The 60948-nt window shown below is 46.0% G+C and overlaps 3 protein-coding genes across 3 annotated transcripts in view; 2 read left to right on the forward strand and 1 right to left on the reverse strand.

Annotated features, from left to right (window-relative positions):
* Positions 1-3809, forward strand: part of LOC121932691 (E3 ubiquitin-protein ligase MARCHF5-like) — a 5003-nt gene extending 1194 nt beyond the window's left edge. Inside the window, exons 2-6 of the mRNA XM_042471582.1 lie at positions 28-230; positions 1013-1143; positions 1642-1825; positions 2499-2668; positions 3255-3809. Coding sequence (XP_042327516.1) covers positions 28-230; positions 1013-1143; positions 1642-1825; positions 2499-2668; positions 3255-3425 — 859 coding nt within the window. The 3' untranslated portion in view covers positions 3426-3809. The remainder of the gene's footprint in view (positions 1-27; positions 231-1012; positions 1144-1641; positions 1826-2498; positions 2669-3254) is intronic.
* An 8584-nt stretch (positions 3810-12393) lies between these two features.
* Positions 12394-17354, forward strand: LOC121932447 (neuropeptide Y receptor type 1-like). Its single transcript, XM_042471075.1, has 2 exons — positions 12394-12493; positions 14618-17354. The coding sequence occupies exon 2, from the start codon at positions 14717-14719 to the stop codon at positions 15821-15823; it is 1107 nt and encodes a 368-aa protein (XP_042327009.1). The 5' UTR covers positions 12394-12493; positions 14618-14716; the 3' UTR covers positions 15824-17354.
* A 32215-nt stretch (positions 17355-49569) lies between these two features.
* Positions 49570-55707, reverse strand: PURB (purine rich element binding protein B). The gene has a single exon (XM_042472752.1). The coding sequence runs from the start codon at positions 55370-55372 to the stop codon at positions 54287-54289; it is 1086 nt and encodes a 361-aa protein (XP_042328686.1). The 5' UTR covers positions 55373-55707; the 3' UTR covers positions 49570-54286.
* Positions 55708-60948: the final 5241 nt, after the last annotated feature.

Below are 60948 nucleotides of genomic sequence, written 5' to 3' on the forward strand. Positions count from 1 at the left end.
GCTGTTACTGTTGTCTCTCTCTGGCAGGCATTGCTGGGTCTGTTTTGCCACCGAGGGCGACGACCGGTCGGCGGAGTGGGTCTGCCCCTGCCGCTGCAAAGGCTCCACCAAATGGATCCACCAGGCCTGCCTCCAACGCTGGCTGGACGAGAAGCAGAAAGGCAACAGCACAGGGAGCGTGAGTTGCCCTCAGTGTGGCACCGAGTATCACATTGTCTTCCCCAAACTAGGTGAGTGCAAGGCTGAGCGGGCCATTCCTGGTCTTCCTTGAGACTGAATAGTATGGGCAGGTTCTCAGTTGTAGAGGCAAAGGCTGGGGAGCTGTCCAGCAGGAAAGACACCCTTCCAAGGCAAAGTGTGTGTTTTGCGGGGAGCAGCCAGAGAGCTGTCCAGCCAGGAACCCAATGGAGCTGAGCATAAGGGGATGTTGGACCAGCAACAGTCAGACTTGGAGATGATGATTAATCCATTTATATCCTGCCTGTTCCCCAATACTGGATCTCAGGACAGATTACAAAACATCAAACGTTTAAAAGCTGGCTATAACATCTAGTTTTGGGGCTCAGCTTGGCTGTGGCAGGTGGAAAGCAGAGGTTAGAGAAGTTACCTTTTTGGAGCATCCCCAGCCCTCACAGCCAATGGGAGCAAGGATCAAAATATGGCCGTCTCTCAGATTTCCTTTCAGGCGGCACATGCAGAGCCTGATCTGTCCGTAAGCCTGTCTTCTTCTAAAACGCAGATGGGAAACCTGCAGCCCTTGACCTGTTGTTATGGGACCCTCGTTTCATACAGCCTACAGAGATGGTGTGTGTGTGTGTGTAATTGGGTGGCACAGAGAGGTAGTGTGAGTGGGTTCTCACTCCATTTGTTCCTTAGGCTTTTTTAGAAGATAGAAATATATCAGATGTCTCTGAAGGCACCTAAATGTCCAGGAAAGAAATGTGATGATTGCTGAGATTCAAGTCACAAGATTGCCTACAAGTCTGACATTTTGTAAACCTTCTTTTTGTAGGACCCTTGGTCTATTTCTTGCAGCAAGTGGACCGGGTTTTATCTAAAGTGAGCCCCTTTGCTGCAGCCGGCATTGTGGTGGGGACGCTTTACTGGTCGGCCGTCACATATGGGGCTGTCACAGTGATGCAGGTAACTGGGGTTTACAGGGGAGGCTTCCAGTGATGCTTCCAGTGATGCTCAAAGCAGCATAAAGCTCTGCTTATTCATTTAGTGATTCATTCTGCACCCCACGTTCTTTCCCAACATGGGACCCTTTCTACTGACATGTTTTTTCTTCTAGCTCCTTGTCACCAAAATTTTCACTATGCACTATTGAGTTTTCCGTGTGTCTGGAAACTAATTTTTGGCCAAGAAACAACAAATAGCAGTGAATATTCTCTCCATTTCTACACAACAGTCAATCTGACTCCCCATTAAGGACCACACTTACATAATCTATTTCTATTCAGTGTCGCATGTCCTGAATAGAATATGCGCCTTGCATGACTCATTGCATAATGGCACTCATGCTGGCACAAAGCCACAAAAATATTCCAGACTGTGGTTCCTCTGTCCTTGGTAATGGAAGCAGAAGACTCCCAGCTCTCTTTGCTGGCAACAGGACTGAGCCTCCCCTCCTTTTTGCAGGTTGTTGGACACAAAAAGGGCCTGGACGTGATGGAGAGGGCAGACCCGCTCTTCTTGCTCATGGGGTTGCCAACCATCCCTGTCATGCTGGTTCTAGGGAAGATGATCCGCTGGGAAGATTATGTGCTACGGGTCTGGCGAAAATACTCCAGCAAGCTCCAGGCCCTGCAAGCCTTGGTGCCTGGTGAGCATCTCTCCTTGCACATCATTCTTTGCCCAGGTTGTGTTTTTACCCAGAACACACACACACACTGGGAGGCATCAGAGATTAAACTCCCTGGCATGTGCATTTGGCGCATGATGCACAGAGGGAGGCAGGGATCTCCACTCTGTTGTGCAGGCATGTTATGGCTGCATGTCTATTTAATTCAGGTGGGAACTTCCAGATGTTCCAGGACTGTGTCTCTCATTCTCCCTCACCTTTAGTTGTCCTGCATCATGGCTGAGGGAGACTGCAATCCATCAATACCCAGAGGACTGTATTTCCCACTCCAGGTTCATATGAAATTTGCACTGAGGAAGGGTGAGCCTTGCAGCCAGTCAGATCATGCAAAACGAGAAAATTTACACAGTGCCTCTTATTTTGAAGACCTTGCAGATCTCTGGACCCTTTATCCAGCCCAACCCTGCCCCCAAACATCAGGTTTTTCTTGGTATTGTAATCCCCCAACATGCACTCGAAGTATGTCTTTGGCATCTTATGGACTAGTAACTTGCTTTTGGGAAGGAAGCGGTAAATGGGAGCAGAATTTCTCAGGAGGATGAGTTCAGTTCTTGGGGCCATTTTATATACCTATTCTTTGTACTCCCACAGAGTTAGGATTTTCTTTTTCTCAACTCACTTTCCATCCTCCCAGGAGTCAGCCGTCCCGTTCCACAGGTCCCGCTGGCTGAATCGCGCTACCAGAGTGACCATCTCTCCATCTCACGCACTCTGTGTGGAGCCCTGGTTTTCCCTTCCATTGCCAATCTAGTCGGCCGGGTGATGTTCCGCAGAGTAAACTCCAGCCTCCAACGCACCATCCTGGTGAGTAATGAGATTGGCGAAGAAGGCAGATCAAGTGGCTGCAACATTTGGGTCAAGTAATGGCCCAGGTAACAACACTCTTCTCACAGGCAGATGTCTTGGTGACATCTGGATTCTTTACAACGATATGGAGTACTGGGTTGACCTTCTCTCCTTCTCCCCAGTAATATTAGGTCTCTGCCTCTCCAGGGTTCACTTCATGGGTGTGAGGAGAAGAAAGGTGATTTTGATTTGGGAGATTATTTGGATCTGTGCTTTGTTTGTATGTGGGGTGCACAACACATGAGCTGACTATGGGCTCCAGAGACCTGAAACTACCCCTATTTGGGAACCTCCCAAAAACAGAATTGCACCTGCAGAAGCTGTGGAAACCACAGTTCCCTTCTAAAACAAGCATGCCCCCATGTAACCCAAATTCTGGATTTTTGAAGAAAAAGAAATATGAGTAACCATCTGAGCATTTCTAGCTTCCTTTGGGAGGAAGTGGTGTTAGCCCATAGCGGGTTCAGGGACAATGGAAAGTGCCACCCCAGGCCCCCTAACATCACCCAGCCTTGGCTTACATGTCCTTTTCTCCCCCTGGCAGGGTGGCATCGCTTTTGTGGCCATCAAGGGAGCCCTGAAAGTTTATTTCCGACAGCAGCAATACTTGATCCAAGCCAACCGGCGCATCCTCAACTTTGTGGAGAAGGGGGACATGGAGAAGGACTCTCCACAGCTTGATGAAGACAGCGGCAGTGAAGCAGGGCTTAGCTAGGGTGAGACATGTGGAGGGGATGGATGCACTCCCTGGCCCACTGCAAAGTTCATCACAGAAAGCACTTTCCTCTCCAGAAGAGATTTTAGGTTGGACAGCTTTACTCCAAAATTGAGACGCTGACAAGCAGCCTGGCCTTGGCCCCGTCCTGTTGGAAGATAAAGGCTGGGAGGCATTGGCGGGAAAGTTGGACTGGACAAAGGGCATCACTGGGTCTACTATGAGAGCAAAACCTATTTTCAAGCTGATGGCTTCCTTGCAGTCTGGCATGTTGACCTCACACTGTTCTGTCCAGCTTTTCCACCATGTTTGTTTGGAATTCTGTGTGGCATCTCCTCTGATCTCTTTGGAAACCATGGTTTAAATTAAAAACAGACAAACAAATGCTTTTTTTGCAATGCATTCCTCTTTATATGTTAGGAATTAATTGAGTTTATTTTCTTTGCTTATTTAACGTCAGTGCTTCCTTTTCCTTTGTTGATGTTCTCCAGGGAGGCCCCATGATATCTTGCTTAAAGGGCTCATCCCTTATTCCCATTGTGTGTATCCTATGATACAAGTAAGGCAGATAGATTAACCCCTAAAACCACTGCAGTGAGCTTCAAAGCTGGGTCCACGACCCACACCTTTCTTTTTCTCCTTATGCTACACTGATCCTTGATAAAAAAAAAAAAATTAGAAAACATGGAAATGGAGATGAAAAAGTCCATTTATTTACAGGGCTGGGTGGGGGTGATCACATACCCATTTGAAGCCTCCTATCCATGTTGTCATTGTTCCCTCCGCTCCCAGAATTGGAGAATCGTGCTTCAAGAATCCTCCAGACAGTATGAGTCTTCTTTGAAAAAAGGTGCTCTTCCCCAGGACCTATTTTCCCTTTTCGCAAAAACATGATCTGGTCACTCTCAGTTTCACTGGGAGGGGCTGTTGTGGCCCATGATGGGTCAGGGTGCGTTTGTGGAAAATGGCCACCAGACAATCTCAAATTGTTTGACAATTGAGTCATCCATTTCTTCCAAGGAGCTCAGGGTGGATGTTTAGCCTCACAAGACGCCCTTGAATCTAGGATGTTGCCATATTATCAAATGCCATAAATACAGGCCATTGAGCCATCTAGCTCTGGAACAGGCAAGAGGTCAGGGGTTTGCATTGGACCTCTATGGTCAATTCCTGGCAGAGCTGTGCTAGAGATATTCCTAAAGAGAACATATGAACCAAAACCGCAAATAATCAAAGCCGCAAAAGTCAAAGCTGCAAACCGTAGAAAGCCAACTGTATTTTCTTCCACAACAAGCCAGTGCCAATGATCTTTTCCTATTTGGCCAGCAGATGGGGCAGGTGATCTAAGGAAAGACACCAAAGCTTTTATGGGATGGATGAAAATCTCATTTTCAGTTCATTTTCAATGAGGATACACCAAAATGAACAAGTTGGTTCAATATTTTGGACAGAAAAGACTTGAAAAATATACATATATATGCATGCATGCATGCAGTATGCAAATCTGGAAGAAACTGGAACTGTATGATCCTGAACATAGTAAACTCTGTAAGATAAACCGAACCAGGCTTAGTTAGTACTTGGATAGGAGACCAGCAGGGAATAGCAGGAATCTCCAGCTAGAGCTAGGAAAAGGATCCTGTCTAAAGGAAACCTTGGAAGGTCATGGCTACCAGTCAGAGTTGACAATACTCCAAAGATGGAGCAGTAACCAGTATATAACATCCTATCATCCACATAGCAGGGGGCTTCCCCATACCAGGATAAGATTAAGTTTATGCAAATAAAAACAACTACATTGAATTCAGGGTTTGGGGAACAGGTACGGTATGGGGAGCTGAGCATGTATCTGGTCTTGTGCCACTTCTTGGGAATAGAGTCTTTGGACACATTCACACTATACCATTTTAGCACTTTAACTGCCATGGCTTCACCTCATGGATCTCTGGGATTTATGGTTTCATGGGGCATTTAGAATTCTCTGCTCTAACGCTTTAATTCAAGAGAATTTGCTAGAGTGTTCTGAATACCCCATCAAACTACAATCCTAGGATACCATAGGAAGGTATCAAGGTAGTTAAAGCGTTATCAAATGGCTGTTACAGTGCATTGTGAACACAGCTATGTGCTAATGATTGTTTTATAACTGGAGGTGCCAAAGATTAAACCCAAGCTGAATGCCAAGGACTGAAGGCTACATGCAAAGCCATTGCTGTACAGCTGAGATAAGGCCTTCTTCATCCTCTAAAGCTGTGGTTTTTATTTTGTGCTCATTAATCTGTGGTCGTTGTTTTTAGTTTCAGTTTTTGCCTTTCCTTGACTTCCCTTAACAGCCGTTCCTAGTCCGGCTCTTTTCTGCCAGCAGTCCAGTGTCATCTACATTTCTTAAGTGTTGGATTTCTTTCCTCCACTTTTCAGACCTCTTCCTCTGAATCTAATATAGCTTTCTTTTTGATATGTTCTCTGTCTAAATTAAGCAAATAGGGTAATAAAATGAAGCGCCTTGACTCCTTTGCCAACTGGAAACCGTTCTGTTCCTCCACATTCTGCCCTTTCAGCGGCCTCCTGTCCTGAGTACAGATTGAGCCTCAGGACAACCGAATGTTGTGGCACACCCCTTTCTCTTAGAGCGACCTACACTTTTCCACAATCGACACAATCAAAGGCTTTGCTATAATCCAAAAAGCACCGGGCTGCAGGTTGCCCACCCCTGATCCAAAGGGACTGGGCTAATCTTGCTTGAAATGTCTTTTCTCTGTGTGTGTATATAACCAATTTCCCACCCACTCAGGAGTCCTCTGTTCCTCCCATCCTCTTGCCAGCAAGGTCCCTGAAATCATGCTGCCAACTAAACCCCAAATTCTCTTTGATCCAGGCTTAATTTAGATGCTTTCAGCAATGCAACCCACATTGGGCATCCTAGTGCTGCAGGGTTGCTAAGTGACAAGTCTCCGCGATTTGGCTCAGGGACTGAATCATCTCCCTCTCCCCATCCTATCCCATCATTTCACGCACACATGTGTGTGTCCCCCCACACACACACCTTCTCTGCCCCCATCGTCCACATCATCATTGCAGCACTCCTTGCTCCATTTCCATTCCTGCGTATTTCAAGGAGGACTATGCAGGAGAACCCCTCCTCTTCATCACAAGCAAGCAAGGGATGGCATTTCGATTTTTTAGCCTTAAACAACGGCACATCGCAAGCTGCAACCACAACTCTTGCGGCCTGGGAAAAACTGATATGCCAGTCACAGCAATAGCAACAGGGAAGAGCGGGATGCCAGTTTAATGGGGCTTTGGAAAGGGAGAGGGACTGGCGGACCATTCAACCCATCCATAGGAAAAGGAGATGATGGTGGTGGTGGTGGTGATGATGATGATTTTTATTTATATCCCGCCTCTTCCCGTAGGATTGAGGAGGCTTACAATCACAATACAATACAATACAATGATAAAATCCAATTCATAGACAAAATATAATACAGCTCTAATAAATTCATACAATATAAATAAAAAACCCTTCCGCTCCCTCCTTACATATCTAACACAATTTCAAAATATAAGAATGATGAACTATAAAATAAAAACATATATATATACAGTATATGAGATAAGATAAGCGGCATCTTCATAGTCCATTCACACCAGCTTCTCCTTTGCAAAAGAAACTGGGCTCGCTTCTTGTCAGTCCTAAAGGGAAATTGGACATAAATGCCTTTCTTCCACAAGAAAACTCTGCTGCAGACAAAGTTTGCATAAGTTGGGAATGCCTTGAAGTTGCACAACAACAACAAGGTTGTCTAAATTATCTGCAGAAACAGAATGGATGAGGGATAGTAACTCCAAAGTAGCATGGAAGGTACTAGATATGCACAGACCGAGACAGATGTGCAAGAGCAACATCAAGCCAGGATGTCATGCCCAGCCTGGAAGATGGCTTGGAGGACTCAGAGGATGAGCTAGAGCCTCTGGGATCCGAATCTATAATGGAGGAGCCAGAGCCCCAGGGGCTTGAACCTGTAATGGAGGAGCCAGAGGCTGGCCCTAGTTCTGCTGGAGCAGAGTCTATGGCCCCTCCAGAGGTTCAGCAGTCAAGTTTGCCTGGTGCCGAGGCTGTGGACATGGAGGAGGATCTGGGCAGTGTGCCTACCTTCAAATGAGCGTTGAGCAGAAAGAGAGGGCCTTCGAAGATCTCGGAGGCTTTATCAGAAGCGTCTTCGTAATCAGGCACAGCTGAAGGCCAGCTCCTTGCCTTCTTAAGCACCTGGAGCATGTGTGGTTCTTTGCCAGTGGATATCTGAATCTTTTAGGGGAAAGACTCTGGCTCTGGCTCCTTGGCTTCTTGTCTTGACTACCCGGAAACCTTGACCTTGGACTGCTTCATTGATCTGCCTATCTGTTACCCTGAACCTCGGACCGTCTGACAATTCTTTTGGTAATCCCTTTTGGTAAAGCTACTGCAACTCTCTAGGACTGTGTAGCTTACACTGACTTTGCTGTGCTGGGAGGGGGTTGTTTGTTTGAGAACTAGCTGCCTTATCAGCCCTTTGGCTGCTTTCCCGGACACAGGAAGACTTCTGTTTCTTTTCCCCGTCTTGGAGAGGATCCATTCCTCCAGGAAGGCCACCATGCACCGCCAAGGACTTGCGTTCCCTGAGATCCCAGCTGCTCTCCCACAGAAATGTTCTTTAAAAGTGCAGGCGGTCTAGCAAGGGCTGCTGGTGCCAGATGGGTTCTAGCTGGAGCTTATTTTTATTTGGGGCACGGAGAAAAATAATGCCATGATTCCAGAGAGGCAATCGTGTTAAGCCTGTGGCAGTTCTTTTTTTGGAGAGAGAAAAAACCCGAATCTCCCATGGTAGCAATTTTCCTGGATTAAAGCTCACATATTGTCAGCAACATGAAATGTACCCTGAATTGGCAAATTGGTGCACAGCTGAACACAGAGACTTGAGGGCTTGTATGGCAGTGGGATGGTAAATCCACTCTGAATTTTAGCCCAGATTTAACTATCCAAAGTAATGAAGCCTGCCCACCCACCCCAATCGATTCGGGACTTTGGATAACTCCTTAGAAATACGAATGTGTTGGGATCTCAACCAAGCAATGAGAGAGCAGACAGTTGCAGTGCCTGAATCCCCTTATAAGATGGAAAATAATTCAGCCATGGACCACTCTTGGGTCTTCTTGAACAGCTCCATGGGAGAGCCAACAGTATTAGTGGAGTGCCACAGATACAAGAGCAGTGATTCCCAAACTCTGGTTCTCCAGGTGTTTTGGACTTTAGCTCCCAGAACCCTCCATTTGGGCCAATGGTCTGGGATTCTGGGAGCTGAAGTCCAAAGCACCTGGAAAAGCTAGAGTTTGGGAATCACTGCTTTAGAGGAAAGGTTCACAATGTGGAGGCATCTTTTTCCATTGCAACTGCAACACTCCTGTTTGCTTCTGCTGCACCTAAGCAATGCGCCTGCTGCTTTGTTCTGCAGGCCAGAGAAGCTGATTCCTGCCCCAAGCAGCTTCTCATTTACACAGCAGTGTTGTTAGGTGAGGTTACTTTAGGCTTTCAGTTTAATGGCCTTCTGAGGTTTCCCTTCTTGAGATGCTAATACGCATTCTCTCACTTCAAAATATCAGATTTGCAAATGTAGTGGTTGAATGCTGGAGCAGACATCTAGGAAACCAAGGTTCAAATCTCTACTCAGCAATGGAAATCCTCTAATGTGACTTTGGGCAAGTCACACTGTCTTAGAGGAAGACAATGGCAACCCTATTAAATGCCACCAAGAAAATCCTAGGAGAAAGTTGTCCTAAGTCTGCAAGCCATGATGGTTTGGTGGTTAGGGGCATGATCCCTTGGAGACCAGGGTTTGAATCAACGCTTAGCTATGGAAACCCACCTTGGGCAAGCCAAGCTCTCTTAGCCCAAGAGGAAGGCAATGGCTAATCTCCTCTGCATCAAATTAGCCAAGAAAACCCTACGAACAATGATGACAATAACAATAATAAGCCTTATTGCATTTACAGACCTTCTTACCTCTTCTGTTGAATGCAGAACTAGACTTGTGTCTTAAACTCCTGCCCTGATGGCAACAATGTGCAATATGTTTAATGGAGAGCATTGATCCACAGCAAAGGGAGTATATAATGTATAACTTAGATGCCTGGGAACAGAACCACAGCCGGGGTTTGACCCTTAACTCTCCTGCCGTTGTCTCTCGGTGATAGTTTGGGTCGGCGGTAAGATTGCTGGACCATCGATTTGGTCTGGCCGGGTTCATTGATCCAAGCTGGCCGTGCTGCTTTGGAAACAGTATTTATCACTCGGATGAGACCAACCACAGGCAGCAAAGAGGAACGAAAATAAAATTAATCCAGCGTGACTCATTCTATCAAAGGGAGAAAACACACCCGTTTCCCTCAATTAAAGAAGATAAAAAGGCTTTTACACGCTAGGTCAGCCAATTCTTTCTGTATCAGTATCTGGAAGATGACATCCCTCCAGCTAATTCATTTCAACAGTATCTGGATATTTGGCTCATAGATGAGGACGAAAATGAAGTTATCCTCCATCTCTTCTTGTTCCAAATACATTAGCTTTATTCATTGCAGCGCAGTTGAATTTTCCTCATTGGCTAAACCCCAATAGGTAACTTATCCTTATTACAGAGCTTGGAACTAACAAGTGAAACATAAAGTTACCTTTAAGACATGACTTTGCCAGGTTGAGGGGTGGCAAGGGCCTTTTGCAAGCAGCAGAGTAACTGGCCATGTAGTTACTTTTTTCATGTCGCCAGTAAAATTTACTCATTTAGGCTTTCTAGGAGGCTGCACAAGGGTTGTGAGAGCAGTGTAACAACTGTACAATGGATGGGCACAAGGAATTGCCAACCACTGTGACATTTGTTGCACAACAGCCCAATTCAGTACAACTCCATCTTGGTGCCAGCGATGTGTGTACCCAGGTTGTGTGTATCCAGGCTTTGAACAACCCTGGTCCAGCCATCCTTTGCATCAATGTATACCAGTGCGTAAACCGACAAACAAGGCCTGTTGTGTGAGACGGGACAGAAGCATCAGCCTCCTGAATGGCACAGGGCCAGTGGCCTCAAAAGAACTTCCTCCCATTCTCTGCATCAGAGAGGAAACCCAGCAGGTAAAGGATGCAGCTTGGCCGGGAAATGCCTTGCCAGCTGTTGGGATTCCGGCTGGGGCCCAGTGTTTCCAGAAACTCTGCTGAGATCCAGGAGGAAGTGTCAGGTGCAAGCAGGACGCAGACCAGAAACCACAACAGGACCTTGTTTTCTGTTTTGTTTTGTTTTTCTTCCCCAAGGGAGAAAATGAAATGCACTGGAAGCAGACTCAGCTGGTTTGGGGAAAGAGCTGAATACAGACTTGGCTCTTGAAGCCCAAGCAAGATCCAGGTATTGCTCCATCAGAGTTGCAGCTTTGGACGCTATCAGACAAGGGCAATTGGAAGTATAATGCAATGGCAATCCGAACGCAATCATGCGGTTTCACGTTATTGCATGATAGACTACCACACGCAAATTTGGGCAATGGGAAGTCAATCCAAATGCAATCATGGGGTTTCACATTATTGTGTGAGAGGTGATCACATGCAATTTTGGGCAATGGCAAGCTATTTTCGGGCAAAAGGAAGTCAGTTGGAACATAATTTGAATTCACGTAAATTCGCTGAACTAGCGAATTCACGTAAATGTGTTCTGGTCCCACTTTCTTTTCATTTGAAATTAAGAGAAATTCCTCCCGTCTGATAAACTCCTTTGGCTTCTCAGGTCCTGCAGCCTCAGAGGCAAGCATGTGTCCTCCATGACTGAGTCCATCCACCAAACATGCGCTCTTCCTCTCTTTCTGCTGCCTTCCACCTTTCCTAGCATCCTTGTCTTCTCCGATGATTCATTCTTTCCTCATGATGTGGCCAAAGTACGACAGCCTCAGTCTAGTCATCTCAGGCTTGATCTGATCTGGAAACCACCTTGCATATAAAGAATTTCAAAATGCATAAAAATATAAACAGTTGTGCAGTAATGAAGCAAAGGCATCCCCAGAGCATAAATATGGAGAATATGAATTTGAATGCATGCTACTTAGTCCAGCTCGAAAGGGAGGATGTTTTGGAATGCCTCCTGGGCTGAAGGCTTGGGACGGAGGGCGCATCCTGGAAAAGGAGGACAGCCCCTTCGGTCTCCCACCCAAGTCCTAACCAGGGCTGACCCAGCTGAGCTTCCTAAAAAAAATTAAGCAAGAAACCGCTTTCCAGCCTTGCAACACATTTAAACCCATTAAACTCTTTTAAAATCTTGCAGGCTCGGTTTTATCAGGGGATGAGGGGGGTTGGTTTTAGATTATTATTTTTAACTTTGCATGTATACACACACAGACACACTTTCCATTGTACGATTTGAATTGTCATTTCAATGCATTTTATATGTGCTGTTAGCCGACTTGGGTGAAAGGCAGGAATGACATAAAACCAACACAGCAGCTGCCTCTAGAGATCCACCTCTGCATGGGATCATTTTGGTTTGGTTTTGCAGGGGATGGGATCCACTTTGGCTGTGTGCCAAGGGCTGGGATCCTTTGCAGGGCTTAGCTCTGCTTTGGAGAGACCCCCCCCCCAAAAAAAAGACCCCAATGCAGCAGCATCCCTGGTCTCCCCTTCTTTTCCCAAGTCCTCACGTTGCATTTCCCAATGGAGGAGAGTGAGACCCACGTGGAGGATGCACCCTCTTGGTTTTCCCTTCTCCTCCCATAAAGATCTCAGGATCCTTCTTAAGGATCCTCTGAGCAAGCCCCCCCCCCCCCCCTTTCCCCCCCTTTGGAGAAGAGGGATAGTAAGAGGAGGAGGAGAAAGAGGAGGCAAAGGAGGAGGAGGGAGAGGCATTCACGTGTAGCAGGAGGGTGTGCAGCATCAGCATCAGCATCAGCAGCATCCTCCAGACAGACAGATCCATCAGAGAGAAGAAGCAGCAGCAGCAGCAGCAGCAGCAATATCAGAGAGAGGTTGCCCAGCAAAAACGCCATGCACTAGTGCAGCATCTTAGGTAAGTCTCTGCATGTCTGTGTGGTTGTGGTTATGGTTATGGGGGCTTTCTATCCTCCAATCTGGGGAATCAAAATTGCAAGGCTTTTTAAAAAATTATTATTTTAAAGTTATATCTCCAAAATCCTGGCTTATAGCCACTTTGAGGAGACCAACTGGCCATGGAAAAAAGCAACAGCCAGGTTGGGACTGCAAACCCTGACACAGTTGTCTCCTGGCTGTCTGCCTGCAGAGTTGAAAGGGAAAATAAAATAGGGCTTTTGAAAAGAAATATGAGCAAACAGATTTTCAAATGTATGAGTATTTTGCAACTCTGTGTGCTCCCAGGTGGGCTATTTTTAAAAGCAGTTGTTTTCACTTTCATATCTGTCCGCATGTTTGCAGTCCCAACCTGGCTCCCAATTCATGGGTGATTGCAAATATATGTGTGGGAGATGTATTTGCAACTCTGTATGAGATATGTTTTTAAAAGCAATTGTTTCCAGTTTCGACCCTACATGCATACAGTCAGGAGACAATTGTATCAGGGTTGCAGGTATAATAATAATAATAATAATAATAATAATAATAATAATAATAATAATAATAATAATTTATAGTCTGCCTCTCCCAGAATACATTGGTAACAATATAAAACATACATAAATAAAAATTACACGATCCCCTTATCCCCCCCATTATAAACTAAACAACAACATTATAAAATACAATTAAATGAATAAAATAGACCTAATTAAAACAAGGGATCATGGGGCAGACAAGGGCAGGGTTTGCAGTCCCGATCTTGGCTGGAGCAAAGAATCTTCCACCTGGCAAAGCAAAGGCAAAAAATGGGCACGGTTTCCTTTGGAAAAATCCTTGGCCGTGCCACCTTCTTTGTGGTCTATCCAGAAGCAGTCACATTAGTTATGTAAGAATTGCAAGATGGGACTTGCTTCTGGAGTTGCCGGGTATCTAGCTTCTGCCATCTGCATGGCATGGCCTGGTTGAGTCTCCCAAAAGTGGGTCAGAGAGAGGAGATGCCTCTCCCTATCCTTGCACTTCATAACAAAAATAGCCAGGAGGCTGGGTCTTATCTTCCTTGAGAAGAGAGGCAGACAGAATTGCCTACTTGTTGGTGGCATTCCCCAGTTTGGGCAGCGATTGGCAGAAGGCAGGGTAAGGTTTGGGGATGGGGAGAGGAAGGCGGGCATCTCCTTCCCAGTTGGTGGCATCTCTAAAAGCTAGCCTGCAACCTCAGAGGGTTTCCATGGCAGGCGGGGAAGAAAAAAAGCCAAGAGATAAGTATCAGTCACTCCCTGCAATGTGATGCAGATTTTATGGAAAGGATGGTGGTGCCCTTCCTTTTTGGCTGCTTTTTTCCCTGAAAGGGGTGTGTGGGTTGCTTTGTGGGAGAGATGGCACACGCACACCGCTTCCAAATCATCAAGGGCTTATTAAAAACTAAAAATAAAAAAGCAAGAGGTTTGTGAAGTAGTTATGATGCAGTCGTGGGAGAAATGTCCAAAACACACGACAGTCCCATAAATTGTTGAACAGGTAGAAAGACAAGCATAGCTCTCTCTGATCCAAAGTATACCACAGAAATAGTCCAGTTTGAGACCACTTTAACTGCCCTGGCTCAATGCTAGGGGAATCCTAAGACAGGGTCATAGAAGCTTAAGATGAAAAAATACCTGCAAGAAACCAAATGGTCCCAGGACATTGTGGCAATAGCAGCAGCATCATTCATGATGTAAAACAGAGCCTTGGAAATGTTCCCTTTTTTTGGGTTGCAAAACACTCAGATTCTGGGAGCTGCAATCCAAAAAAAAAGAACACCTCCAAGTTGTGGTTTGATGAGATGGATATAGCCACTTGTTGAAGCTGCATATGGTAAGTACCACAATATCCATGTATTGAATAAATACATCCATCCTTTGTACTATCCTAAAAACAGCAGACAGGCCAAGTTAGTCACTGGATAAGGGACCATCATGGGATGCCAGCCATTTCAAGATAGGAATACCTCACAGATCCATGGTTACAAGTCAGAGTAGACAGCACTGAACTAGGTGACCAAGTTGCGACTCTAAAGACAGCTTGCAAGCTTACTGTTCACTAGGTCTCTTCTTCCTTGGTGCAGGATAATTCCCGAGTGAATTCCTGAGCTGCTCCTGCCTTTGCTTGCAGCCGGAGGGAGCCATCCTTCCATTGCCGAAGAAGCTGGGAGGAGGATAGTGCCATGGACCAGCTGATGAGCCTCCTCTACCGGAACTTCTCAGAGCAGCTGAGCCTCTTGGAGGAAACGGAGATGCCTTGCAGCGACTCCGTGGGCAACGACACCTTCCTGATTGTGGCTTACAGCACAGTCATTGCCGTGGGGCTGATTGGCAACCTCTGTTTGGTTTGTGTCATCGTCCAGCAGAAGGAGATGAGGAACGTCACCAACATCTTCATTGCCAACCTCTCCTGCTCCGACCTCCTTGTGTCCATTGTCTGCATGCCTGTCACCGTCATTTACACCTTGATGGACCGCTGGATTTTGGGGGAAGTGCTCTGCAAAGCCAGCCCCTTCTTCCAGTGTGTTTCCGTCACCGTGTCTGTCCTCTCCTTGGTCTGGATTGCCCTGGAGAGGCACCAACTCATCATCAACCCGACGGGATGGAAGCCAGCAGCCAACCATGCTTACTTGGCGGTAGCCCTGACCTGGGTGATTGCTTGCTTCATTTCCCTGCCTTTCCTCTCCTTCACCATCCTGACCGATGAGCCCTTCCAAAACCTAAGCCTTCCCTTTGACCCCTTTGCCAACCACCTGGCCTGCATCGAGCACTGGCCGTCGGACCACCATCGCCTGGCCTACACCACCTTCCTCTTGCTTTTCCAGTATTGCCTGCCTTTGCTCCTCATCATGGCCTGCTATTTCCGCATCTTCCTGCGCCTCCAGCGCCGCAAAGACATGGTGGAGCGGACCAAAGACGGCTCCCGGGCCACCAGCCATAGGAAGGTCAACCTCATGTTGGCATGCATTGTTGTGGCTTTCGCCGCCTGCTGGTTCCCCCTCACGGTCTTCAATGCTCTTTACGACTGGGACCATGAGAAGATCTCCGTGTGCTACCACAACTTCATCTTCTCCCTCTGCCACCTGGTAGCCATGGCCTCCACCTGCATCAACCCCATCATCTACGGTTTCCTCAACAGCAACTTCCAGAAGGAGGTCAAGGCCTTGCTCTACCGCTGCAGCTGCAGCAGCGAGAAGGACAAATACGAGAGCTTTCCTCTTTCCACCGTCAGCACCGAGATCTCCAAGGCCTCGCTCCGCAGCGGGGCTGGCACCACGGCCCACGCCTGACTTTCGGGGTCCCATGGGGCACCTTCCAACATCTGACAGCCCCTTCCCTTGGCTGCACTGAGGGAGACAGGGAGTATTTCTCACTACTCTTGGTCTGTTCCTCATTCCTCTGGTAATTCTGCTTCCCATTTCATACCAAACTTGCATCAGGGATCATCTGAAATGGCTTGGGTGCCCAACTTCAATGTATGAACTGAGGTGGAGAAGTGGGAGGGAATGGCCCACAGGACTGGAGAGCCATGTGTGGTGTGTCTGAAACCTGGTTTGGCTATCATTTTTTTCCCTATTGTCCTCCAGCCCAAATGTTTAGCCCACCTCAACCATACAGAGCTTTGAAAGCTTCCTGGAGAATTTGGTTCACATTTCTCCTGTGTCCCACCATGAAATGAATGAGGATTGCAAGATCTGTGAAAGCAACTCAGCAATTTAGGGCTTGGTTAGTCTCCAGAGAAGATTCAAATGGTCCTATTCTCAAAGCTTCTCTGGGGTTTTGGGTTTTTTAAGTCAGTGGTTTTCAGTCCCTTTGGGGGTAACTGAGAAAGCGATCGGCACAAATGATGCCTCCGAGAGCAGATGAATCAATACAAAAGATACCTTGATACAGTTTTAAACTCCTGCTGTTGGCATTTCCTTGGTCACTTTGCTGCCCCTTTTTTTGGATGTCTCAACTGTATTTCTAAATGCACCATTGGATTTTTAAGTTCTAGCAATGCTAGCAGTTTGAGGACTGAAGGAAAATTTCTCAGAGGCAGCAAATTCTTATTTGGAGGGACAAAGCCTCCATTTTGCCACTTCCCTGTCAGTGCCATGAAATCCCAAAGGCATCCCTCCTGGGCATGGCAGCCTGGGCCAGCATGGCTAGTGGTGAGACACGACGGGATTTGTAGCCTAAAACATGGCTTGGGCATTAGGCTGGGAAAGAGTGGATGTAACCATAGTTTTTTGTGGTTTTTTTGGGCAATGTGGCCATGTTTATTGCTGACATTTCGGCAGCAATCTTCAGGGAATGCATTCTCTGAAGATGCCAGCCACAGATGCTGGTGAAACATCAGGAATAAACTCTTCCAGAACACAACCATATAGCCCAAAAAACCCACAAAAACTATGGATGCCGGCCATGAAAGCCTTCGGCTTCACAGTGAATCAAACCATTTTTTAAACAATCATTTCCCCTTCTTTGAAATGAAAGTAAAACCAAGCATTTCAGTGTAATCCTAAATGTATGCATTTACTATTAAGTACACAGTGAGAGGCCAGCATGATATTGGGGTTAGACTGTTGGACTAGGAGACCAAGATGAGTATTTAAATCCCTGCAGAGCCATGGAAACCCACTGAGTGAGAAGCCACACTCTCTCAGCCTCGAGGGAAGGCAATGGCAAACCTCATCTGAATATATCTTGCCAAGAAACCTTACAAGAGGGTCGTTGTAAGTCAAAGTCAACTTGAAGGCACATAGCGATAAGCACAGATAGACACATAAGTACACAATTGGCTGCCATATCTAAATGCTGCACTGCTCTGGAAGAGAGCTTTCTGGTGAAATTGTGATCTAATGATGCTATTCCTGCAGAGTTTTACACGATCCAGACCCTGCAGCAATAATACAAACCTCGAGGGATATAAGTCTGCATAAATAAGATCTTAGTTAAGGGATGGCATGAGCTCCATCATTATTATACCCATATTCTGTAAAAAGCAGACATGCAACAATACTGTACAATTATAGCAGTGAGATACAATTTTTAAGCGGCCCTGGTTCCATTTTATAGTATCCTCAGACTTGCAGTATGCTTGAGGTCTTTAAAAATTCTCTCTAATAGAGAGCTCTAGTATTGCTGCAGTTTACAGGACCAGAATACAGCTTCTTAGCCAACAATTCCACATCCTTCATCAAACTACAAATCCCAGAATTTCATAGGGTAGAACTGCGGAGGATAAAGCGGCATCAAACTGCTATAAACTGTGCATTTACATCTTCAATCTACTTGTCTCCTCAAACCTGGTGCCCATATCTACCAGAAATGGGAGACTCTGACACTAGATAGGCTTTTTTTCATGCATGGAAGTGTGCAGATCCTAAAGAACATTTGTGCGGTTCTGGATTCAAGTGATGCAAGAGTTATTTAATGTTAACTGGTTTTTTTAAAAATTGGCTAGTAACAATAGGGGAAATAAACAGTCCAAGTGCCCCTTGAACTCCTAAGTGACCAAACCAAAGCTGTTTCTTCTCCTTCAACCAAGAATAATCCCTTCTACTGTCTAAGAGCATCCCTTTTTAGCAAGTGAAAGAAGTCGTTTTGGAAAATTGGGACTTCCAGGCCTTATAAAATTATGATAAAAGCAGTGATGCTAGAAGATAACCAGTGCATTAAATATTGTGTTTGTTTTAATCCTGTTATGAGGTTCTTTTTAAATGTCCTTTATTCCACACAAATTTATGTTGAGGTTCATAATGTCTCTTGCCTTCTCCGCTAGTCTTGCCAAATTCCAATTTCTCGGGATCTTCCTCTCATTGTTTGTAGGTCAGTCGCATTTGACTTCATAAATACAGTCCTGAGGACAAAAGTGTGCATGCAAACACACAAAGAAATATATATATAGATGGTGTGGCATGTGTGCGAAGCCTGCTTTGCCCCGTGACACAAACACACACACAGACACACACTTCCCACAGACCTGCCTTGCATGGAAATAGAAAAAGGTTAACAGATTTCTCCGTTTGTTTCTGCTCTTCCACTTCCCATGAAAACTAACCCATTTACTGTGAATGAAGGATTTGGGAGCTTGAAAGTTATTTATATCATCTTTTTGCATCACAAAACTAAAAACCATCCAAAGACATTATTCTTAGAGGCTCGAATCAGACTAGATAAACACAAAAGTCAGATAGGTTACGGATACGTTGCATTGCTCCACAAAACCATCCAATACTAATAATAATAATGTGCGTTATCGACAGGTCACTTGGGAAGGAAGAGTTTGCCCATGCAGATCCAATACAATTGAAGACCTAACCCATTTATTTACTTGCGTGCCCAATTTATAAAGAAATAAGAGGTGTTTTATTCAAAGAGGTTGTTGTTGTGTGCCTTCAAGTGTTCCTACGATGGACATATAACAGGGTTTTCTTGGCAAAGAAGGGGGTTGCTTTTGCCTTCCTCTGAGAGCCTTTCTCCCCAAGATTTTGTGTTCCCAACTGGATGCAAATGGCAAATAGACGTATAGTTCGTAAGGGTAACTACAATTCCTCCTTGCTGCTCCATTTAAAGAGCAGATCACACAAGCGACGGAACGGCTGGCTGTCAGCCTGTCATATCTTTCCGACGATCGAAATAGCGCAGATGGCATATTAGCTGTCTTTGTTTGCTTTGGAGCTTGGCACATACCAAAATATCACCCGTTTCAGCAAAAAGCGCCTCTCAGGAAGCCAGGGAGATCTGACACCCGGCGATTGCAAAGTTTAGAACAAGGTGAATCACTTCATTCTGGGGAGGAAGCCAATGAAGTCATTCCAAAGAAAGGCTCGTTCCAAAGTAAGGACCAACTGGCTGGGGATTCTGGGAACTGAAGTCATGGTCCTCTGGAGAAACTGGTGGCCTAACAAGGCTCTCTAGAGCATCCTTTCCCACTCCAAGGTATTCTCCATAGTATTGTTGGACTATAGCTTCCATCATCTGTTGCCAACATGGCATGGGCAGGGATGATGGGGAGTAGAGTCCAGCAATATCTGTGGATCTAAGGTTGGGGCAATCAGCAGCACTGATTTAAGGACCAAACTAGGAATGAAGAGTAATGTGCATTCCCAGCAATAAACCCCCGTAAACCCATTTTCCCTCCCGCTGTGGCATTTCCACAGAGATATTGCACCTCAGCAATCAGACTTATACATTAAGCCTCTATTTTTCTGTGGCCAATCGCAACATGAAACATGCTCCTGCAAAATACAGAAAGGAGAGCAATCGGTGCTGTGATAAACAGACGACTTTCACCGTTTGTAGGAGCATCTCTTTAGAAAACATGTCCAAAGTATCACCAATGGTTTCTTCAACTTTTTTAGCTTTAAGGGTTAAATCACTGGCCATTTATTTTAAAGAGGTTTTATCAGTATTCGACATGTTCTGCGAATCGTTCTCAGACATCTTTCTTTCACGAAACAGCTGCTTATTTGGTTGAGGTTGTTCTTTCTGCCATGTTTTCCTTTACTGCTATATATATATATATATATATATACATATATTTAACCAGGACGTCTTTCCATTTGGTTTTGGGCTTTAAAACAAATTGTTTTAATGGAGGACTTTGTGGTCTTTGGACTTTAGCTCTGGCCAGAAAACCCAGAACGGGGGAAGAAAATGTATTTTTGTACCAAATATGCTACTACTGAGTTTTAAAAAACAAAATAATACGTGGACCTCAAACTAAAGGAAAGGTAGTTTAAGGAATGTAATAAAGAAAAACATTGCCCAGGGCAGGGATGGGACATATTCAGACTCCTGGTTGTTGTTGGACGCCAACGCCTATCATCCCCAGAGAGATGCCCCAAGATCAGGGATGCTGGGGTTGTCATCCATTAATATCCAAAAGGCCATAGATTCCCTCCCAGCCTCGTTTTAGATAAAGGTTTTATCGTTGGGAGATTATCGGCTATGGATTATCTGCTATCCCGCACCCGATCAGTTTTTGATCCATCTCTAAACCGGCTATCATTGCCCTGGCAAAAAAAATGCTGCAATGTTTGGGATACCAAAATGATATCAGGGATTTTTGCATCCCAGCGACTTCTGTTGTTTCTTTTTGTGGACATTACTAAGAGAGTTGTAATACTTATAAGCGTAAAGCCGACATTTCTGGAACCTTTGTCTATATGCTAACGGTGTGCTTCCAATCTTTCAGCATCAGCCGAATGTATCCAAACGCCTAACCTTTTTCGTAGAGCGATGTCTGGCTGTTGGCTCCTAAATCCAGGGCCAAGGAAACCTTCTGGCAAAATGTGTTTTTAACCTGTTTTTAAACATGTACGTTACTTAACTGCATAGGCATGGGTCTCTTTGGTCGGGAGAACAAAAAGTCTGTTTTACTACCGCTTCCTTTTCAAACAGTTGGTACTCTTTGCATGCGAAGTGCAAAAGGTGTGCTTTTCCAACCACTTTGCCCATGTTCAGATATCCTTGGCTTCCAATCAATCTGGGCATCAGAAATGGCCTGAGATACGACATATCTATAGGAGATCCCAGCTTCGGACTTTAACAATGACCGCAGAAAATAGTCGGGTTAAACACGAAGAGCCTTTGGCAAAGATGCTGAACCTTTGGCCTTCCAGATGTTTGGGATTTCTGCTCCTAGAAATGTGTGGCCAAGAGTAAAGAAACTTGGGAGCTGGGTCCAACAACATCTGGAGGAGCAAAAGCAGCAAAAGGTTCACAAACCCTGAATTTTGGGAAACTCTGGAGCCTTGAACCAACTTCCAAGTTTCCAGAGAAGAGGCAGGAAAGACAGATAAAAGTAACTCTAAGCGCAACCCAGTCTCTTTTCTGCATTCATTGAGAAATCCTAGTATCTCCAGTGCCAACTTATGTCGATTTTTAACCATCATAGTTGCAATCCAAAGGATCATGGAAACCGAAGTATTACTTGACACAAATCAGGGCCTGGAAATGTTTTATTTTCCAGCATGTTTGGGGGATTCTGGGTGTTAGGGTAGATAAAAGTAACTTTTTCAAGCCCTGGTGCCCATAGGGCCAGAGTTTAGCTTTGCCACTCCTGTCAGTTCAAGGCAATATTGGTCAAGGCTGTTTTAAAAAACCTCTGTTTCAATGTGGATGCTTTTCTTAGCATCAGAAAGGGCTAGAAAACTCCAGCTTCCTTTTGTGCAAAGTGAACATATGAGGATATATGTGTCACACAGCTCCCTTTGCAAATAGTTCAACACTCTCCGTTGCAATGGTTTTATATCAGATTCATGATCTTAGCACCTCTCTCAAATAATCCTGGGGTTTGTGGTTTAACAAGGGCACCGAAAAAGAAGACCTTTCCCCGAAGAACTGTAGTTCCCAGGTTTCCATGGGGCAACCGTCATGAATGTTTAAGCAGCCTTTGGTGCAGCTAAGTACCATCCATTTTGCAAAAACAGATTTTGTAACGTGAAACAGACTTTTCTTCTTCCGTCTTCCTTGACGTATAAGCGATCTATTCTGGGGAAGGGGTGTATATGTCATCTAGAAGGCTGTATTCTATGTTTTGTTCTGTTGGTTTTTTAAAAAACACAATCCTGCTAGGAAATAAAGAAAATATGCTGCAACGTTGCACTTCGATGCGCCTCTTCTTTGTCATGGGAGCTTTGGTGGGCCCTTAGCAGCAAGAACCCAAACTGGGCATGAAGACAGAGCTTCACCCACTCACCAATTTCCCAGCCTTTGCATCATGCTGGATAAAGAGAAGCTCAAGAAACCAGTCTTGGGTTTCCATGGCCAAGTGAAGATTTGAACCCTTGTCCACCAGAGTCATAGTCCTTCGCCAGAACAATGCACAATGCTTGCAGTGTCACCATCGCTACAATCCAGAAACAAAGGCTAGTTCTAAGGTGTTTACCTCCAGGGTTGCTGGGTCAGGACTATCTCAGGTCCTGAGATTTCAGGTCCAAAACATGTGATTTAGGGATGGATATCCCAGGAGATGGACCCTGCAAGAATTACAAGTGGCAGCCACTGCCACTGTCAATGAGCATGATATATTTAAGCATTAACCGCAGTGGCAGAGGAGACCATTCGGATTAGGAAAACAAGTGGAGTTTATCACACTGGGGCTAATTTCAACATTAAAGAGAGATTAAAGCACATTTAAAGCATCCTGCTATATGTAGTATAAACCCTCTTCAAGGCAGTTCTCTTATACTGAAATTTCATCCTCTCACCTTGAAGACCAGAGAAGAAGGGCCAAGCTCCGTGATCAGACAGCCCTTTATTTATCCCTCACGTTTTAAGACAGGTAGGAATCAAAGCTATAACCATGTTAGTCTGTAGAGTCTGTATGCAGAGGTTAGGCATCATCTTTTAAGGAAGAAGCCCCAAAGTAACTCTTAATATATTGCATGCTGTTGAAGCATAGGAGCATAATGTTGCTTTGAGTCTGGAGCACTTTCAAAGCTAGATCTCTGGGTACAGCACATGAAAAGGAACACCATCTGTCTTCTCTATATTCTGAAATGGGAGTCCAACCAACAACATTTTTTAGGGCTGTTTTGTTCGGATTTGGGATGCAAGCCACACTGGGTCCCATGTCAGGAGAAAGGCATTGATCAATAATTTATCAATCAATCGATTGATTGATAAATTATTGATCAATGACCCTATTATAGTTTTCTGCAATTGCATCCTTTGCATCTGGTATGCGTTACTCATTGCTCCATATATATATATATATATATATTAACATTAATAATGGCAGAATCCATTATTGTGGAAATGTTAAGTGCTTCTTCTCAGCCAAGCTGTTCTGGCCTTGGAGTGCGCAGGATGCGGGGTGCAGGTGTGGGTTGTGCGTCGGGGCTTTGTTTGTGCCATCGCTCTGCCACGGATCCAGGACCGATGAGGCAAAAGAGCCTGCGGCTGACGTAAAATATTGCCCTCCTGCCCTCGCAGCCCTCAATACTTTCCATCCCTTCAAGAAACCTGTTCTTCCTCAAGTTTGCAGCTGGCTGAGAAAGGAAGGAAAGGGAGCAAGAGGCCAATGAAGAGGAAAGGGAGCTGGCTTCTTGCAAGAACCCAATGAATACTCCATATACATTCACAGCCCTGCTGCTGTTTGTAGTGGAAGCCATCACAATAAAATGCACTCTTATTGTCTATATTTCCCATTCCCCTTCACTCCAGATTCCAGGTCTTTTGCCTTCTTCCTTCAAGGTCTTGGGATGCAGCTGGACTCCTAAGTCAGCAGAACATATGTGATCCGATGGCTGAAGGAAGCGGAAAAGCACCACATTCCTGAGCACAGCTGCCCAGGAAAAGGAAAACACTACGTTTCAAACTGCCGTTATGGAGGTTTTTTTCACGAACCATGCCATGAAATGGATATTTAGATCTTCATCACGACTTCTCTTTAAGGCCTTTGACATGTTGCTTGCGCTGCAGAGCAATTGAGGACATTGGAACAAAGCGTTCTTAAGACCATCCATAACTCTGAATGCTGTGACATGATGGTTACTTTTGGGTCCTAGATCTCAGGGCTTGGACCTTCTCCTTCCATCCTTTGGACAAGGAGGAAGAATCTCAGGGTGACAGTAGGCATATATATTGAAAAAGCATGCATATATATAGGGCCTTCCCCCATCATTTCACAAGAGATCACCCCCAGGTCTCAGGTTTCGGTCCCAAAAATCATAGGGCCTTTGTTTCCCTTCTAACGGATGTAGCGTTTTGGCTATTATCTTCCCCGTAATCCCCTTCCCATTTAGCCAAGTCAGGGCAATGAGCTTCAGTTCACCATTCAAGTGAATGCCTTCACATTCTCTCCTGTTGATGCTTCTCCTACTCCTAGGATCCTATGGCTACTGACACTGACATCCTGAGAGCTGTCATCCAAAAAGTAACTGTTCAAAGATCTGCTACTGATAGGGTTCCCATGTCCTAGGGCTTGGGCCCTGTCCTCCTGTCCTCCAGGGAAGGAATCTCAGGGCGAGAACACGCTTTCTTGAAAAATGTCTGTGTCTGTGTATGTATTCCTCATTGGTCACACTTGGGGCTTTTCATTTGGATGTGCGCCTGTGGCTTACGTTTAATATATTATCATTAACGGCATCATCAGAAGCCTCCTCTTGTAACAATAGGGTCTGTCCCCTGCAGCATCACAAAAGAGTCATCACTTGGTGACAGGTTTTGGCCCTGAAATCGCAAGACGTGGGATAGACCTGACCTGGCACACGACCTGACTATGGACTATGGCTCTACTTACATATTGCTTATGGCAGGGCAGGGGTTACATGGGGCAAAGTGAGGGCATTGCAACTAATAATTATCCTGTCCTCCCCAATGACATTTTTCCTTCAGTCCCCACATTTCCAGCATTGCAGTAACTTATAACTTCAGCTGAGCATTTAGCGATACAGAAAAGAGCCAGGTGCAATTGCCAAGGGAATGCAAAGACAGCTAATAGAAGAGTCCTGGATGAGAACGGTCTTCAGCATCTCGCTCTCTGCAATGTTAGAAAAGTGAAGCATGGAGGACATTTTAATTTGGGGGATCAGAAATCCTATGGTGGGAGGACAATACTTTCATTTTGCCTTCCTTGTAGCTACTCCCCCGTGGAAGCCGATGAGCAGAGGGTGGTTAGGTTTCTAATTTTTACAACGCCGGGTATTTCTATTAGTGCTTTACAAAGCAACAGCGGGTTGTGTTGCTTTGTGGCCGCTGAAAGGCAAGGCACCCTATGGCTTTTCCTTGCAAATGCTGGCTAACAAACAGTAGCCTTTGAAGCACCAAAGAACGGCGTCATGCACACAGCCCTTTTAATTGCCAAATGCTCCTCCGGCAGCACAGCCTCATGTCCCACAACCATTTAATACTTTGCCTCCCGATTTAATCACTACCTAGAAACAAAACCAGAGGAGTAGCGACTGGCATTTGCAGTAATGAGACCTCCGCTCTGCGGTTATAGACCCCATGTGCCTGCGCCGCTATCGCTATGTGGACTCATAAACAGGTTGTTCATAAGTGTGGTTATTGCATCTGTTCAATGACAGCCCCCTTGGGAAGGGAGAAATTTCTTAGTGCGTGACTTTGGAGAGGGAAAAGTGCTCATGCGCTGCACACAGTTCAGCACAACGCAGCAAAATGCCCAGTTTACACACTGTGATAACCTTAGTCCTCAAACCACATTAGCTTTGTGCACCAAAGCCAAGGTCCTGTATGCACACAGTGTCTCCCTGCATCCACCGTTTCCAAAGCGAGAGGAAAGGGTCATGGTTGGTAGCTACAAAGCAGGACAAAATTAAGCCCTTGGCCTCCCCAAATACAAATTCCGCCTCCCAATGAAGTTTACTGTCAATCCCCAAAGGTCTACGTTGCAAAGACAGATAGAGATTTAGGGTCGATCACTGTTTGACATTGAAAACACCACTTTTTGGACTCTGTAAACATTAACATTCCCAAGCTCTGGTGCCATCTCTAGCATGATGGTCCAAGCAGTGGGCAAAATGGAAGAGGAATGAAGGGTTCATCAAGAGAGTTGCGTCAAAAGAAAAGAAGAGGGGGGGAAGCCACTTCAATCAGAGGAGAGACGTGGAGGAACGTGCTGATCTCACCAAGCCTTCTTAGTCACTGGGGCTGGCAGCCTTTCCTATTTGTGTTTTAGTTCATACTTGTCCTTTTAGATGAGAGCAGCAACGGAAGCTGCCATGCTTTGTGTCCATGGCAATGCTTCTACCCGGCCCACCAGACGTGGGTGGTGTTACCTGGGCTAAGAGGATGCTGCGGTGTATAAATATCGGCTTACCTGGCGATGGCTGACCCAGCATGGTTGCCATGGGAGCCAGAAGAGCATCTCCACCGGAGATGGCGTTGCCATAGAAACAGTGTTGTCTGTATGGCAACCGGGTACCATCCTTCTCCCTTCCCAAATGGACTGTGGGAAAAGAACCTGTGGGTAACAGCAATGTATGTGAGCATTGGAAAGTATGGCTTGGCAAGATGAGGAACCTTAAAAAAGGGCCAACTGATATATATATATAGAAACGCTTGCGCAGGAGGAGACCATTGGAGCCATCGTTGCATCGCAAAGGAGTCGGGACTAGGCTCCAAGGGACTCATTCCTGGCTCTCGGGCGCCCTCCGGTGGCTGAATTCAAGCACATTTCCCAAGGCTAGCCACAGGAGGGCGCCCAAGAGCCATGCAGTGATGACTCTTAGCCGGCTAAGGTCTTAGAACAGCCGGCTAAGAGCCATGGCTGCATGGTTCTCGGGCGCCCTCCTGTGGCTAGCATTGGGAAATGCTTTGGCGATGAAGGGAAAGGGGTGGCGCCCTGGCCTTAGCGAGTGCAGCGGCTGAGTTTGGGACTACAAGTCCCATCACCCCCAACCAACCTACATGCCCATGGCCCTGGAGGAGGGCTCAAGCATTCTGGAAATGTCCAGAAAGGGGCTTCAGGGGGACCAAAGGCCCAGACAGGCTGCAGGGAGACCTCCCCAACCCCTGCATGGTCTGGGGATGATGGGAAGTGTCCTCCAATCCCCTCCCATGCATAACCATGTTCACCCATGTTAAGTGTTATACCTAAAGGGTTTGGTTATGCAATAAGCCTCTCAAATATGCAAGAGATTGCCATGTTAAATAAAGCCATGTCAGATGCCCAAATGTGCTTCGTGTGTTTTGGAAATTGGGGGGGGGGGGGGGGCAAAAAGGGAAGCACATTTCTGCCATCTGTCTAAGAATAATGCCAAAATGTCCTCCTAAGAAACATGCGTTTACAGTAATGCTTTTTTAAATTATTAATTTTTTTTAGTTGTTCGCGTGTCCTCCATTTAAAAATATGTCCTACATTTGGGGCTAAATTTTATCCTACATTTGTCCTACATTTGTCTCAGTTGGGAGGTTGACAGTTATGGCAATCCTAATTCCAAGTGACCTTCCAAGGCAGCCCATGCAGCATGCATTGCAATGGTATGATGAGAAAGCTGCCAATGTATAGACTGCTGTGGCTGAGTTATCCTTGGCTAGGAAAGCCTGAAGTTAGTGGATTGAATGAAGTTGGTCTGAGGTGCGCCAAGCCATTTTGTCATCTTCAGCCACAGATGCTGGTGAAACTTTTCTGGAGCATGGCCACATAGCTCGAAAACCCCCCAAAAAACTGGGTACTCATTTTACTGACCTACAAAAGGATGGATGGCTGAGACAACCTTGGAGCCCCTGGGATCGAACTCACAACCTTGTGGCTGCAATATTGGCATTGAACTGCTGCAACACCAGAGCTCCCTAATTGAAACTAATTGAAGGGCTGTCGATGTTGCAGAAAACAATGGGAATAGCATTTTATGCGCAGATGCAGAATATTACATATTAGGCCTAATATCTCAGCGCAGGCCTTCAGGGTTGCCAAGACATCTTTGCTCCTGGTTGCATCGCCCTCCCGATAATCAGCATCCAACTCCATCGCTCACGAATCAATAGTGAAAATTGATTCAATGGTGACATCTGGCGGTGGGATAACACCCAAAAACCCACAATTGCAATAGTGGAAACTGATTCAATGGTGACATCTGGTGGCGGAACGACATCCAAAAGTTATATATACACACATCCAATATATGATGATGATGATGATGATGATGATGATGATGATGATGATGATGTTAGTCACAGGCTTGCATTTTTCAAGGCATTGCTAGTGTGTTGTTCTTTGCCTGATGAAGAAGCCATTCAAAAGCTTGCATCGTGTATTTTGTGCAATTTGGATGTTATCATACTTTGATACGTGAAATGTTTTCTCAGACTATTGCACTTGGACATATCATAAGATAACACAAGTCAATGAAAAGATAATAATAGTGGTTAAAATCATCAGTAGTAGGAAAAGAGAGAGATCCCATCGCAGGTAGATTGATTCAGCCAAGGAATCTCTACAGCCCTTCTCAAAATGGCCACAGCAAGTGTTGTCTCACATCCTTATTTTGAGAGGGACTACAGAGAAAAACACAGGTTTAAAGGCTTGCTGTTTGGGGTGCAGATGGTGCATTAGGCCATCATTTTTATACAGGGTCAGTGTGAGACATTTTGGCAACCAATGCCATAGCTTTAAAAACGGGGGTCTTATGAACCCTGGTTTGCATCTTGGACTAGGACTCTGGGAGGCCAGGGTTCAAATCCTCCCTTGGCCATGGGAACAAGAGCAGAAGACAACAGCCAGGGCATAATTGTGTGGCGCCATTGTGATACACTTCCATCTGCTCCGAAAGTCTTCCTGCTGCAGCCCAAGGCCTGTTCCTTTGCAACCCTTCCTGCAGAACATGTGGCCCATCCGCTTGGTGCATCATGCACGCTGCCAGAATTCGCTCTCGTGCCAGAGCTCCCGCACAATAGGCTGCATTCAGGGCTTTGCATCCCACCTGCTCCTTTGGGAGAGCGGCCAATATTTGTGGCAACCCTAGGAAGACATCAAAGGTCAGGAGAGGGGAGCAACGGATGGAAATGGCCCCAAATGGGAAGAGGGCTGGAAATAAAATTCTGGATTGCGTGGAATGAGAAGAGACAGCCACCTGCTCAAGCCTCCCTTGGCACCTGTCGCAACAGCGCAGTTGGGGGGCTATTTTCTGCTCCAGCATCCAAAGGCTGTAAATAAAAAGCCAGTGGGACATCATCAAGGCATAAGAAGGAACAGGGGAGGATAAACCCAAGATCTGTGGCATGGTAGGCTTGTGAGAAAAGAGGAAACAGCTGCTCCAAGGGTCCCGCAATGAGAAGTCGGAGCCCCCTTTTCATCTGAACTCCCCAAATCTCTGCAAGAATCTGCTTTCGGTTACTGACATCCAGCTCTGAGGTTTTCTACTGAGTGCAGTATATAGAGATTTTGTAGCATCAACTGGAAAAAAGGAAAAAACAGAAGTTTGTAACATGAACTTTCATAGACTTTAGTCTACTTCTTCAGATGCTTATGATGGAGTGGAAGCCAGGGATGGACAGGAGTGCTGGAGTTTAATGGAAGAAAACTGGAAAGAAATGTTGGCTACTGCAGACCTGCTCCGCATGAGAAGATGAGCAATACATGATGCGTAGTTTGCAAAGGGCTCCCCACACATAGGTCCTTAGGACCGACATCCCGTCGTTTGCGCTTGTTGAGAACGAAGATAGCTGTCTGTCTCACTCCAGGGAGCTGATAGCGCCAAGGGAGCTATTTTCAAACAGGAGGCCTGGCACATCATCAGCCCAACGGAGAAGAGACTGGCCTTAGATCCCAGGTGGCGAAAAGAAAAGGGGATTTGGTTGGGATTAAGAAGCCGAAAGGGAGAAAGGAATCTATACATAATGCCGTTAAGGCTGCGTTTGATCCCATTCCCTTTCAAAGGGAGCTTGATTGGATTAGGTGGGTCATGCCCAAGGAACGCCTTTTGCCAACTGGGAGAAGTTGGCATTGTTTTGGATCCAAGACAGACGCAGCGTGTTTTAGCACAGCTGCAGGACTCATCTCAATGTTTTCTCATCACGTTACGCACAAAACAGAACTTGGAAAATCTACTATATTAAAAAAATCATACTGTGAGAGAGGATAACATTTTCCAATGGCAGGAAATGGTTTCTGCAAAATCCCAGCATGCTGAGCGTGAAGCAAAGGAAAGCCAGATTTGGAAAGCAGAACTTGGCCCCCAGAGCGTCTATGATGTCTCTTACCAGACGCCAGCCCTATGCCAATAAATCCCTAGGCTGAAATTTATCTTCAGAGTGCTATTTTTGGACACTAATCCCCAGATTTCCTGATTGGTGACGCTGGCTAGGGGATTCTGGGGGTTGCAGTTGAAAAAGCTATAAAAGAACTAGAAAAGATGCTAAAAATGCAAAGATATACAAGTGAACCCAAAAGTTAGACTCGCACAAGCCATTGTATTTCCTGATGCCATGTATGGATGTGAGAGCTGGACAGTTTAGAAAGCGGATAGGAAGAGAACTGATTCATTTGAGATAATGTGGGGCTGGAGAAAAGTGCTGAGGATCCCATGGAAAGCCAAAAGGACAAACACATGGGTCCTGGAGCCGACGAAGCCAGAACTCTCCCTGGAAGCCAAGATGACAAAATGGAGGCTGACGCACTTTGGACACATCATGAGAAGACATGAATCACTGCGAAAGACAATAATGCGAGGAAAGGTGGAGGAAAGTAGAAAGAGAGGAAGGTGGCATGCAAGATGGATGGACTCTGCTAAAGAGAGCATGAGTCTCAGTTTGCAGGAGCTGGGTATCACAGTAGAGGACAGTGGGCCTTGGAGATGTCTCATGCGCAGAGTTACCATGGATCGGCATCAACTCAAGGGTAGTTAACAACAACAACAACAACAACAAAGAGTATTTTAACTACCTCACCAAACTACAAATCCCAGGATTTTCTACAATGGAGCCATGGCAGTTAAAGTGGTACCAAACTGCTGTAACTGTGCAGTGTGGATACAACCTGACAGTCCAATCCAATCCAATGTGAAGCCGAAGGCTTTCACAGCCGGCATCCATAGTTTTCTGTGGGTTTTTCGGGCTATGGGGCCGTGATCCAGAAGAGTTTATTCCCGATTCCGGCATCTTGGGAATTTCTCTGGAGATGCCAGCCACAGCTGCTGGCGCAGCGTCAGGAATAAGCTCTTCTGGGACATGGTCTCATGGCCTGAAAAACCCACCCAAAAAAACCTAAGTCCAGTCCAATCTGATAACACACATAACACAAATAAAGGCCTGTGGATGTCTCAACTGATGCTCATATCATGCCATCTGGAACGGCCACGAGGTGGCAACCTTTCTCCAACCGGGGCTTAAGTAGGCAGCAAAGGCAGAAAACACTGCTCTCCACAGGCTTCCAAAGGTCATAAAACAGTCCAGTCCAAGGTAAGTCCTACTATTTGCACTGACTTCTGCAAACAGACATTTGGGGTGGATGGGTTTAAGATTAATTTTAGTTTAGTATACAAACCTGGCTTGTCGTATGCCTTCCAACTCGGGTTGCCATCCTTCTCTTCCGCAAAACCGGGACCAAAGTATGCAAGACAGGATTGGGGCGGTTTATCAAAAGCAAAAAACCCATCTATAAAAAGCCCCCCAGACATCATATTTTGATATCTGACATCGCATATGGTCAGCCTCCTTATCCATGGATTCAACTGGCCAAAATATCCAAAGAGCACACAAATTCCAAAAAGCAAACCGTGATTTTGCGATTCGATATAAAGGACATCATTTGACTATCCAGGTTTCTGTAATGGGACTTACAGTATCAATTCAAGCAGAGCGGTTAAAACAATAGGAAGCGTTAAAGGATGTTTTAAAAAGCATTTGGTTTTACATTTGGTTAAAATGCTGCTTTTTAAAAGGATATGGAATGAAGAAGGAGAAAGCTGGAGAATGGAAATATAACAGGAAGATTAGGTTTGATGCTGGAATTAAAGGAATAGAAAAGAAGTGTCATTATTAATAGAGGGTTTCAATAAGAAGGAAATGTCGAGTTAAAGGTGTCTTAATGCTTTGATAACTTTGTTATCGATGGATGGGATGTAAAAAATGCTGTATTTTTATTACGCTGTTCTGACATGTTGCATTTTGCATTGTATTTTTAACGCCTTGTACGCAAATGGCCTTTGGCCTAAACATTAATAAACCATTTTAATGTGTTGCCTGCTTTACTTTATTGAACCCTTTGCTGTATTGTTATGTATTATTTATATGTATTACACTATTATTTCTTAGATCGTACGCCAGGGGCAGGTTTACTCTGATCTGTTTTATTGTTTGTACGTACAGCACTGTACAAATCTACAGCACCATATAAATAAAGCATCATCATCATCATCATATCTTTTCAACTTCTATGCAGAATATATTATACAAAGAGCAGGCTTGGATGCAGAAGAAGGCGAAGCGAAGGACGCTATTTGAGATGATGCTAATGGACAAACAGACCCAAGTTGTTGTGGGTGTTTCCTAAGGCGGAAAACGGATCTCTTTCCTGAAGCCAACCCAAAGGATTCTCAGGCAAAGGTTCACTTCGCACGGCTTGACCTTAATTCAGGCGACCGAAGCAGCCGCGGTTTATAGATGCTCAAAGCCAGTGATCTTTCAGTGCAAGAGAGATGCATCCCTGCCCCACCCAGCTATTTATGTGCATTGAGATGCATTACACCGGACCTGAGCTTTTAGTTGCTTTTATAGCACTTGATATCCTTTTAAGTGCCTTTTTACCTGCCATCTAATTTGATTTGCTTTATCTCCTGTTTCTATTCACCGTTTCGGATTTGTCCGTCTGCTATTGCTCTGTTTGATTATATTTTAGCAATGCCCTATTGCTTGGGCCAAAGGTGGGGCGCAACTGTTGTAAACCAAGACATAATATAGGTGCGCACCTGCTCCTCCGCCTTCACTTATTCATATAATATGTTTGTGAACCATTCATTAGCCAATGTCCTCTGGGTAATGTGCAAACGGAAAGCCTGACACAGGATAGAAAGGTATGATGAGCGGCAAGCAAAGAGACATGAAATGGTGGGCAATAGAGCCAAAATTAGAACCAGGAGAAGGAATAAAACAGTGCAAAGATCTAAAAGTGAATGCGCATACAAAACATGCCATGAAATACATAGAAGACGTAGAAGCATAGAGTTGGAAGAGACCTCAAGGGCCATCGAGTCCAACCCTCTGCCATGCAAGAATACCTCTGCCATGCAGGAATACCAAATCGAACCCACCCCCCAAAATGGCCATCCACCCTCTGTTTAAAAACCTCCAAAGATGGAGACCCTGCCGACCTCCAAGAAAGCATTTACTGTCAGTAGAACGACAGAAATAAACATGAAAAAGAAAAGTGTGAGAGACGAAAGAATATAATTGGCTTATCATTGATGTGCTAGAAAGGGATTTTAACAGAGCTGCATTTTTGCCTCACTTTCAAATGCTTGTAAACCACTTTGGGGAGGCTTTCTCTACCAGGAGAAAGGCAGGATATAGAATAATAAAATGAATGAATAAAGGGAGGAAGGGAGGGAAGGACAGACGGAAGGATGGATGGATGGATGGATGGATGGATGGATGGATGGAAAAGAAAGCAAAAGGAAAGGAAGTACAGCCAGCCTTCTGTTTCCATGGATTCTTTATCCATGGATACAACTATCCAAGGCTTGAAAATATTTTTAAATATGCATAAATTCCCAAAAGTAAACCTTGATTTTACTATGTGATATCAGGGCACCGTTTTACTCTGTCATTGGATATAATGGGACTTGAGCATCCACAGATTTTGGTACCCATGGGGGGTCCTGGAACCCAAACCAAGTGGATACTGTATTTTTACAGTGTAAGTATATACCCCAGGGATTCAGACAGGCGTCTTTCATAACTCTTCCTAGAGATCCCAGGGACTCAATCTAGGGCCTATTTGGCAAATGAATGAAATAAATAAAAGGAGGGAGGGAGGGAGGGAGGGAGGGAGGGAGAATGGATGGGGGAAAAGTAGAGGAGAGGTAAGGAAGATTAAGAGGTGATATGATAGCCCTGTTTAAATACTTGAAGGGATGTCATATTGAGGAGGGAGCAAGCTTGTTTTCTGCTGCTCCAGAGACTTGGACCCAGAACAATGGATGCAAAAGACAGGAAAAGAGATTCCACCTCAACATTAGGAAGAAGCTTTTGACAGTAAGAGCTGCTGCTTCAAAGGGTGATGGAGGTCTTTAAACAGAGGCTGGGTTCCCAACTATCAGGGCTATTTTGTGTCTTCCTGCATGGCAGAATGGGGCTGGACTGGGTGGCTTCTTGGGGGTCTCTTCCAACTCTATAATTCTATGATTCTATGAAAGGAGAAACGGTAGCAAAGAAAAGGAAAGGAAGATGCTCTGTCTGTTAAAGGCCTGCCCTGAGACTCTGGGTCATGGAGGGCTATAACAGGAAGCCTCGCCACCTGGTTACATTTTCTTGACGACACCCTAGTATCTGAAACCCCTGCATTCAGGGCCTGTGTATTGATCCCCTCCATTAATCTTCCCCCCCCCCAACCTCACGCTGGCGCGCTCATTCATGGGAAAAGCTGGGAACAGATGGAAGCGCATCCGAGGAGAGGGCATCTGAGGACACGGGCTGGGCCAAGGCGCAGGCTGCCTCTGCTGTCTCTCGGAAGCAGCACACTGCACGGAGTGTACACCGTGTGTAGGGGGGGCTGTGCGCCGAGCATGCTCAGTGCAACTGGCATTGCTGCTACGGCTTCGGATGAAGGACACCGACTGCATGTTAGCAACCAGGAGGTGTCTGTTTCCTTTGCAAGCGCACACTCAGGATGGCTGAGCATCAGCATCCCAGGCTCTGCAGAAGCAGCAGCATTAGCAGCCCTTGCCATGACCTTAGCAAGCTGCAAAGCTGCAGGCCAAGGGTAGGCTATTCACACAGGTGCAGGAGCACATTGCTTCCATTCATGAGATGCAAACCTTCCTCCCCTAAAGATCAAAACCAGAAGCTCCTAGAATGTCCATTTCTCATGGAAAAAAAAAAACAGGTGGTTTTGAGAAAAGGCCCCCAAAAGCAACCATAAGGACATAGTCCAGCCCTGATGTAGACAGATGGGCCTGACATGCTCTCCTGCACCTGGCATTGAAATGGATGGGAGCTGCTATCCAAAAAAGGATCATCCTCTTGCACACAGAGCTTGGGAAAATTACCTTTAAAAAACAGAGCTGAAGACTTAAAAGTTTTTAAACCCTCAGCCTGTACAGTACAAGAAAATGCCATCCCTGCTTAGCTTCCAGCCGTTCAAAGGGCTCTCCAGGTGTATCACATCCCTAAAGGATGGAGAAGCTTGGGTTGCATTTTCTGCCATGTCTATCCTCAGCCAGCTCTGTCCAATTCATCTTCTGCCCTGGGAAGCATCCGTGCCCATGGACCACTGTGCCATTCGGACGTGCAAATCTGATCTGCAAAAGCAGCAAGAACAAACTGTGCCACTCTGCGACCTCAATTGGCCACTGGTCCCTTTGCTGTCTCCGGCGGTGGAAGAGTGATTCCCGTCTTAGAGAGATTCCTCCTTGGAAAGGGGTATGGGATGTGCGGGTGTGGACTTGCAGGGCTTGTACCTTCAGCTGGTGTTCTCTAGACCTTGCTAGCAGCATGGACATACTTTTTCTTTAATCGAGTGTGAGAGAAATAGGGGGAAAGAGGACTCTGAGAAATGCTTTCTAGAAAGTAAAACAAATGACTAAAATAAAATCAATTGAAACCCTATGCAATATATACACGGGGCTAATATTTCATGTTCCAGTTCTTCATTGAGTTCCTGCAATGATTTAAGCAGTGTTGCTTTCAAGTTCTGGAATGGTACCAAGCGATGGTTGGTGGTTCCTTGGTCAGTGTGGTGGTGCCAGGCTTTAGATACCTTTAAAGGAGGTGACCAAGGTCCTGAAATGGTTTAGACATAGGTTCAGAGCCTTGGACATATCTTTCATGATACCTGAAACTTGCTGCCTGAAGCAGCCACATTGTTCTGCCTAATAGTAGGGCTAGCAACTCTTCAACACGGGACTGCTGAGAAATCTTCCATTCCAGACCAAGGCTCAAACCTTCTTCGCTAGAGGACATCCTTTCATTGCTCCCAGTGGGACTTGGTAGCCAGAGAGTGCATTGGCAAACCAGGCCATAGAAATCAGGAGTGGAGGAAGCATGCAGCTCTCTTCAACTGTTGTCGGACTGCAACTCCAAGCCAATGGTGGGGAATGCTGGGGCCTGCAGTCCAACCACAACTAATGGGCTGCATAATTCCCATCCCTGGTATATATGATCTCAAAGATATAGCCGTGTTAGTCTGTAGAATCAGTACGTAGAGAGATCTTGTAGCACCTTTGAGACTCACAGAAAGAAAGAAATTGGCAGCATGAGCTTTCCAAGACTTCAGTCTACTTCTTCCAAATGCATCTGAGGAAGTAGACTGAAGTCTATGAAAGCTCATGCTGCCAATTTCTTTCTTTCGGTGAGTCTCAAAGGTGCTACAAGATCCATATATGATCTCAGTAATCCACACAACCGCACTGTAAGGTAGGCTAATTCAGATAGCTTTCTAAAATCCATTTCAGGGGATCATAGTGATCACCCACGGCTTATCTGGGCATTCCCCTCAGTATCTCTATTATTGTTATTATCATTATCATTATTTTAATTATATCCCACCTTCCCCCTGGTACAGGACTCCAGGCGGCTGACTCTCACCTCCCACTCCATTGCTTTTAATGGGTTTCCCTTCCCACTGCAAACTCTCTGGTCTTCTTGGCCGAGGCAATCGGCCTAACTTCTGTTCACAATGTTTTAGAAAGCATCGCAGAGCCAAGGAGGAGTATCTACTGCCAACTGATTAATAATCCAGCCTCAGTAACGGGTGTGGCAGCTCCACGTTTCAGCAACAACGCATAGGAGCAACACATTTCCAGCAATTCAGCAGAGATGGGGAGTAAGCATTTTCCAGAGCGGAGAGGAAACAGATTGGGATGGGAAAGATAGAAAGGAAACTAGCTGTTTTGTCTGAAGAGGAACTTCCATGCCCAAAGACCCTTCAGTCCTCGCCAATACAGGGACTATTCTGCCACATGCTGATTCTCTCCAGCGCTCCGGTGTCCCATTGATACTGGAGCAATTCACACAAGCCAAGTACATGAAATGAAGAATGCCTTGCGCTTACATATGTGTATGAAAAAATGGTTCTGACCCAGGAGCCAGTCTCCAGTTTGGGAAGGACTTCAAGGGTGTGCATTCCAGCACTGGACGGGACAATTAATTGGAGGATTTAGGATAGAGTGAAAATAAGTTGTATAGGACCAGGTGTAAATTTTATCAATCTGGACATTTCCTCACCAGTCACGCAAGGCAAAGCTCAGTTTGACTCCTGTCTTCTCAGCAGTGAGCCAGAATGCACCCGCTTTCCTGCCCCAAAGCCCAGCTCCATTCCTTGCAACAGCTTTCCTGACTGCAAAGCTCAGCCCAGTTCCATGCAACAGATTTCTTGCTCACAAAAGCTCAGTTCAGTTCCCTGCAACTGCTCTCCTGCTTATAAAATCCAGCTTAGTTCCTGCCAGCAAAGCTCAGCCCAGTTCCATGAAACAGCTCTTCTGGCTGCGAATTTGCTTGTTGTTCACTGCTGTCAAGTTGACTTTGACTTATGGCAACCCTATAAATGCAAGTCCTCAAGTCACCCCAGCATCAACCTCTCTATTCATGTCTTGCAGAGTCAGGCCAGCCGTGGCTTTATTGCTTGAGTCTCTCCACCTGTAACGCAGTCTGGCTCTTTCCCTACTGCTTTCTATTCTTTCCTACACTTCCTTTCCTATTCTTCTCAGGATGTGGCTAAAGTACGACAGACTCACTTTACTCACCTTGGCCTCCAGGGAGAGTTCAGGCTTGCTTTGCTCTAGGACCCTTTGTTTGCCTTTTTTGCAATCCATAGTATATGTTGCACACTTCTCCGGCACCACATTTCAAATGAGGTTATGCATTTTTTGTCCCCCATCAGACCAAATCTGCTGCTTGAGACGGTCATGTTGCTTCATCTAATTGCTTTGCCACAGTTCTTTCTTGATTTATTTTCAGTCTTAATGTACCTGTAAACGTATTTGGGGGGGAGGCTTGCTCATTTAAGTGTTAAAATCTCATCCGATCCCTCCCTTCAGTGCTAGTCCCCTGGCACACAATTATGTGAACAGGAGGACGGAGATGCACAAACATGTCGGGAAAACAACCTTGGGAGAGGAGCGCACAGTCGCAGAGCCAGACTGAAAAACAGAAGAAGCGGTGCTTGCACTCCTGCTAACCTGACCTTCCTCTTGTTTTGGGACTCCTTTTGACAAACGCATTGGAAGCCATTCAGTGCTTCCCTGGGATACGCTGGCAGAAAGAGGGAAAGATTTGGGAAAACCCCAGGACTCCAAAAGCTGAGGCTGAAAGAATGCCGCTTCTGGATCAAGCTCAAAATCCATCTTCTGCAAAGCTTGGAAAGGTTACTATTTTTGGACTATGGCTCCCAGAATCCATGCATGCCAATAAAGAACAAGAAAAGCAAGGTTTCCAGACTGTGAGCGTATCCAGTGTTCTGTTCCCAACAGTAGCCTAACATAAGAGAAGGGAGATCCAAGCGAGCACATGCCCAGAAGCCACAAATGCCAGGTGATGTGGGCCATGTTTATGATTCTAGGCTGCATCAATAGAAGTATAGTGTCTAGATCACGGGAAGTCATAGTGCCTCTCTATTCTGCTTTGGTCAGGCCTCACATGGAATAAGACTGTGTCCAGTTCAGGGAAAAACAATTCAAAAAGGACGTTGAGAACTGGAGCCATGTGTCCAGAGGAGGGCAACCAAAATGGTGGCAGGTCTGGAAACCATGAAGCCCTATGAGGAGAGAGACTTTGGGAGCTGGGGACGTTTAGCCTGGAGAAGAGAAGGTTAAGACAAGAGGTGATATGGTAGCCCCTTTTAAATATATGAAGGGATGCCATATTGTGGATGGAGCAAGCTTGTTTTCTGCTGCTCCAGAGAAGAGGATCCAGAGCAATGGATGCAAGCTCCAGGGAAAGAGATTCTAGCTCAACATTAGGAAGAGCTTCCTGAGAGTCAGAGCTGTTGGACTGGATGGCCTTTTGGGGTCTCTTCCAACTCTGGGGTTCTGTGATTCTAAGAGGTGATATGAGAGCCCTGTTCATGTATCTGAAGGGGTGTCCTATTGAGAAGATGGAGCGAGCTTGTTTTCTGCTGCTCCAGAGAATAGCACATGGTGCAATGGATGCAAGGTACAGTGAAAGCGATTCCAGCTCAACATGAGGAAGAGCTCTTGGAGTGGGTGGATGCCCTTGGGGTGGGTCCCTTGCAGGCAGCCCTGGGGTGCTGTGGGTCTCTGCCCCGAGGGCAGGGAAGCAGGGAAGGAGGGCATGCAACGCAGTGGCGGAGCCCCGGGAGGAGAGCTGGGCTGCCGGGTCTTACGTGCGCATCGGGTGTTCTGGCAGTTTGCATTGTTCCTTTGGCTCCCTTGGCGAGGAAGGGAGGGGGGAGAAAGAGGGAAGGAGGAGCAGCAGCAGGAGGAGGGATGCAAGAGGAGGAAGAGGAGCGATGGCGGCAAAGGAAGGACCTAAGTCTCTGCCCAAGTTGCAGGCAAAAGATGGGGAGGAAGAGGAGGAAGACAGACTTAGGAAAGCATGCTCACACGTGCAAAAAAGAGAGGCTCTTCTTCTCCTTGCCAATTCCCTTCCACAAAACCCAGATAAAAAAGGTCTGCGAGGCAGGAATGCTTCCTGAGATGCATTTGGTCCAAATGCATCCACCAAATAAAGGCATCTATAGACCTAAAGCTCTTGCTGCCAACTTCTTTCTTTCACTGAGTCTCAAAGGTGCTGCAAAGGTCTCTCTACAGACTGATTTTACAGCCAGGTCTTTGAACCCAAACCACAAGGTATAGATTTGCAGGCTATGTCGATCCCAGTGTGCCTCCTGCTGCAGGGAGCATGGCAAACATGGACATGGGCTGCTCTTGAGTTTTTGCAACATTTTTTTTTGGGGGGGGGGATATATGATCCCATGTGTGAGGTGTGCCAGGCGTGCAAAGGAGCCCTCTCCCTGGAACCATGCCTCCCAAGAATAATCCCAGCCCTGCTTGATTCTCTCTTTCTTTCTTTCTTTCTCTCTCTCTCTCTTTCTATCTCTCCATCGAGCAGCAGCCACCGTCGCTGCAAAAGCAGCAGCAGCAGCAGCAGCAGCAAAAGGCAAAGCAAAGGGTTCATCTGAGGTAAGGCCAGGAGGGGCCTCCACGCGCGCCCCCGCCAGCCCGCGCGCCCCCGAGCTGAGGGCCGCGCGCGTGAAAGCGCCTGGGAGCGTGCACGCGCCTGGGAGCGCGCCTCCATCCCCCCTCCCTTCCTCCTTTGGCTGGGCTTCTGGAGGGAGGAGGAGGAAGGAAGGAGGCAGAGCAAAGACCCTGGCAAGGAAGCTAAGCAGATAGACAGACAAACAGACAGCCCTCTCCTCCTTCCCCTCTTTCCCTTCCCTTCCTTCCTTCCCTCTCTCTTCCTCCTTCCTCCCTTCCCTCCATCCATCCTTCCCTTCCTCTCTCTTTCCTTCCTTCCTTCCTCCCTCCCCTCCCTCTCTTTCCTTCCTCTTTCGTCCCTTAATCCCTCCTTCCTCCATCCTTCCCTCTTTCCTTCCTTCCCTCCTTCTCCTTCCTTCCTTCCCTCTCTTTCCTTCCCCTTTCCTCCCTCCATTCCTCCTTCCTTCCCTCCCTCTTTTCCCTCCCTCCCTCTCCTTCCCTTCCTCTTCCTTCTTCCCTGACCTGAGAACAGCCTGCTCAGCCCTTGCCCTCTTCTTTTCCTCTCTTCCCCATTTGGGCAGAGGCCAACCCAAAGAGGTGCCAACTCAAGCAGACCCCTTGGAGCAAAACAAACAAACAAAGGGGGGGGTGTTCCTCTGCTGTTGCCTTTTAGCAAGCTTTGGCTTATCCTGGGCCGGCCGGCCAGTCCATCTCTCTCTCTTTCTAACCTACTTCACAAGTGGAGAAATCAAATGACCTTATTGGACAGAAGGCAGGATATAAATGCAACCAAAGATCAATCATCACCTTTTGGAAATGGGGCCACCGCCATCATTTTGGGACTTAAAGCAGCCTGAGTTGCAACAACTGGTGTATAAGAATAAAACAAAATAAAAACCCATGGAGCAAGAGGCCTGGACCAGACAGATGGGTCTTCAGGTCTCCTACAGACAGCCCTCCGCATTTGTGGCTTTGACTTTTGCAATTTGGATTATTTGCAGATTTGTTCTCTCTAGGAATCCCTCCAGAGAAATTCTGTGGGAAATTGACCATAGAACTGCATTGGAGGATCTAGATATTACTAGAGAAAACACTCCTCTAGGCATTTGTAGGTCCTCCAACATGATTCCATCGTCAACGTTTGGCAGATGTTGACCACAGAGTTGCATTGGAGGACCTAGAGAGTCCTAGAGAGATGGTCTTTCAGGTTAAAAGTAGCATTTCATTTGCATTTTTTTCATTTCTATGGGGGTCCTGTGCCCTTAACCCCAGCGAATGGGGAGGGCCTACTGTCCTTCCAGTTTCCAAAAGCAGATGATGGACAGGAGATCCCAGCAGGCATCAACACTGCAACACCATAAGAGGGATTCCATGGTAAACCTTTTGGTTGAGAGCAGCTAAGCTTAGCATCGACCCAACAGCAGTCCTTGGAAGAGATGCTTTTTTGGACCATCGTTCCCTGATTCTTCCCTGCCAAGCTGGGCACGCAGGCTTGTCTTGGGGAAGTTAAAGGAAAGGACGAACTGGAGCCAAGGCTGCATCCACACTGCAGAATTAATCTAGTTTGACACCACTTTTAACTGCCCTGCTTCAATGCTATGGGATTTGTTGAGGCACCAGAGCTCTCTGACAGAGAAGGCTAAACGTCTTGCCAAACTACAATATTTCATAGCATTGAGCCATGGCAGTTAAAGTAACATGAAACTGCATCATTTCTGCAGTCTGGATGCAGCCCTAGAGAAAGGCACAAGGACCAGAACAGTAGGATTACTGAGCCATCGCAGTTAAACCAGTGTGAAACTGGTTTATTTCTGCAGTGTGGATGCAGTGCTAGAAAAAAGGAGCAAGGGGCTGAAGAGAAGGCTTGGGAAAGTTACTGGACTGCAGAGGCAAGAAGATATTAAAACCCACAAAATGCTGTGAAACCAAGCAGCCCAATCTCCCAGCTCACAGGACTCGATATATAGTCTCTAGACTGAGATGCCATCAGAGATCTTCACCAGGGAATGCTAGGAATGTGGAATGTAGATAAAAAAGCTTTTGAAAGAGGGGAAGCCGGGTAAAAGAATAATAATAACCCAAAGGGTGGAGTGTAGAGGAGGAGAGCGAAGCAGCGAAGGGCTGGAATAAGCGGATGCTGCAGGGAGGCTCATGAGGGAGCAGTGCTGGCAAGGCTCCATATGGGGAGACCTTACAGGAACTACGTGCAGCACACCCTGTTCGAGCCATCCTTAATAGCCTCTTTTGCAAGGACCAGAGAAGTTGCTGTGATAATTTTTTCTTTTAGATCAATAGGAACCTCTTGCAGCATGAACCCATAACTGCCTGGAAAACCTTTTGCCTCTGCAATGCACCTAGCAGCACCTTGCCAGCCTTCTCCCTATTGAGCAGACAGGTATCCAGGCTGGTAAGCACTTCACCTTCGCTTAAGCACCGACTGCAGCTAACTACCTACTAGAGGCCTTTGCCTACTCTGCATCCAAGGCAGGGAAGATCCAACCTGGCACCCAAATTCCACTCAAGGACATGCAGATCAAGGGCATGCAATGTGCAGAAACCTTGCTCAAGCAAGTGCGCAGCAGAGCTCCAAAACACACGGCAGAAATAATCCAATTTGAGACCGCTTTCACTGCCCTGGCTCAATGCTAGGCAATTCTGGAAACTAGTTTGGTGAGACATTTAGCCTTCTCTGATACCACAATAAACTACAATTCTCAATATTCCCTAGCATTGAGGTAGGGCAGTGAAAGTGGCCTCAAACTGGATTAGTTCTGCAGTGTGTTGTGGACTTAGTACCTGTAAATTGGGGCTTTTATTGGCAAGGGGTGCAGCATCCCAAAAGATAGCAAGGTTGTTATGTGATCTTTGCTACACAGCGACTGGAAAGGTAGAATCTTCCACATATGGAATCCCTTATTAAGGAATTGAAACCTTCATATCTGAGCCATTTTGCAAAGCTTTTAATATTTGCATGCAAAGGCGCTGTCATGTGAGGTAACATTTCTAATATTTGGCTCTTCTTGCAAAGCTCTCAAGGATCTTAGATGGCCTACGTCACAAATCCTTGCAATCCCTTTTCACCCGGTGAAACCCCTAAGCAAAGGGTTAAAGTAAAATATCATCCACACACTACAAAGCAAATCTTTGCAGTCATTAGGGCTGGATTAGACGCTTGCTCTTCAAAGCAAAAGGAAGAGATCTGGTGGATTACAAAATTTACACGAAGAGGATGACTTCAGCAAATGGGAGAAAAGAGGGGAAATGTTGCTCACTGCTTCCATCTCCCAGATAGAAAATGGGATGATGTCCAAGTGTGAGAAAGTTGTACAGGTTGAGCATCCCTTATCCGGAATCACAAAATACTCCAAAATTGTCCATACAGGTCGCTCGGATAGCGACACTTTTGTTTCATGCATCCAGTTATTGAAACTATTTTGTATAAAATTAGCTTCAGGCTATGCATATAAGGTGATATGAAACATAAATTAATTTCACGTTTAGGCTTGGGTCCTCATCTCCAAGATCTCTCCTTATTCAAAAAGCAAAATCCAGACACTCCTGGTCCAAACGTTTTGGATAAGAGAGACTCAACCTGTATCAAGATGCATCTTAGCAGTAGTTCTATTGTTGAGCGAAAACTCGAAACCCTGACCACTGGCTGTGCTTGCTGGGGCTTCTGAGATCCAAAGAAAGCGCACTGGATTCCTACAGTCATTCATCATCATCAACAACAATTCATTCAAGTCCCAGCTCAGCCATAAAGTCACTGGATGACCTAGGGAAAAAAATCCTAATGCTCAGCCTTGGGTATATAGCTGTGACTCAGTTTTATTGTGGAGTAGCCGTTCTCTTAGCTTTTCGAGAGAAAGCCAGACTTACACCTGGATAAGGTGTGGCAGAGTAAGTCACAGAAAACTGGGGAAAGATGTCACTGTGACCAACTGTGTGAGCAGAAGGATGCAAGAGTCATAACCCACTCCATGAATTCTTCGGTGCGAGAGCTCAGCGATCCACATTTCCCACAGGTTTCTATGACCCTGAAGGCCCCTTGGCACAGTCTGTTTGATCTGCTTGCCTACTTGGCTATCTTCCACGTCTGTTTAAACTGGTAATGTTTTACTACTGGCTGAGTAAACCCAGCGAAGTCCCAACACGGCCTTCCCGGGAACCAACACCCTTCAGTAGCACCCCATAAAACGCATTAATGCCAGCCACCTGTAACAAAAACCTCGAGAAAGTCAGATGTGTTAAGTTTACCATTCCCATATTCAGTTCTTTTTTAAAAAAGGAAAGTGCAGACACCGCAAAGACAAAGAAAGCCAGAGACGGTTGTACATGGTTCATTCACTTTTTCCGCATACTTTTTATTTGTTACAAACATACAATTTTTAAATATAGACTGTAAAACTCCATTTGCAAAAACCTGCTATTGTAAGGAGTGCTCAACTAGCATGAGGAGTTCTTTGCGTCGTCGTCGTTTGGACTTTTTGTTTTTGCTAGTTAGCTAGTGGTAAATCCAGGACCTGCCTATCTGACAACAGCCGGTGCTTGTCTGGCTGTCTCTGCATTGCTTTTTAAGAAGCAGCCCTGCCAGCTCCCCCGCCCCACAAAAGGGAAACCAGGACCTCCCTTCCAGCCAACAGACAGCAAGACAAACAGGCAGCTCAGACCCTGGGATTTCAAATCACTTCCAGCGCTCTGCTTTGACAGGTGAGAAAGGAATTTCATCGTTTTGTACGATTCTCGTTTTCGAATGGGTGCTGCACTTTGCAAACATTTCCAAACGTTTGAAACTGCCCCCGCGCGCAGCAGCCGGGTGTGTTGTTGTTGTTGTTGTTGTTGTGTTGCCAGTTAAAGTGCATTTAAATTTTTTCTTAATAAAAAAATAAACAAGAGGAATAAACTTTCTTCTTTAATTAAGGTACTTAAAAGTGAACTTTTTTGGTCTCTCAGCAGATATTCCTGAAATCAGTCCTATTTTTTTCACTACAAATTAACTTCTAGCATTTATATAATATATTTATAGAGGGGGACTTTTTTATATATATATATTTATATATATAAAATTAGAGCTACTTTTGCATTTACTATCTAGCAGAGAAACAATTTTATAAATACATACACATGTACACAGACATCTCTTTCTATGTATACAATGTACAAACATGTGTATATTTACATATGGGTTGATTACATCCATATATGATCAATTATATCACTTGCACACTTTTTTCCCAACGCTATACCAAATTAAAATTATTTGCTCACTACTGGTGTCGTCGTACATTCAGCCCAGCAAAACTTCCACTCTCCGAGGGCAACCAATTCCCCCCCAAAACCCTGCCCTTCCTCATAACTTTGCACTTTCAGAGAAACCTATTTGCAGAAAATTCGGCAATGGAGAAAGTGGTATCTGTAATAAGCAAAACCTGGAATAACCAAAGGCAGCTGCTTATTACACCTTCATCTGGAAGAGGACTTTGGAGGCTCAGGCCAACAAGTACAGCTAAGGCGTACCACCCACCCACCCAAATGGGGAGTTCAATTGAAAGAGATCTCCAAACCCCATTGCAAGTGCTTGTTCCTCTGGTCTCAGGAAAACATGGAAGACTGCCAGCCCTTCAGAACTGGCAAAGGTAACACTGGCAAAAACCATCTGCCTCCCCACAGTAAGGACTATCACTCCAGGCTTGCTTGCTTTTCAAACTTCTCACCTTCAGAGGTTTTTGCCTGTGCCTTGAGATTCTCAGATACATTCAGTTTTCCATTCAAAGGAAGCACTGATGGGGCATTGGTATTGCCTCTCCCAAACTAGGAGTTGCGTTTCTGACCGCTGTAATCCTCCCCCTGAGCAGCTGCGTTGGGGACAATTATTGTTATTTATCACTGAGGAGACTGAGAAAGCTTTCAAGGACCCCCAGGATATCTAGGAGCTCGGCTTGAAAGCCAATGGTTAGCAAAGATGTCTAGCCACTCTTTCTGCAAAGTTTACCCGTAACTATCTCGAGAGCAATGTGAATCTGGATTGAGCTACGCACGCTACTCACTGGTGACGTATGGGAGGACGGGGGGGGGGGGGGGAGTTAACAGCGGCTCACATTATTGGCAGCGTCTGCCAGCGACTTGCCTCTCCTAACTGGGCACCTTGCAAAAATAAGAAAAGAAACGGAAAAGAGTTGGTAAGGCAGAGGTGTCCACAGAGTACGAACAAGCCAGGCCAGATCCTGCCTTACATGTGTGTACACCTGAGCCAACAACTCCAGTTCTAAAGCGAGGGCAGTGGAAAGAAACAAAAAGATTAAGCTGTATTCTTCTTGTAAATCCCACATAAATTCAGATATGGGATTTTCTCACCAGATGGGCCTTTCAACACACAAGAGCAGGGCAGGAAATTAAACGTCTTGCCTTGGAAACTTGCCTGGGTTAAAATGATGCGCAGCGAGCGCTGTTTTAAATTAAGTTTTCTCTGCAAGTTTTTAAGCAGTCTACCTTGGCTACACAGAGCAGCAGTAAACTGGGAAGGACTGGGGAGGGAGGGATGGGGGGAACAGCAGCAGTGAGCTTCCTTGCATCTTGACAATAGCTTCACAAACTAGAACATTCTGTTTCTTAGTTGTGGGCTGCTTGCTTTGTATGTAAAGTGTATATGTACATATACACACACACACACACACAATACATTATGAGATTAAGGCTACATAGCAGCATATTACAAAACGGCTTTGACAAAGCACACTTGACCTTCCCTACACGGAATTTAAGAGATAGAATTTCGTTGGTATTTCCAGTAGACATCAAAACCCTTGAGCACTATTTTCTTGTCAGGTTAATAACAGAGGGCCTGGAGTGAAGAAACCAGCAGTTTGAAGGGGGAAAATAAGAGGGAAATCAATGGACTGAAGTCAATCGATCAGTATTCTGGAATATTTTATCTTCTTCAATTAATGCTTCTAATCAGAAATGCAACAGATAGTCGTCAGTAAGAAGTCTGAAAGATGAGAAAGAACAGAACTGCCATCTTTCTAAGAGGTTGGGAGCAATCCCACAGTCCCTAGCTGTACTTCACTCTGGAGTTACGCTCTTCCTTTCCAGTTCAAATGCAAGCAAATGTATACAACTGTTAACCATTACAGGCCAGAATCCAAAGAGCTGCTTTTTGTATGCTCAGTGGAACTGGGTTGAGACTGTTCCCCTCTCTGGGAAAAACCATCTCAGTGCTACCGACTGCTTTTGAAACTCCTCTCAGTTTCCACAGTGGCTTGTCTCAGAGGATGAAAGGACTCTCAGAAACGAAACTCCAACCTCAGCTCAAGCACACCAAAACTGGTTGTTCAAGATTTGGCTGCGGCTGTTTTTCCCCGTCCAAACTGTGGTACTCACTCCTCAAAACTACACGGTGTAACTTTTCTTTCATTATGGGTTAGTTGAAAGGGGGGATCTTTGCTGTTGTTGTTGTTAGCTGCCCTCGAGTCGACTTTGACTCATGGCAACCCTACTCCACCATATATCAAAACAGAGAAGCAATCAGATTGTTCTAAGATGACATTGAACTAGCACCATTGTAGAGAATTGTCATTCTACAGGTACAAGAGGTAGTAATTCACAGCCACATTCTGATGTTCAAATGTTTGCTTCAGATATTGAAACTTCTCTGGGCTGGAAACCCTGTGTCAAGACAGCTGTTAAGTTTAAGTTCTCTCAAAATACCTCCAAAAAAAGCACTCTGTCACCAATTTTTCCTCCATTCTTTCTGTGTTGGTGAAAAAGCACAACGTGCAAAAGGTGAGGTTCCTCAAAACCTTTCTAAGGGAGAAGGAGGGATCCTCTTCTAGTACTAGCAGACTTTCCCAACCATAATTCGTTTATTTCAACAAATCACCCCAAGTATGCACACTGAAGAAGTAAACCTCATCTGACAAGCAAGATGATCTGGCTAACGCTCAAGCACAACATTTAACTACTGCAATTTGGCCAATGCCAAATTGCTGTAAGTAGCATTACAGGACAAGAGGCAACACTTCTAATACCCCTATCACATCTGGGACCTGACTATCAAGAAGCACATGGGGGAAGGAAGCTATTGGGAACATCAGGTATTTACACCACAAATTCATCAAGGTGAACAAGTAATCAAGAAAGAAATACACAATGAGACTTGCTGCCATCCATTTGGCATCTGTACAGACTTTGAAAAGATTTTTGAGCGTCCGACTGCAGAACAGTCTGAATGCAAAAGCCTGGGACACATCTACACAACGGAGCTAATAGCCATCCCCTCGCACAAGGAAAGTGCAATTCTGTGAGAGAGGCTATGTGCTTCCAGCACTCCTTTACCAAACCACAGTTCAAGAGTGTTATTTTTTAGAGAACATTGTGTTAGTTCTGGGATAAACCATTGTTGGTAGTGTAGATATGCCCCAATGCGTTTGCTGGGTAAATTTAAGATTGCCTACACACTAAATTTTAGGTAATAACATTTGAATATATCTTAAAAAAATAAGGAGTGTCAGGGTCCTTTATGTTTTAAATGCTTAGCCCCCAAGAGATTGGTGGTCCTATCCCTTTACAAAACTAAAGATGATTTGTAGCAAACATACTTCAATACATCTGCCGTTTTGACTTGATTAAAAAGGAAGCGTGTCAATAACATGTCTGCTAAGAACTCTGCAGAATTAGAACCATTTTGAAGCCAAAAGTGCCACTTTCATAAAGGGGGAAACTAGATCCTCCTCCCTTCCGCTAGTCAAGGCCACGTGTTGTTGCTTTTTTTAAAAAAATTAAAAAATGAATATCTGCTGAGAGATTAAATTGTGCATCAGATAAAGTACCATAATCTTTCCATTAAAACATTGGAGACGTCCATGCATGTTTTATGCACCGAACCATTTTCCAGCAAAATCACAAAACTGCTGCCCTCCTAAGAGAAAAGTAGCCTGAGCCAGTCACTTTTCAACTGTCCTAAACAGTTACATCCATTACACCCCCAGCCCTTTTTGTCTTTTCAATGATGGGAGCAGACCACAAGTCATCCTCAGCTGTTCCAATACCTGAAGCATGCAGTCAACAACGGGACCACTCAATATGAGAGACTTACTGTAACTTGCCTCTTGCGTCCCCCCAAAAAACAAGGACAGGGTCATAAAATAGGCTTGGGCACAGAGGAATTTAAGCAGAAGCTTGGATCTTCACTTTTTCTTTTCTTTTAAAAATCTGTGATTTGTTACAAAAGGATTCCAGGATAAGCAACATTGGGGGCTTTTTCATGGGGGGGGGGGGTTTGAGAGAAAAGAACCAATGCTTCACTGTCAATCCTGCAGCTGCTCTGCAGCAGACAGCTATGGAAAGAACATGATCCCGTAAGTAGATGTGACCTAAAGCTATGGGTGTTTATACCTGTATGCCTCAAATATTTACATTTTTGGTGCTATACAAGATTTACATTTTCTTTTGTACAGCAGATGCATCTTTCTAAGGACAACAGATGTCTAAAAATGCCAGATATGCAGGAACTACCCAGGGATGTTGCTCATTTCTCTCTCTCTGACTCCCTCTCTCTCTCCAGAACCTACATTTTAAAGAAGGCAGTGTGATCCACAAGCCACTCCAACTGACATACCTGAAGACGTGACGGATTTAACTTCAGAAACTTTTTAATAAGTTTAATGGGCTTCAGCTAACTTAATCATAGGTCTGTTGGATGTAGCAGCTTGCAAACTGCACTTAAGTATTGTCAACGCTGCTGCAGAAAGAAAAAAGAAGACTCATCAAGGATATGTGTTAACTGCAGCACCAAGGATGGAAAAGCTCTTACCCAAATTGACATTTCAACACAAGAATATAAACAAGAATAACAAGATTTGCTCATCTCAGATGTAATCTGGGTAATCTGTTTTCCCAAGGAGGCCAAATATACCCATCACATAGACAACAGCATTCTGAAGAGGCACAAAGGTGCCAGTTCAGAATGTATATCAACTATATCAGGCTTAGAGAGAGCAGTGTGATTTTTTAAAGATGTGGTTTGTGCAAGTGAGGGAGGGGGGATGTCTAACAGCCCCATGCAAATGATTATTCCTTTTTCATTAGAGGCTAATTAATGCTTCCAAATGACTTTAAAATAACCTTTGCAACCTCCACTGTTTCAAGCACAAAAGTACCAGGTTCCATGAAAAGAGGGGGGGGGGGGGTCCAAAGCGGTTCCAATTTTGGTCAAGCCACTTTTCACCATCCCCCCCATCTCTCCAACCATCTTGAGGAATGCTTTCATCAGTAAACCCTTGCACCTAGCAAGACCTCATGCCACCTAGACTAATCTTCCGCAGCAAGAGGCCTGGCCATTCGCCGGCTATGATAACCTCAATATCCATCGACATTTTAAAGCCTACCATCGATACTTAGCTGGGCACACTCATGCCCAGTGTTTTCATTGAGATTCTCTTTGCGACCCACTGCATTTGTCACCACCTATGCACCTTGGAGGGTTATGGGTCAACCTGGGTATTCGACAGAGGTCGGTTTAACTGGTCTAATGACTATGGAGACTTGTTTCTGGTAGCCAAAGCTGACACCATATACGGCAGCGCTCTTGGCATACGACCGATAGATGCTTCTGTCCACTTCCACACACTTCTTAGGCAGCTAATTATAGCTTGCGTAGTCACTGGCCAGGGACAGTCAAAACCCTGCCGCTACCACGTAATACAAAGGTAAGGCTAGTTACTGCAATTCACCCCCCCCCAAATAACATCCTCCTGTAGAGGAGAGGTACTGCATCTTTGCATGAACTTAATTGGCTCACAGCAGCTGAGCAACAAAAAGGAAAAAAAATATTCCAATTACCACTGAAGCAACAAAACATTATTGGTCTATACAAGTATTGTACACTGTTTTAAAATGAGTGAAGTTACAGCAATATACACCAAGCATCTGCAGCCTCAATTTTCATTGCTGCCTAGTCCTAAATTAGTTAAGCGGAGTTTTCTGCAATCCCAGAGGGCTGCAGGATCCGAGTTTTAATCTGTTACGCTGAAACTTTTGTTGGTGAAAATTGTTCTCCGAAGCAAAGAACTACATACATTGGAACAAAAATATATAGGTAAATACAGCAGGACATTATTGAAAACAGCTGCCTTGGAGAGTACAAAATACAGTACAAGTATACAGATGTAATTAAAACATCGAGAAATACTATTGCTCCCATTACAAATCAGGAAACAAGTTCTTTGCGACGGAGAAAAATGGAAAGAAAAGTTTCTTCAAGGATATCGTAAAAAGGTCTACCATCGACACTGGGAGTAAAGAAAGCAGTTTAAAGTAGACAATCCTCCTCTGTGTGGCGGAAGGTTTTGCCGTCAACTATTCTGACATTATTTGCTGATCTTGACAACTGATGTATGTAGCAAAACCCATGTTTTAATTTGAGCAAATCCCAGCCAATTTCGGCACCGCCACCACAGCGACGCGGGGAAATGCTTTCCATGCGTCTCCTTGCTTTCTAATAAATACAAAACAAAGACAGTATAGATAAAGAGTAATACCAAAATAAGGTGATAAGGGTATGCAATAAATTAAAAAAGGCAGCTCAAATAAAGGACAGGCATGCACAATTTAAAAAAAGAAGAAGAAGGTTGTAGAGGAAAGCTTACTTGCCTCTTAAGATGTCGAACAAAAAATACCCGAAACTTTGTAATGAACAGTGTTAATTCCCATTCTATTCAAAGTTACTAGTATATAATGTATCTAAAAACACCTTTTTTAGAGGGGAAAGGACTAAATTCACTCGATTTAAAAAAATATCATTTTAGGTAAGAATCCATTTAAAATATAGATGAGGCAATTCTTTGGGTGGGGAGACCCAACTTTGTTTTGGGAAGGACAGCTGGACAAATTGGCAGTAGCCAGTCTATAATAGTAAAATTTGAAGGTGGTGAAACGCTGCTAGGATGCGCTCCGTCATCGTCGTCGGACGTCGGTCAATCGGTCGGTTTCTGCTCCTTTTCAGCAACCTCAAGCTCCCACAGGACTAGCCTTGCTCTGAACAGTCCACTCCATCAAACCATTCTTGCCAACTTTGCTGTGAACATAATGTGAGGTACTGAGAAAATGGACCGAGTTCTTCTTTTGTTTAAAAAAAAATCCCATTGAAAGCATAATTGATGTTAGGCTTCTGGACCTGAGGTTCTCGGCATCTGTTTCCATAGAACATGTCCACTTCGTCATAAGATGAAAGAGGTTTCCTTCTGTCTTCTCTCCTACCTGAAGCCACCTTTCCTTTCCCACATTTACAAGACTTTGCTTTCCCAAAAAACCAGCCTACAAACTAGATTCCGCTCTGAAAGCTTGCAACAAATATATTGTGCATTTTGGTTGGCTGATAAAGGTATCACTGATGGGTTTTTGTTTGTATTTGCTGTATGGCCAAGGCAGCTACCCCTGCGTGTTTCCTAGACCCCACTAGATTCGACTAGATCATCTTTTAAAGCCTGCCGAAAAGCAGCTCCACTTTCCGCCTCCTACTAAAGCCATTTGCTCTTTCACCTTATTTGGAGAGAAGGGGAAGAACTTAGTGAGCAGCAAACAGTCCGCTCTGCATTCCTTGTGCTTTATGCCTGTTTCTCTTTAACCTGCCTCTTTGCAATCTCCCCCCATTTCTTTTCCCCAAAACAAAAGGGGGGGGGTTGAAGGAAATTAAATGCCAATGAAGGATCTTTAGAACCTGCCAGCTTTAAAATTAATTCATTTATCAATTCCAGTTCAGGCACCTGGAGCTTAGCAATTTGCATCTCAGAAATAAAACAAATGATCCTGGAAAAAGGAGAGGGGAAAGAAGAAGACAATAATGGACGTTGGTCCAGATACAGGCTCCCCCTTGCCATCTATCCTTCTGAAAAGCCTCAGGGCCAGTTGTTGCTTCCCCCTGTCTACCTTACAGGCTCCCTCCCTGTCACTTTTAATCCCCTCACCCCAATTCCTGCCGGGATAAATTCATGATTATGGATTATTTAACAACTTGCCCCCCTCCTCCATTTCTGCGCACAAACCTCGACCCTCTCCCACCGATATGGACAGCTGCGGTGGCTTCTCCCTTTCCTTCATAGCGGTGCTCAGCGGCCGTCTCCAGAATGCTGGTTTCGAGAGAGCAGAGGAGGACAAGACCTCAAAAGGGTGAAAAGGGGAAGGAGAGAGAGAAGGGGAAAGAGGGAGGCAAAGATCCAAGCGCCTTCTCTCCCTCTCCCAAAACAAACAAAAAACCCACCGGAGGGTCCATTTGGATGGAAGGATTGCCCCTTTCTTGCCTCCACACCGTGGGGCAGGGTCGAGGTTAAACGAGGTCACAAGGATCTCTCTCTGGAGGGCGGGGCAAAGAAAATGAAGAAGAAAGGGGTCTCCTGAAGAAAAAGAAGGGTGTCTTCTAAGGAAGATGGGTGTCTTCTGAAGAAGAATGTCGTCTTCTGAGGAAGATGAAGGGGGTCTCCTGAAGGAGAATGGGATCTTCTGAGGAAGATGAAGGGGTCTTCTGAGCTAGAAGGGTGTCTTCTGAAGAAGGGAGTCTTCTGAGGAAGACAAAGGGGGTCTTTTGAGGAAGCAGAAGGGTATCCTGTGAGGAAGAAGAGTGTCTTCTGAAGAAGGAGGGAGTCTTCTGAGGATGAAGAAGGGGGTCTTCTGAAGGACGTCTCCCCAGGCGGGGCAGGATGGCAAGGAGGGAAGAAAATAAAAATATCTGACGAGGCCGAGAAATCATTTGGAGGGCGCTCCAGATGCAGATCGGTGGGTTATGTATTTGCAGGTTGGTCTCTCTCCAAGGTCCCCCTCTTCTCCTCCTTGATGGAGGGAGGAAGAGGAGAAAAGGAAAGGAAGGAAGGAAGGGTGGAGAGAGAAAGCTCGGGGCTGGATTTCGTGGTTCCCACCGGCTCCAAAGGAGGAAGGGAGAGGAAGAAAGAGGGGCTGTCAAAGCGATGGTGTCGGTGTTGTGAGGATGGTGGCTCAGTCGTCGTCCACGTCGTCTCCATCGGAGTCGTCCCCTGCGCCGCTTCCGCTTCCTGGCCCGGCAGTGCCGGCCCTGCGGTCGTAGAGCTTGTCCCGCTGCCTCTCCTGGATGTCTCTCATCTCGTCGGCGTAGCGGCAGAAGGCCCCTCCGAACTTGGCCCAGGCCTTGTAGGGCACGGTGATGGCGTTGCGGTAGGAGGGCTTGACCTCGCTGACGCGGAGGAAGACGCCGTACTTGTTGCAGCCCACGTCGAAGAAGAAGCGCTTGGAGTCCACCGTGATGGAGGTGCCCTCGGGGAGCTCGCCGTAGAGCCCTCCGCCGGGGCCCCCTCCGCCGCCTCCACCTCCGCCTCCGAGTTCGTCCTCGTCCGCGCCGTAGTCGTCTATGAGCTTGGCCAAGGCGTCGCGGAACTCAATGAGCCCCTGGGCCGGGAGGGCAATGGTCTGGCCGCTCTGGAGCCCCGTCGGTCCCCCCGGGAAGCCAGGCCCGCCTCCGCCTCCTCCGCCTCCGGGGCCACGGTTGATGGTCTGGCGGATGCGCAGGAAGCGCCCGCGCTGGTTCTCCTTCAGGTCCAGGTAGTACTTGCGGTTCTCCCGCACCAGGAACTCGCTCTTCAGGGCCCGGCGGGGCCCTCCAACGCCGCCCCCGCCGTCCTCCCCGCCTCCTCCGGGGGAGCTCTGGGCCAGCTGCTCAGGGCTGCTAGGCCCCAGCTGGGCGTAGTGCTCGATGAAGTCGCCCAGATAGTCCCGGAACTCAGCGGCCACCGCCATGGAGAGCGTCAGGCGGCTCTTGGAGCCCCCCGCGCCGACCTCCGCGATCTTCAGGAAGCGCCCCTTCGCGTTCTGCTTGACGTCCAAGTAGAAGCGCTTGTTCTGGATGTCCAGGCGCTTCGAGGCCAGCTCCTGCGTCTCCTGCTCCGGGCCTCCGCCGCCTCCGCCTCCGCCGCCTCCTCCTCCGCGGTGGCCCTGGAAGCCTCCTCCACCTCCGCCGCCTCCTCCTCCTCCTCCACCTCCGCCTCCGCCGCCTCCTCCGCTGCCGCTGCCGCTGCCCCCTCGCTCGCTCCCGCTGTCCCCGTCCGCCATCTTCTCACTCGTCCTTCGCTGCCTCAGGTTCCTCTCAGAAGAGGCTTCCTCCGCCGTCGCCGCTCAGGCCCAGGCCTGCCTCCTCGCCCGCCTGCCTTCCTGCCTGCCTCCCTTCCTGCCTTCCGTCCCTCCGTCCGTCCTCCTCCTCCTTCTCCGCCTCACTCGCGCTCCCTTCTCCTCACGCACTCGAGCCCTGGCTCTCCCTCGCTCTCTCACGAGCGCGCACGCACGCACGTACTCACGCAACAACCTTCGCGCGCATGCGCGTGCGTCCCTCCCTACGTGCGCGTCTTTCTTTTTCCTCCATTGCCTTCCCTTTTCCTCGCTCACGCACACTTCCGCACCCGAGCGCTAAGCCCCGCCCACTTTACCTCACAGAATCTCGCCTTTAACAGAGGGGATGGGGGAAAGAACTCACGCGCGCATGCGCACTCTGGATTTGACATACTCTCGCTCATTTTTTTCCTCGCTTGCGCATGCGCACTCGGGATTTGACGTACTCTCATTTTTTGGGGGTCGCCTTTTATTGTTAAACTGAATTTTCACGTACACTGTCTCACTCGTTTTTTGTCCTCGCCTTTTTTATATACACTCCCGCGCGCATGCGCACTCTGCATTTCATGTACTCTCCCTCTCATTTTTTTGTTTCTCCCCTTCTCTGCGACAAGAAGGAGCGAGTGCAGAGCCGCGCATGCGCATCCGCGTCTTCTCGAACTCGGCGCCTCTGTCGCGTTGCGCGCGCAGCCCCTTTCCTCTCTGGCTCCTGATTGGTGGGTTCCGTAGCCCCGCCCCCCGCGTTTCCTCTTGGAGACAAGACCGCCGCCTTAAGCTCCTCCCCTAGCGGACCTGAAGGGAGACATGAGGATCTTTGGGCTTGTATCCATACTGCAGAGATAACCCGGTTTGGCACCGCATTAACTCTTTTCTGGCTCAAAGGCTGTGGAATTCTGGGAGTTGGAGTTTGTTGTGGGGTCCAGAGCGGAGCAAACTCCAACTCCCAGAATTCCACAGCCTTTGAGCCAGACAACAACTTAAAGCGGTGCCAAACTGGGTTATCTCTGCAGTGTGGACCTAGATATTCCTAGAGAGAACATATTAATGAAATCTGTGACTAATCAACAGTTTGCATTAAACACAAAAGGTGTGAAACCAATGCTGTGTAGGTTTCCCTGTTGTGCGGCTGAAGGCTTGCTGGCAAGGACATCTGCTGGGCCTTGCGACAGTTTTGTGCCTCCGTCCCTACTAGGATCACTTTCCCCCAGCTGCTCTGGCAGAGAAAGGGGGCAGAAAGCGGGTCACCCAGGGCCAAAAGTTCCCTTGGTTTGTGGCGGCATTCCTGCGGCATCCTCTTCCCAGCTTTTTGGTGTTAACTGGATTGTGGCTAATGCTGAAAACAGAGATAGGGCCCAGAGTGGCGGCCAAACCCCTTGTCTAGGAATGCAGAACATGCAACTCAACGCTATGGTCTTAGCTGACTTTTGCTTAAGGGGGGGGCTGATATATATTTACAAGACTATATATATATATAATGCATAACTTATGGGATGGTCTTGAGAGACCTCTGCTGGCGAAAGACTTCACTCACTATCAGGGTTTGGGTTTTATCTGGTTAGAATTTTAGGGTACATTATTATTTCTCAATGAGAACATCAAAGAGAGGTTACATTTTCCAAGGTCTGAAACGCACTGCAGAAATAATCTGGTTTGAGACCGCTTTAACTGCCCTGGTTCAGTGCTAGGAAATCCTGGGAATTGGCATTTATTGTGGCACCAGAGGTCTCTTAACAGAGAAGGCTGCATGTCTCACAAAACTAGAGTTCTCTAGCATTGAGCCGGGACAGTTAAAGCGGTCTCAAACTGGATTATTTCTGCAGTGTGTATTGGAGCTGAGAACTTGAGAAAGCTGTTTTGGGGACTACAACTCCCCCAGATAGCAAGTAATAGGTATGAGAGACGGCTTGCCAACTGCTACCCTTGTTTTGCATCACTCCAGGGATGTACCAGATGTGCTCCTCAAAGTGGTGGAACATAGACTGGGGCTAGTCTGCATGCTATTGATAGTTGATCCATAGTGAGCTGCCAGGAAAGAAAGAATTGTAGTCAATGGGCATAAATTTGGTACCGTTCAGTGGGAAAATTAGCATTTTTCTGCATTTAAGAGTTGTAAGTTCGGCTTGGAGTCAGAGGGAGCAGTTGTCCATTTTAGCACAAACCCACATCTAGGCTCCAGTTAAAGAAATCAAATGCGAACGCAAGCTCTTGTACATGTATAGATGAGAGGATTTAAGTGGGTGGTTGTGCGTTGAAATCCATTTTTCAACATAAGTCTTAATGCTAATAGGACGTTTCACTCTTTTTGCATCTGGCCTAGCTAGAGGCTGGCATTGTGCCTTCACTCTGAAATAAGTCCTGCTCAACTAATATAAGACCTGCAGCCAGACTGCAGCTTGCACCTGAGAACTGCCCTACTGACCTGGATCAATTCAAAATCTGACCTAATTCAGCTTGGGATGTCCAAAAAAAGGTCGCTGTTCCAAATGCTGATCCTGTTCTTAGCTGGCGGCTTCTATGACAGCCGTGTGAATTGTGTGCCCCTCCAGATGTAATTGAACTCCAACTCCCAGCAGTCCTAGCCAACATGGCCAATGCTAAGGAATGCTGGGAGTTGTCATCCAACAACATCAAAATAACCCAAAGCCCCGCTCTAGGAATTTCACAAGAAGAGCAGGCAGGAGAGAGGAACTATCAGTGGATGCTAGTCCTAGCAGTTAAATGGACCTTTCATTTTCAGAAGCACCAAATGATGTGCAAAACTACAAGAGATCGACATCCACTGCCTGTGAGATTCTCAAAAGCATTTGGTTGGCAACTGTTGGAGGCAAAATGTTACACAAGAAGGATCTTTGGTGAAGGCAATGGCAGTTTTTATGTCAACCTGGTGCAGTGCAATTCCCACAATCACCCATTTCTGCAATTCCATGTGTTTCAGACTGAAGCTATCATGCAACAGTGAAATTAAGTTCCATTTTAATTAAGCTTCTTTCGTTCTTTTTTTTATATAAACAAGGCAACGCACATCTCTTGGGGTGTGTTGTTGACTGTCCTCTTGTCGCGCATCTGCAACAGCAGCAGACGGTGCAAAAATCGCTGCCCGTCTAGATGCCAACACCAGTCGGATTATGACTTGCTTCTCCGCAGGCACCTGGCCATTCTGCTGTTGATGTCAGGCAGGTTGTCCTCAGCTTGTTTCTTGCCCCACTTTTGTTTGGCTTGGTTATTGAACAGTAAATGCATGTTTGCGTGAAGTTAAACCTGCTAGTGTTCAAAGTGCCCCAGGAGCCTCCGTTATTTCAAATGACTAGTGGATATCCTCCTCCCTTCCTCCATCTCCCTGCCCAGCTGCTGCTGTCTGCATTTGCTGGCCTGTAAGTGGATCCTTGTGGTATTAGCCCATCAATAGCAAACTTATCCTGGGGGCCAGGAGAGGAGGAGGAGGAGGGGGACAGATGCCTACTGTTCTAAAGATAACTCCTTCTTCTGGAGGGGTCAAAGATGGCAACAAGAGCTGGGGAAGTACATTTCCTTCTCTTGGTTCCTGATTGACTGACTGGAGATTTAACCAAACTGATATTTGCTTGGGAAAGTTGCTCTGTTTGGACTACGACTCCCAGAATATAACAGGCAGCATAGACAGTTGTGAGTGATGCCAGTGGCATCAGTGGCTGGGGGTATTCCCAGGAGTTTAGTTGCCAAAAAGTAAAGTTTCCAAACTCTAGGCAAGAATCATGCGCCAGTGCATATATATGCCTTCGTAGGTAGGGAACCACTTCATGAACCGATAAAGCTACATGTTGTTATACATTTACTTTTTAAAATGAGATCGGCCTCAAAGAGGAACTAAGAAAGAGACGAATTGTTAAAAAGTTGCACTTACAACTCATTTACAAGGAAGGATGTTTACACTGCAGAAATAATCCAGTTTGAGACCACTTTAACTGCCCTGGCTCAGTGCTAAATAATCCTGGGAATTGTAATTTTATTGTGGCAGCAGAGCTCTCTAACGGAGAAGACTAAATGTCCTGCAAGACTACAGTTCCCAGAATTCCCAAGTACTGAGCCAGGGCAGTTAAAGCGGTCTCAAACTGGATTATTTCTGCAGTGGGATTTGGACCAAGCTCAGTAGTACAGCCCTGCAAAAAAAAAAAAAAATCCCCGTTTCTGGCATCTCTGAGTAAACCTGAGAAAGGCTCCTGTCCGAAATCTTGGAAAGATGCTCCCAATGGAAAATACAAAGCTAGATTTACCTGCAGCTTCATTTAGAATAAGATGCTTTAATTTCCCAATTTGCTGGGGGCATGTGTACTGTAGTTTATTTGCAATGCCAACAGACAGAGTAACAACTTGTGTGATAAGTGAATATACTACCCCATCTAGTGGGTGATGTAGGATTTTCTCTCACTGGGAAATATACGTATTGTACTATACTTAATTGTATTAGATTTCATTACACAGTAATAACTTGTTCTGCTGCTGCTGGTTTTTCTGACACTGCAGACTGGGTCAGCCAGAAAAAATCAGTAGTAGCAGAAGAAATTATAAACCATCCATTCCTGGGTATAAAATGCTGATTGAAAACACTTAAATTCTGGACTGTGGCAACAACTCTCAGGCCATTGAAACCCAAAAGCACTTGGACAACTTCAACAGGAAAGAGGAAACTCTTAAAGACAGCGACGTTTGGCTACTAGTCCTGAAAAACACTAAAATCAAGACACAACAAATGCAAATGAAAACCGCACAGGGTCTGGGTTTTTCCCAGCAGACAATGGATCTCTAATAAATCAAACACAAATCCTCCTTTCATATCCTCCTGAAATGGCCTTGTCATTCAACAGCACAATAATAATAATAATAATAATAATAATAATAATAGTTGTTGTTGTTGTTGTTATTATTATTATTATTTATATCCCGCCTCTCTACAAAATTTCAATTGGGGCTGCTTACAAGATTAAAATATACAGTTCAAACCCTCAACCCACCCACCCCTTAAAATGCAATTAAACAATGTGGAATTTAAAACATAAAGCAAACTTAAAAATAATACAATAAACTGTGGTGAAGTCAGAGATCAGCAGTTAGATTTTCCTTCCAATGGCCAGAGAACTATTCAGGAAAGGCCTGCCGGAAGAGATCCGTCTTTATGGCTTTTAAAAAGCTGTTTAGGGTGGTAATATGACGGATCTCATCCGGCAGGCCATTCCACAATCTGGGGGCAATGGCTGAAAAGGTCCTCTGGGAGGTTGTGGAGGTCGTGGACAAATTTTTCCCCGAGGATCTAAGTGTGTGAGGAGGATTATATGGAAGGAGGCAGTCCTGAAGATAGGTTGGACCCAAGCCATTTAGGGCTTTAAAGGTGATAACCAACAACTTGTACTGAGCTCGGAAACTGATGGGCAGCCAGCGGAGTGATCTTAAGATTGGTGTTATATGGTTCCTTCTGGACGTACCAGAGACCAATCTGGTTGCCATGTTTTGAACTAATTGAAGTTTCCAGACCAAGCACAAGGGTAGCC

Source organism: Sceloporus undulatus, chromosome 6 (assembly GCF_019175285.1).
Source record: "Sceloporus undulatus isolate JIND9_A2432 ecotype Alabama chromosome 6, SceUnd_v1.1, whole genome shotgun sequence".
NCBI lineage: Eukaryota > Metazoa > Chordata > Lepidosauria > Squamata > Phrynosomatidae > Sceloporus > Sceloporus undulatus.

Coding starts and splice junctions, on each gene's coding strand:
- LOC121932447 (XM_042471075.1), top strand. CDS start 14,717: ATGGACCAGCTGATGAGCCTCCTCTACCGGAACTTCTCAGAGCAGCTG.
- PURB (XM_042472752.1), bottom strand. CDS start 55,372: ATGGCGGACGGGGACAGCGGGAGCGAGCGAGGGGGCAGCGGCAGCGGC.